Raw genomic sequence first — 51,934 nt, forward strand, 5'->3', positions numbered from 1 at the left:
GCGGCTCGGGACCCAAGCGTCGGTTAAGGGCGTAGCCTGACAACCGACCAGGAAAGAGTCCACCCGGAAACAGGCGTTGCCGGCCCACGCCCGGGGGCTACTGTCGCACTAGTGGCACTCGGGGCACCACCGCTGCATGACGCGTGGGCCACCTCGCTTGCTCTCCGGAAGGATCGCACCTCGGGCAGCACCGCACAAGCTGCCCGGCAAGTCACCAGCTTGGCAGGGCTAGCCGGGCTACAGGGGTTGCCTTGGAGGGCAGCAAGAGAAATCCTGCCTAGGCGCTTCCCGGGAAGGTTACTTGCCGGGACGGACGTTCCCGGGCGCAGGCGCCCGTAACAGGAGCAGGACCGAGTGGGCAGGACAGCGACGCCACGTGCCCGCTCGGCGGGCTCCCCGTGTGCAGGGTTCGTCAGGACAAGGAGTGAAGCACACTCAAGCATTAATCGCACCGACAGAAAGGGGATTCCCCGTCCAGTCAGCTTACAGTGACTGGCCCGGTGTAAATCCTAGTCACGTAGGACCCTAGTTGCAGGGCTACCCATCCTGCGTGCGAGCCAGCACGACAGGGCCGAGCTGCCCTGGCTCCCTGTTCGCCATTTGTCACCCATGCACCGTGGCACCTGTGGCATCCCCTTCGGTATAAAAGGAGGACCCCCGTCAACGGTCAAAGGGTTCGGTTTGGGTTGGATGTACTCTCAGTTCACTACTAAGCCTAGCCAAGAGTAGCAAGTAGCACTTAACTAAGAAGAGAGAGAGAGCACCCAGGGACTCCCCCCAGCAACTTGTAAACCCTTTGCTCATCAGTTAATAACAAACTCAGAAGCAGGACGTAGGGTTTTACACCTCAGAGTGGCCTGAACCTGGGTAAAAACGATCTTGTGCTCACCGTGTCCCAATGCTTGACATTGGTCCCGCTGGCGATCGCCGGAGCAATCCTCGTCGCCCACTGCCAAACTTAAAAGGGGGTGCTCGCTCATCCCCGGTGTCTGAGCCCCGTGCTACGACACCAGTGCTCCGCCATCTGCAATTTCAAAGCATTCTCTATAATTTTGTGAGTATCTCTGTAATTCTTTTGATTTCTCAGTTAAAGTTTCGATGGCTATGTATATAGATATACTCATATATCACTGCATCAGGACTCCGACCTTATACTGTTGTGCAATGGATGGAAAAGATAACAATGTGTACAAGGCAATATATTTGACTTTGGTCCATGTGTTCATCTTTTGGGGAATAGATTCATGTAGTTTTTGCGCTGTCCCAATTTAGGTTAGAGGGAGAGATCGGGGAAAAACTAGACATCTGGATTACATTCATATACAAGGAGAACCGGCACCTCTAGATTTTTCTCCAACATAGCTTCAGAGAGGGTTTGCAAGGTCAGTAATGGTTCAATCCTTGCATCCTTTCATTTTTTTTCAAGCTCGCACCATTTTTTGCCTATAGATTTGGAGCTAACCATATAGCAATATCGTCCGGTTGCAATTCCAGGCTTTGCAATGCCAGGGTGCCAGTCAGGCAAATCTGTTTGCCCTTCCTATTCCATTATGTTCTGCTTTCTTTTTTCTCCTTCAATGCTTCCTCTCCCCGCTATTAGTTCGAAAGACTTCCATTGTAAAATTGTTGCATATTCTTTAATGGTAGTTTTGGTGTAGTTTTATTGCTTCTAATTAGACGTCATCGGAAAATGTCCCCACTATTAATTAGCCTTTTTTAACAAATCATGTTGCTTTAAAGTCAATTGTGTTGTCTTCTCGATATCCTGCAATGTTAAAGAATTTTGTTACTTCAAACCTGATTGTTTCATCTTCTTGAAAATAGCCCCAGGTTAACAAATTGTTTTGTTTCTAGCTCAATTTTTTTTTGAAGCTATTGCAGTCCATGTAGCTCTTAATTACTTTGTGATTGTTAAGGACTTGGTGTTAACAAGACATCTCAACATAATCCGTTCTTTCATAGGTCCAATTATACTTCCTGTCTTTTATTTTGTTAGCTTGAACTTAATATTGGTAGTCAAAAGTGCACACACATGCACATGCCATCATTTTCAGCTAGAGATATGTAACCTGCAGGCACACCTTTGATTATTTATGGTACAGAGATTCAGGTATATGTTATTTTCATACTGTAAAATGATTAAGATGTATCATTAGATGATCTTCCCCTGCTGGCATCTTTTATCCCATGGTATAGTTCTTTCTGCTTATGTGATCCTCATATTTAAAGTTAATTTCGTTGCTTCTCTTTTGTTGCAACGGCCAGCACTCTTATGTTTGGTAAACTACAATCTGGATGGTTGCTTAGATGCCTGCCATAGTTGCCTCCCTCTTCCCTATGTTCTACCCTGTTGATAACCTCATTGGCATCCAATAACCTGAAGATGATGTCTCGATAGATGTCTCGCGATGTATAACTGTTGTGTCTTCAGTTGGTTTACTATGACATTTTAACTATCTTCAATAAGATCAATGTGACATTTCCCTTGGCCTTTTTGGTTGCGTGGTTGCTCAGGTGGTTATTTACATTGTTATGTTATTGTTATTATTATTATTATTGTGAATTTTATTTCTCAATGATATTTACTACGCTAATTGTGGCACTATTTGCAGACTAAGGTCAAATCAAAGACGTGGTTGGTCATATGCAAAATTGTTTGTCAATGGAACCTCAAATATCACATGTGATGAGCCATGGTTGTTTTCAATGCTCTCGTTGTAGTCGTGTGATATTGTAATGTTATATTTATCACTTACTCACCTACATTTGAATAGGATGAGAAGTTTTTTACTTTGTAATTGATATAGATCTAAATTTTAATAAAATGATTGTGAATACACATAAAAGATGAAAGGAGTAAAGAAAAAGGTTTCAAGACACACACCTGAAAGCATATCAAATTTTACGGCTTGGCAAAGCCTAGGCGAACATGTTAACGGCGCAGCGAAGCGCCCTATTCATCTAGTCTCGTTTGATGGTTGCTTAAGATTGCTTAAATTCATAGTAGTACTAGGAGAAACGGAAATGGCAGCCGAAAGCCATGTAAGCAAATTCCACGCGTCAATGGACCCGTTCAACTGCATGGCCCACATGGCAGCTCCGTTTCTCCTGGATTTCCCGCAAGAGGACAAAAAAACTGAAGACCTTCCTTTTTATCCGCCTGGCATCCCCAGAAGTCATTTTCCAACACGCACCCCCACTAACCCACACACAGAAACACTTCCTCTCACTGACACTGGACCCATGATAAGCAGCAGTGAACCAACGGTACAGTTCGCAATTCTTCCTTCACGCGAAGTTGTACCCTGACTCCACTGCTGAACGCGGTGGGACACGATTGTCATAGTAAAATGCTCTGGCGTGTAAGTGAGATGTCAGGTGGTAAAAGGTACTCACGGATCCGATGGCCAGCCACGACGGTCGGCCCACCGCCAGAGAGAGAAACGCCTCCCGGGACGGTGGAGCCCAGCATTTCCACCGCCTTTGCGCCCCCGATTGCGGCCGCGTGTCCCGTTCCCTTGAGGAAGAGAGGTTGCGCCGTCGGATCCGGGTATAAATAACCACGCGCACCCGAGCCGTGCCTATTTCGGCCCTCGCCTCCCCTAGCACCTCCCCCGTTTGGTTCCATTCCACACCGGGACGGCGAGACGCGTGAAGCGGAGGCGGAAGGAAGCGGAGCGCGCTCGCGGCCTCTGGCCCTAGGGTTCGTGCCTCTCTCTGTCTCTCTATTCCGGCTGAACCAATCGACCCTAGCGCTTGACCCTGGTCCGAATGCAGGAGGAAGCCCGCGAGATCGCGAGGCGGTGGAGGCGGAGATGACGACGCCGGCGCGCGGTGGCGGGGACGAGCCATCGTCGACGGCGTCGGCCTCAGCGATGAACGACCCCATCACGCCCACGTCGGCGATGAACCGGCGGGGGTCGAGGGGCGCCGCGATGGCCACCTTCTCCATGGAGGTCTTCGACAACGAGGTGGTGCCCTCCACGCTGAATAGCATCGCCCCGATCCTGCGCGTCGCCGCCGAGATCGAGTCCGAGCGCCCCCGCGTCGCGTACCTCTGTACGTTCCGCTACGAAACCATGGCCTTCTCTGTTTTGGGCAATTTTGGGCGCTTCTTTTGGTACCGTTTGGCGCATTTGGTGTCTCGAACGAAATAAGCAACTCGTTATGATTTATTTGGCGTTTGGTGGAAATCGCACAGCCTGTGCAGCGTGCATTTGGGAGGTTTTATGTTTAGAAGCTCCAGAATTGTTTTGCTGGGATTTCTCGGGCGCGCCGGCCGTCAGTTAGCTTTTTTGGGGTTGCTTAATTGCTTTGGTACTTACGAGTTTAAGGGGGACATGTCGGAGATTTCTCCGCGTATGTTCTGGTTTTTCCGCGTTAGGTTTTTCGGATTTGGTATGTTTTTCCTTTTCTGGGAAGCTGGTTTTGGAAGTAGCGTGTCCCTTGTATGGATGAGATGTTCCGTGTTCCTATCAGATGAGATCACTCTTGTGTTTTGAGAGCGCCAGATTCGATTTAGTGGATGGCGTTTCCAACATTTCCGTCAATTGTTTTGCTTATGATCAATTTTGCGTTGGGACATGCTCCGTACTAGTTTGGTTTGATTCATTTTAGGATACGATAGCCTGGCGCGATCAGTTTGCTTGCAATAATATGTACTCGTATCTCGTTCCCGTATAGCTCTAGTGGGTTTTTCGGTTTCTGTATGTGATTTCTCCGGTGTGTTTTAGTTGTGCCGCGCTAGGTATTTTCTCTGGTGTATTTTCTCCTTTCACGGGAGCTGATTTTCGTAGCACAAATGGGTTCTTCGGTTTCTAGCCCCCTTTACGTTCTCACGCTGCTGCTGTGTTTCTGTGTGAGCTTAGGTCGCTTCTATGCCTTCGAGAAGGCGCACAGGCTGGATCAGAACTCTGTCGGCCGTGGCGTCCGGCAGTTCAAAACGGCCCTGCTCCAACGCTTGGAGAAGGTGAGACACATCTCTCTCTGTTAGTTTCCCCTCCATAAATTTTGCATGACCTAGCTGGCCTGGCGTGCACGATAGTTTCTTTTGTTAGTTTGATACATTTTCAATTTGTGCATGTTCTGCCCTGAAAGAAATTGTGCATGTCCCCTTGCTGTTTTTTTACTTGCCCGTGCCTTTGTTTGGCTTGCATGGTTATGTAAGTTTGTGAATTATTGCTCTCTTATTTTTCAGTGCTGGTAGCATATGTAAGTATCTTGAATGTTTTACATGAAGAGACTGTGGTCATTGGATTGCAGCTCAATAGAACTTTGCTTGATATTTCTTATTTGCTCAATGATACTGATAACTACAGATAGTCAATTTGGATAGAGATCTCATTTGGATAATACAATTTTTTTCTTGGTATTAGCTTAATTTAGACCATGTTAGAGATGTGTTGAGTCAATAAAGTGGGCGAGCTGAATTTGTTAATCCCATTGGATAGATATAGAATATTGTTGTAGCAATAAAATGGTGTGCTTCTTTCTAATTATTTGGCTGTCAATTCACGACTAAACCGTATGTGTCCACTGCATGTGTGCCATGTTCCTCATGATTCGTCTCAGTTGATCAATTTCTCTGTGGTTGCATTTCAGTTTACACAAATTTGATGTGATCAGTTTCCTTGGTCGCATTACAGATTATACAAATTTGATGTGATCAGTTTCCTTTGGTCGCATTTACAGTTTAGACAAATTTGATATGATCAGGTTTCCTGTCGATAATGCATTTTTTTTCTTTATATTAGCCTAATTTAACACCTTAGAGATGTGATGGGTCAATCAAGCACAGGTGAGCTGAATTTATTTATTCTAACTGATAGATAAAGAACATTGTTTTTCCCGTAATAATAGTGTACTTGGTTCTGATTTGTTTGCTCTCAATTCACAAATAGAACATATGTGTGTACCACTAATATATGTACATTTGGCATGCTCCTTGAGGTCATGCCCGTACCACAAGTGATGAGTTCATGGTTTCTCTAAAATTCTCAATTCATCTGTTTCTTGTGACCGTGTTTACTGTTTGCATAAATATTGTTTGATAAAGTGAGGTAGTTACAACTTACAAGATAGTGCGTCGCCATAGCTCTCATGTCCAAAGCCTAGCAACTAACCTCCTCTCCAGCCACTAGTCTCTCCTGGCCTCGGAGGCAAAGGCTGACCGTGCATCTTATACCCTCCGATCCATGATAAATGCCGGAGATATAGTACAAAGTCAGTATCCCGACACTTATTATATATGGACCGAAGAGAGTATTTAATTTAGATCATACTTACAAGTTCTTTGGTTTTGTGACCACAAATGTGGGTAGAAGCAATCACTTGCTAATCTGATTTTGGCAATAGTGAGTACTGAGTACGACCAAACATGCTGGCTGTGACTCTTTTAATCAGTTTTTGCATAATTCAGTCCAAAGATATTGCCTTATTCTTTCCCCTTTCGCTCTTGCGCGATCCAATAGGACAATAGCCTCAGTCTCGCGAAGCGATTGAAGAAGAGTGACGCTCGCGAAATTGAGAGTTTCTACCAACAATACTATGAAAACTATGTCCGCGCCCTCGACAAAGGGGAACAAGCCGACAGGTAATTCCCAATCCCTAAACCCACAATCTCCACTGTTGTCTCAATCCCTCGCCGTGACAAACCAAGTCCCATGGCAATGTCGTCTGTAGGGCTCAACTTGGGAAGGCCTACCAGACGGCCGGAGTTCTCTTCGAGGTGCTCTGCGCCGTCAACAAGACCGAAAAGGTCGAAGAGGTTAACCCGGAGGTTCGTGCTCACCCTCCAGTCTTTCCGCTAATTATCCTTGTTCTTTCTCAATTTAAATCTAGGTTCCCTCTAATGCAACGAGTTTCTCCAAATTTCTGCCGCGCAGATTATTCGCCTGCACAAGGATGTGCAAGAGAAAAAAGATATCTACGCGCCGTTCAATATCTTACCTCTTGATGCCGCCAGTGCATCCCAGTCCGTCATGCAGTTGGAGGAGGTATGCACGATTCAGAACAACATAACCAGTTTCCTAAAAACGAGCATACAATGGAAGGAGCTGACGTGGTCATCAATTGCCTTAACAGATCAAAGCATCAGTCACAGCCCTGCGGAACACACGGGGATTGACCTGGCCTTCAGCATTCGAGCCAGAAAGACAGAAGGGGGGTGATCTTGATTTGCTGGACTGGTTGAGAGCAATGTTTGGTTTTCAGGTCCGCTTGCTACTCTGGACGATTCAGTTTCAGTTTACACGTTACTAAGCTAACACCATTTTTTCTTCTTGTGTGCAGAGGGACAGTGTTAGAAATCAACGGGAGCATTTGATTCTCCTCCTTGCTAATGTGCACGTTAGACTTGAGCCGAAGCCCGAACCACTTAGCAAGGTATGCCCCTCTATCAATACTTAATTTACTTGACTAAATAGATATCCAACGTGATAATTTAAGATCATTGGGTATTCCATCTATAAGAACCTTTGATCGGAACAAGATATTAGTTTTTTTTAATGATTTTCATAAATAAGGTTATTTGATTAGTATACCATGTATTTTGCCATGCCATTGATAGCTTAACAATGTTATTTGATTAGAGGATCTTCAAGAGCCTCATGTCTCTCCAATGTTAAAGAGGATCTTCGAACTTAAAGTGTTAACTCCGGGTCGGGGCCAACGCTTGTCTGGCTTGTTTCTGTCTTCTTTGTTCCTTAAGGGCCTTTCCCTTGTATCTTTCTCCTTTCCTTGGTGTACGAATCCGTTAGCTTTATCAATGAAATATCTCTGTTGCCATGGGAGTGACTGTTTCTTGGTTGATATACATAGCTGTCTAATGGTAAACTTCTCATCCCTTTGTACTACACAAATATCAATAATCAGATTGGATAGTTCTCAGCATCGACTTACCAATAGTTATTTCTCAGTTGCCTGAGAAATAGCGAAATGATTATCTATTCTTTATTTGTTAAGCATTGAGATTGACCTCCGTTCTTTTAGGAACTTGCTTAATTGATAGTGTTGTTGCTTTCCTTCCTACTTTTTGTTCATCATTCCTTTGTAACTGACTGCAGCTCTTCTTTCACCCCTGAAACAGCTTGACGATCGAGCCGTTGACCTGGTGATGAATAAGCTCTTTAACAATTATAAGAAGTGGTGCAAGTTCTTGTCACGAAAACATAGTTTGAGGTATATAATTTATATCTTATTTTCATGTTAGCTGCATTATGCTGATGGTTTTGCAACTGCAGAAATCCTCCAGGTGCACAACTACAGGAAATTCAGCAACGAAAGATTTTGTACCTAGGCCTTTATCTTCTCATCTGGGGTGAATCAGCAAATATCCGTTTTATGCCAGAGTGTCTGTGCTACATTTTTCACAATGTAACCTGCACATTCTCATTTCATATCAAGTAGCAAAACTTGTTGCAAGAATATATATGAACTGTATCTTTTATGTGTCCAGATGGCATATGAGTTGCATGGATTGCTTGCTGGAAATGTTAGTATTGTGACTGGAGAAAATATCAGGCCATCTTATGGTGGGGATGAGGAGGCTTTCTTGAAGAAAGTGGTTACACCTATCTACCGTGTCATCAGAAAGGTACTTTGATGAATCAGCATTATCAGAAATGCCAAATTAGTTTTCTGTGCATCTAATCGTGGTGGTTTGCAGGAGGCAGGTAAAAGCCAACACGGAAAAACACCACATTCAGCATGGTGCAATTATGATGATCTTAACGAGTACTTCTGGTCTGTTTACAGCCTTATTTTCTGATCACATACTGACAGCCTTTTTACGTTTTCTCATAATCCTACTCTGTTTCACTCAGGACATCTGATTGTTTCTCACTGGGATGGCCAATGCGGGATGATGGTGAATTTTTTAAATCTGTGCATGATTCAAGACCTGTAACAGTGGTACAATTTGATGCCCATCTGCCAACATCTCTTGCCAAATAAATTTATTAGGAATAGAATGTGGACTAAGAATTATTTTATAGGCTGGAAGCTCATCACAAAAGGGTTCTAGTAAAAGCACAGGCAAGACAAACTTTGTAGAAACAAGAACTTTTTGGCACATCTTCCGTAGTTTCGACCGGATGTGGACATTCTACCTATTGGCTTTACAGGTCACATGCTGAAATTTTATATGCACTTCTTCTTGGACTATTGTTTGATACTCTGCATGTGGATCTTATAACTATTGAATTAAACAGGCAATGCTGATTTTTGCTTGGAGTGATTATTCAGTGTCTCAAATCCTTCAGAAGGACCTCTTATATTCTCTATCAAGCATATTTTTGACAGCAGCATTTCTACAGTTCCTCCAAAGTATGGTTCCCATTCCAAACACTCCCTCCGTCCAACAAAAGATGTCTCAAGTTTGTCAAAATTTGAATGTATCTAGACATGACTTAGTGTATAGATGCATTCAAATTTAGTCAAAATCAAGACATCTTTTGTTAGACGGAGGAAGTACTTGCTTTTGGTACATGGAATTTCTCCGAGTAGTAATTATTAATTTTATTTTTCATTTTGAGAACATGTAGATTTTAATGTGGCATGTGATGAAAGTTTACATAATATTTTCTGCTAATGGATCATCATTGGACTACTTTGTTTATTGCACGGCCGTATTTAACCCATTTTAAAGTGATAGATACTTCGTATTTTTGGCAGAAAACTTGTACTACGTTTTGCTTTTGTTCAACGGCATTACTTTAGGACTATGTTAAGCTAGGCTACATAGTATTTACACAGCAGGAAGCAACTGGCAAAGCCAGTCATGTAGATTTTGCAACTTTATCAGCTCTTCCCATATGTATCAGAAGTGTTACTATATATGTAGCAGTCATGTTCTTGGAATGCTTGTCCAGTCTGGGCTCTTGCTATTTTTTGATGGTTTGACTGCAATAGCAAATTCTCTGTGCAAAATGAAACTGATATTTTATAAATTTTGTTCTGGCAGGTATTTTAGATTTCAGTCTGAACTTCCCTGGTCATCATAGATGCAAGTTCATTGATGCCATGAGAAATATTCTGAAGATAATAGTTAGTGCGGTGTGGGCTGTGATTCTTCCATTTTTCTACATCAGCACTGCAGCTAAAGTCAATTTACCGCTTAGAGATCTTCAAAAGTGGTTTGGCTATGTAAAAGGAGTGCCACCCCTATATATCCTGGCTGTGGCAGTGTACCTGATACCAAATATCATTAGTGCAGCACTGTTCCTGTTTCCAATGTTTCGAAGGTGGATAGAGAACTCGGATTGGCATATTGTTAGACTGCTACTGTGGTGGTCTCAGGTATCCAGCTCAATCTATTTCTTTATTTATTTTCTATCCTAGAACTTTATGCGGCCAATGTTTATTGTAAATGTTAATTTCGAAATTTTGGGTGTATGGTATTTTTACTTAAAGTAATGTGTGATAAGATGGAATTGAATTTTGTGGAAATAAAATTGATCATAGCGTCTCATGTCTTCTTTAATTCATAGATTTTGTTCTTTTAATAATTTCCTATAAGGATTCTTTAATTGATCAAGAATCTAGTTGATGAATCTGTAAGGTTTAATCTTTGAATGTTGGCTAACAAATCCGCTAGTATCGTATTGTTAGTTTGCAGTTTGCTTTACATGCTAATCACTTGTCAGTTGTATTGATTGATTTTTGTAGTATCCTAGTGGAGTGGGAAATAGCTGATAAAATATTGAACTGGAAACTGTGGGCAAGAAAAACAAACCAATGACTTCTGAAGTTCTGATGCCAGGGCAGGCATTATCTTGTCTTTTTTTCACCAGTTTCAGAAAACACAGTGTGGGTAGTTGGATTTTTCTTGCAGCGATAGGGTTTTCAATTAACAACAATTGTTCAACTGAACAATATCTTGCATCCGGTAGAGCTACTGTATTGCTAATCAAGGAGATTTTCTCTCTCGAACATGCACCCAAGTGCATGTCATTTTGTATTAGAAGAAAGCACCCAGATTAACAAGCCTTACAGCTGAAATCAAAACAACAGGATGGAACAAAACAAACCTACGCTAGCAAAAAGGTCAATGGCAAAAGAAAGAAACACTGCACACCTAAGGAGGCTGTATGCATATGTGCTATTTGAGTAAATGAAAATGATACTGCAAGTGAACCTCTGAACAAAACTTACAAAAGGGGGGCAAGGAACCAAACCTAATAAAGGCAATAGAAGTATTTTGTCTACCTGCATGCGCCAAGCAATGCGTGCAAGTATAATGACTGGTGAATTTTCTTCGATAAAAGACATTTAACATTTATTTATTTTTCTGTATTTCTTGCTTGCTCCAAGGTTTGCTATACTACACTACTGCATGTACATTTCTTATCATTTTCTCTTCTTGCTCTACACACTAATTGCGCAAATAATTGCAGAAACGAATTTATGTTGGACGTGGAATGCATGAAAGCCAAATTGCACTTTTCAAGTAAGTTACTCTATTCTGTTTCCATTTCTTCCATCAAGCTTTATTCTGTGGAAAACTCATTCTCTTTATTCAACTGAAAGGTATACATTATTTTGGATTTTGCTGCTATGCTGCAAACTTTCCTTCAGTTACTTTGTCCAGGTAAGTTCTACATTCAGATATTTTTTGCAAACATGCTATGACGAGATTGGCCTGATGCCCAGTTTGTTTTACAGATAAAACCTCTGATAAAGCCAACCAAGGATATAATGAGTGTTCATAATATTCATTATGAGTGGCATGAATTCTTTCCAAATGGTAATTTTAATGCTTTTTAGGGCAATCTTCATTGAGGAAACCTTTTTTTATTTATATTATATGTTGCCTTTTCAGCGTCATATAATATTGGTGCTATCCTATCGCTCTGGTCTCCTGTTCTGTTGGTATGTGCCTATCCAGCTTACATATCAGCTGGAAAGAAGCTTCATTCTTATCATCTGTTTTGAAATAATGTCTAGATCTTGAAAGCCTTCCATTTTTGTAGGTCTATTTAATGGATACACAGATATGGTATGCCATGTTCTCTACAATATCTGGTGGTATGTCTGGAGCACTTGGACGACTTGGTGAGGTAATAATAAATCTAGAACTATTCTTTGTAATTTGTTGTGTTGTTGTGTTGCTTTAGAGTTTAGAACATAATGAACATAAGATACTCTATGTTCATTATGATTGATGGATAGGCAAGGGGCATTTTCGAGAGATCCGTTTTGGCTCCCAAATGCACCTGCACCAGGATGAACAGTAAGTTCGAAAAGAAATATTAAAATATGCAACAAAAGTTACACGCCCAGAGGCTAGAGTCTTTAACGTGCCTGTATGCCGCTTCAAAAAATAACGTACCTGTATATTTTTCATATCAAACGGAGTATTTTATTGGTAAAATTTTGGTATTTAGTTTAAACTTTACTTACATATCAAAATTCTACCAAGAATACCATTATTCCGAACTGCTCCTGAGGAGTTAACTGAATGTGTGGAGTTCTCAATTAATTGCATAAACTAAATAGCTCCAACTCTTTGTTTTTCTCGAACCCGCACCTAGGTGTGTCATTTTCATTAGAAGAAGCACCGAGATGGCGAAAGTACAAAGGCCAAGGGCCAGTAACAAGAACAAAGAAAAAAAGCAACACAAAAGGAAAGGAAGAAAATAAGTAGAAAGCCCCAAAAGGTGGTGCAAACGCACCCCAGGTAGGCCGAAGGAAAATAAGAGCGACTGGGTTTTAGGGCTTTAGAAATATAGTATCGAGCTATATAGAACAGGGTTGTATTCAGAATGTTTTGTGTGAGAAATCCTACATAAATATCGTAATAAGGGGAAATTACTTTTGCAGCCTGAGAATTGATGATAAACATACAAGCACTAGTTATTATTTCACAAAGCAAGTGGGGCATTCATTTTCTATCAGGATCCTTTGGGTGTCACAATCCAGTCTTGTTTCAGCTATGTTCATTTACTCAAGGACTTTGTTGCTGTAGGTTACCGGAACCTGTTTTCTTATACTGGTGAAATGAATCAAACATACTTATTATTGATGGCTTGGGGCATACTTTATTTGATATTCTCCTTTGTATTTGTTACCATTTTGCACTAATTAGTTCCTTTATATTTCTGATTGCCCTCTTCCAATGCATAATACTTATGCAAGAGTTAAGAAGCTGAATTTTAGACCGATCTAGTTTCTAATCAAGTTGTGACACTCTATGCACCAGATAAGGACGTTAGGAATGCTGAGATCACGCTTCCATTCTTTGCCTGGAGCCTTCAACACATTTTTAGTGCCATCAGATAAAGGCAGAAACAGGCGCTTTTCACTCTCAAAGCGCTTTGCTGAGGTTTCAAGTGACTGTAACAACAATTGTTGTCATGATTTCACTTATAATCTCCTTAAAAGTCTTAATATAATGAAGAATTGAACGTACAGGTTTCTCCCAACAAGAGAACTGAAGCTGCCAAGTTTGCTCAGTTATGGAACGAAGTAATCTGCAGTTTCCGGGAAGAAGATTTTATAAGTGACAAGTGAGGCCCTTAAATCATGCTTCAGAAGAAATATTACCATTGCAATGCACCTAACATACTTTTTGTTATGCAGGGAGATGGACCTATTGGTGGTTCCATATTCGTCAGACCCAAGCCTAAAATTGATGCAGTGGCCATTATTTTTGCTTGCAAGCAAGGTTTGACAGAACAAAGAAAAAAAAATCTCTGGTCAACCTTGTTCATCCCTTTTTTCTTGTTTGACTCTGATTGAAATTTATTTTGATGGAAATTCTGCAGATACCTATAGCCTTAGACATGGCAGCACAATTTAGACCAAGAGACAGTGATTTATGGAAGCGTATATGTGCAGATGAGTATATGAAATGCGCTGTACTTGAATGCTATGAGTCATTCAAACTCGTTCTTAATTTAGTAGTGGTTGGAGAAAATGAAAAAAGGTATATTCAAATACTTCCACTCCCTTGCACTATATCATGTATCTCTACATGATAAAGGTATTAATGTTGGCATGTAGCTATTACATATAAAGTTTAATAGGCTATAAATACTTGCATACTGATAGACAGTGCTTACTCTTTTTCTTCAAAAATTCATTCCTTATTGCCACTCAAGGGATCTGTGTTCTTTCATGCTAGTTGGTTTCTTTTGACTACATTAATATTTATACATATTTATCTTTGGATGCATGTCGTGCATGTTCTCTGGTATGTTTATCTCCTACCAATATGTTTGTTCATTAATTTCAACAGGATTATTGGCATTATAATCAAAGAGATTGAAGCTAACATTGCAAAGAATACATTCCTTGCCAATTTTCGGATGAGTGCACTGCCAGTTCTCTGCAAGAAATTTGTGGAGCTTGTATCCACCTTGGTAAGGCAATGTTATTACTTCTACTCAATTCCATTACTATTTGTGGATCGCGTTGCTTGTTTTCTTAAGATAAGTAACATTGCCAAGCATTCTTTTAACATTATGTTGGTCACATCTGCAGAAAGAAAGAGACTCCTTGAAATTTGATAATGTAGTATTGTTGCTCCAAGACATGCTGGAAGTGATCACAAGAGATATGATGGTCAATGAGATCAAGTAATACCTTTTCCACTCATGGCAATTATATGTGTGCTTCGTCATTGCAACTGGTGACTTTTTTTTTTTACCCTTGTATCACTTACAGAGAGCTAGCTGAATTTGGACATGGGAACAAGGACTTAGTTCCACGAAGACAACTTTTTGCAGGCACTGGCACAAAGCCTGCAATTGTTTTCCCTCCACCAATTTCAGCCCAATGGGAGGAACAAGTAATATTATAAAATTCTTAATTGCTTTTCATTACCAAGAAGGTGCACTAACTTAATACTATTCTGCAGATTAAGCGCCTGTACCTTCTTTTAACTGTGAAAGAATCAGCAATGGATGTGCCTACAAACCTTGAAGCCCGTCGTAGAATATCATTTTTCACCAATTCACTATTCATGGAAATGCCACGTGCACCCAGAGTACGCAAAATGCTCTCTTTCAGGTTGGTCTCGTATATAAACTTGTCAACAGATTGCAATTTTGCTGTATTTTTCTAAAATGTACTGCAGTCTTCTCAGCTAAACACATGTCAATGAGATAGCATTGTGCATCTGACGGCTACTAACAGATGTTTCTTTTACTGTGCTTCTCAAATATATATTTTACATCTGCTTGTCAAGTAAAATTTTGGGTTGTCTTAAAGAATGAAAATCAGGAATGTGGACTAATTTATCATCAATATTTTGGGCACTGAATTGCTAACGTTTGCTTGCTAGAAAAGGGGGAAATGACCATTAAGACTGGTGAAATTTATCATTGTTTTTGGTACTTTCACTGAATAGTTCCTGCTGGATGCATTTATGTTTAGTGTTGCCAATTGTTGTTGTGTTCGCTGTCCATTTTGTTATTTTGAGTGCTGTTGATCCTCACCATAATCAATAAAAACTCCCTAGTGTTATTCATTGTATGGAGTATTGTTTAGGCATATAAACAGAAGTATGGGTGACCTGGTGCCATAGAGATGTTGGGTAATTGGGTTGCTTTGGAATTTTCTATGAGTCTCGCTGTCTCAGCAAGCTTTGCATCTTCCTGTTTTTTGAAGTTAAACTGTAAGAGTTGCGCAATTGCAGTCCTGGCTCTGGTGGGCACACCTGGCTGGCTGACCACCCAAGCTATGCTTGGTTCTTTTGCATCTCCCTGTTGACAATTTTGTTCCGAATCGGGTCAGACACTCCAGAGTCCAGACTCCAGAGCCTTGACTCTTGGCTGGGTAACCTGATGGTGCTGTGATCTTAGTAGCATCAGGTTACTCACTCATCTTAAGTTTTGTTGAGTTGTCTTGAAAAATTACTACATCCGTTCCTTCTAAGAAGTCCTAGCTTTGTCCTAATTTAAACTTCTTCAAGTTTGACCAAGTTTATAAAAAAATCTACTGAGATCTATAATATCAAATGAGTATACTATGAAAACATATATAATGACAGATTTAATAAAACTAATTTGGAGTTCTAGATGTTGGTAGATTTTTCTATAAACTTGGTGGTGAATTTCCTCAACGAAATTAAATGGAAAAAATACATATATTCTTCAAAAAACAATAAGTGGTGAACTTCCCACATGGAGCCATGGAGGCGTGTACAATAAATTTTTCTGTACCACCCATGTTGAAGCGCATGTTGTAATACAGCACCAGAAAGGGATTATACGAATCACCACAACAAGTATCTGATAAACCTGTTATGTTTAAATTTATTCTGTGATTATAAGAGTTTCAGCAAAAAGATTGAAATCTAGTCTCTAGATGATTATGTATGACCCTTTCTCCTTCGCAGTGTAATGACACCATACTACAGCGAGGAAACTGTATATTCAAGGAGCGATCTTGATCTGGAGAATGAGGATGGTGTATCAATTATATTCTACCTACAGAAGATCTTTCCAGGTTACATTTTCTTTTATGTGCTTTGATGCTTACAGTTCTGTATGAATTTGGTTGCCAGGTTCCCGTCTTATATTCTTCACAATTCTCGTTATAGATGAATGGAATAATTTCATGGAAAGAATTAATTGCAAAAGAGAGAGTGAGGTTTGGGGAAATGAAGAAAATGTTCTACAACTTCGTCATTGGGCCTCTCTTAGGGGGCAGACACTTTGTCGAACAGGTACGTTGACCATATCCATCGGCCTTATCAAATAAGGATCATTTGGTTGATTCTCATTTAGTGAACGTGCAAATAAGCTTTCACGTATTTTCATTTGAGTAGAGAAGCAATTCCTTGAGAAACATTTTGTTGATTCCATGCTACATATTTTTCTTGCTGTGAATAGTTAGAGGCATGATGTATTATAGGAAAGCTTTGAAGCTTCAAGCATTCCTTGATATGGCTTCTGAATCCGGTAAGCTTCTTAAACTTAAAAATTGAGCATCCCTGTTTTAGTAACTTTAATAAGTACTAGTTGCTTATTTCATACCCGGTTTTGCTTGCAGAGATATTGGAAGGATATAAAGCAGTTGCAGATCCTGCCGAGGAAGAGAAGAAAAGTCAAAGATCTTTGTCCTCTCAGCTTGAAGCTATAGCAGACATGAAATTTACATATGTTGCAACGTGCCAAATTTATGGAAATCAAAAACAATCTGGTGATCGACATGCAACCGATATTTTGAACTTGATGGTCAAGTAAGTGATTTCGATGATAATTTTGAAAAATAATTTACAATCGTTTGTCCAGTTACTAGTGTCTTGTCTTATTTTTTATGTTTGGATATTGCATGTCTCAGTGATGTTTATGTATTAGTAATAATTAAGTGACAATGACATGTTCCTTGAGGGAAAATTGCTGTACTTGCTTGTTGCCTTCAAATTTTACTTGCGTGCAAATTAATTTGAATTTGAATTTGAAACTACAGTTATCCTGGTCTCCGTGTGGCATATATTGATGAAGTTGAAGAGAGGGATGGTGACAAGGTGCAGAAGGTCTTCTATTCTGTATTAGTAAAAGCTCTTGACAATCATGATCAGGTAGCCATTTCTTGAAACAAAATTTCATGTTCTACCATCTCAACCTTCATGCTGTTTTTATTCCGATTTAAACCTCAATACTCGATAGTGATTATGCACTGCTATATCCTGTGAAGGAAATATACCGCATAAAATTGCCAGGACCAGCGAAAATAGGTGAAGGGAAACCTGAAAACCAAAATCATGCTATCATTTTTACCCGAGGCGAAGCTTTGCAAACCATTGATATGAACCAGGTGACTTGAATGGTTATGCTAGCTCTCAGTACATATGTTTCATTATATATGTTGTACTCATCAATGATTTTTAGGACAATTATTTGGAGGAAGCTTTGAAAATGCGAAATTTGCTGGAAGAATTCAATGAAAGCCATGGTGTCCGTCCGCCGACAATCCTTGGAGTGCGTGAACACATATTCACCGGAAGGTATGTTTGTGAGCTTCCAGCAGTTGTTACTTAATTGTATTTTTCGAAAATGCAAATCAGTGCCTAACATCTGATATTGCTGGATTGTAGTGTCTCATCTCTGGCATGGTTTATGTCAAACCAGGAAACAAGTTTTGTGACAATAGGGCAGAGGGTCCTAGCTAATCCACTGAAGTAAGTCTGAATCACTTTGATATGTCCTATGTGGATTAAGCATGATCCTATTTACCATACAGAACATCTAGTGTTATTTATATGTTGCAATATGGTGTTGGCAGTGCTGAGCATCTGTTGCAAATCTCCTGAAAGAAAACCGCTAGATCTTTTATCGATTGTTTTTCGACCCTTCAAATGCACATGAAGAGATTAGAAATAAATGATTACATAGAGATTAAAAGAACCGAGTGCTGTTATCTGACACTTTGTTGGCATCAAAGCTTTTCATGCTAGAAATTGTCGTCAGTTTGAAGTGTGTTGTGGTTTAAATGCTGTATATCTGACATACTTTGTTTTCTGGACAGGGTGCGTTTTCACTATGGACATCCTGATGTATTTGATAGGATTTTTCACATTACGAGAGGTGGTATTAGCAAGGCTTCCTGTGGTATAAATTTAAGCGAAGACATTTTTGCTGGTATGTGATTCTCCATTTATTTGGTCTGTTACCCATTTGTGCTCTTGAACACAATAGACTTGAATTTCATTTTCAGGTTTCAACTCTACACTAAGACGTGGAAATGTTACCCATCATGAGTACATTCAAGTGGGGAAAGGACGAGACGTTGGGCTTAATCAAATTTCCCTCTTTGAGGCCAAAGTGGCGTGTGGTAATGGAGAGCAAGTACTCAGCAGAGATATATACCGTTTGGGTCATCGCTTTGACTTCTTCCGGATGCTCTCGTGTTACTTCACTACTGTCGGTTTTTATGTCAGCTCAATGGTAACTTACATTCACCTAGTTAGAGTGAACACGGAAGTACAGAACATATGTGTGCATTACATTTGTCTTGATTTGCCATAATGCATGTTTTCTGAAGTTATTGTCTTCTTGCTGTGCAGATGGTTGTCATAATAGTTTACGTTTTCTTGTATGGAAGACTCTATTTAGCGTTAAGCGGACTTGAGTTTGCAATTATGAAGCAAGCACGGATGAGAGGTAACCGTGCTCTTCAGGCAGCTATGGGGTCCCAATCTATTGTGCAGCTAGGTCTTTTGATGGCCTTGCCTATGTTTATGGAGATTGGACTAGAAAGGGGTTTTAGAAGCGCCCTGGGGGATTTCATCATCATGCAGCTTCAGCTTTGTTCAGTTTTCTTCACATTTTCACTCGGGACAAAATCACATTATTTTGGTCGCACAATCCTCCATGGTGGTGCAAAATATAGAGCGACTGGTAGAGGCTTTGTTGTTCGTCATGTGAAGTTTGCTGAGAATTACAGAATGTACAGCAGAAGCCATTTTGTGAAAGGGCTTGAGCTCTTGTTACTACTAGTAGTTTATCAGATCTATGGTGATGTGGCTACGGATTCGATTGCCTATATTCTTCTGACATCATCAATGTGGTTCTTGGTAATCACTTGGCTATTTGCTCCATTCCTCTTCAACCCATCAGGATTTGAGTGGCAGAAAGTAGTGGATGACTGGGACGACTGGAACAAGTGGATTAGCAGTCGTGGTGGGATTGGTGTGCCTGCTAATAAAGCTTGGGAGTCCTGGTGGGAAGAGGAGCAGGAACATTTGCTCTCAACAGGCCTAGTCGGGCGCATATGTGAAATCATATTGTCTTTCCGATTCTTCATGTTTCAGTATGGTATCATGTACCATCTGAATATCTCTAATGGAAACAAAAGCATATCAGTAAGTCTTCTGTTTTATTTGAGCTCTTTTTTTTAGGACTCCACAATCCATTTTTGTAACTTACAAGCACTGCTGCTAATATGATTCCTATTCAGGTTTACGGTCTGTCTTGGCTAGTAATTGTAGCAGTAGTGTTGGTCCTCAAGGTAAATTTTCATTTGGTTGCTAGTGATGAAACCAGCAAGTGTATATTGTTATTTGGCATATGCATGTAGTTTCTGTCCTTGTGACGCTGCTGATCAGATGCCATTTCTTTAGGTGGTATCTATGGGAAGAAAGAAATTTAGTGCAGATTTCCAGCTTATGTTCCGGCTCCTTAAACTGTTCTTGTTCATTGGATCTGTTGGAACTCTGGCCATTCTTTTCACCCTTTTACATCTTACAGTTGGTGACATATTCGCCAGCTTCCTTGCCTTTGCACCCACAGGATGGGCCATTCTGCAGGTACATCATTAACTACCACCAACATTGTTACTTTTGTTTTATTTTATTATCATCAGCTAGGGCTTGGGAGTAGTATCAATTCAAAAGGAGAAAATAAAGGATTTTTTCTCAAGTTAAAATGGAGACGAACCATTTTTTTTTGCCTCTGTTGGCCGATTTAGAAATTGCTTCTGCCTCTGCTGGCACGTATTTTCTTTGTTAACATTCTTAAGTGAGCATTCAACATCTTTCACTGGCTCTAATCAATCCAGCGTCATTTCATTAGATATCAATGGCAAGCAAGCCGGTTGTGAAGGCTTTTGGGCTGTGGGGATCAGTCAAGGCGCTCTCGAGGGGGTACGAGTACCTAATGGGGATCGTTATCTTTGTTCCTGTCGCGGTGCTTGCATGGTTCCCCTTCGTCTCGGAGTTCCAGACGAGATTGCTATTCAACCAGGCATTCTCCCGAGGCCTCCAAATCTCTCGCATCTTGGCTGGCGGGAAGAAGCAGAACTGAGGTGAGTCTAGGAGGTGGTGTTTCATCAGATTAAATACAGCGTAGGGCGAGGCAGAAATTAGCTCCAGTTCGTCGTACTGTACATGGGTGTTGGGTCGTTGCACATGTGTGTTATGGAGGGGCATCATACGGCTGCTGACATGCTGACGCTTTCACAAGTTTTCTTGCTTTTTGTACACACAGGGCCATTTTTCTTAGGCATTTTCCATGTATATCTCATGAATACACACTTACATCTGTTACCAGATCGTAAGTTTCTTGTATATATGCCCCCAACCAGTGCAACAGAACATTTCAGTCCATTTAGATACAAAGTTGAAATTGATTTATCTGCACAAAGTTCTTTGTTTGTACGGTGTACCAGTCAGTTGTTGCTTACTTTATGCTTGAGATGTCCGTATTTTTGGGTCAAAAAAAAAGATGTCCGTATTCAGATTCCGTGAGATCTATTTTTCTGGAATACCCGCACTGGTTTGTTCCGTTTCATACTCCATAAAAGGATAAAATGGGGGCAGGGACTAGATTTCGGTAGGTTGCGAATTATGCTGGTAGGTACAACCTAATTAGATGAAGGATGCCATCGAGTTAATATGCGAAGAAGGATTGCAAATTTGCAATCATACGAGGCGTGCCAGTAACTAACTAACTTTCAGACTACCCCTTCCTGACTTGTAACGATCGTTTTCTTCTGAGAAAAAAATAGTAGGAAATGATCTAACGGACAGTTTCATTAAGGTCCAGCGATCGTCCAAGCGCACGTCGGGGATCAAGTAGATTGATGACCACCATAACGAAATCCCACCCAAAGGGCACAATTACAGAAGTGTACTTCTAGTCTTGCAAATTTATAAATTTATGTGTCTAGTTTGTGTTTAGTTTGTTTTTTTATTTATATTTCAATCTCGCAATTTGTGTTGACTTCACCGTAAGCTGGCCGGATGGATGCAGATCTTAGTAGAAGACATCTAGATGAGGCGTTAGGTTCATGTTGATGAACCTTATCCCAAAGGTCGTTCATGGAACCAACTTTACGACAATGAAGGCGATATTTGGTGGCGACGGTTCGAGGACCTATGGAAAAGTGACGATTTGGGCAATATCACGGAGGATTGGGCGTATTGCCAAGAGAAAAAATAATTTTGGTTCCTTAATCAGAAATGAAGTTTAGAAATGATCTTTGAACTCAATTTTGTCATTTAGCCCCTCAATTAGCAGGTAGTTTTAGTCTCTCTTCTAGATTCAACACATATTGACTAGTTTTGACTTCATGTAGCGTGAATTTGCTCAGGACTTTGCACCAAAACATCGCTATCGTGGCGCTCAAGTGGCAAAGTCCTATGCAAAACCACGCCACATGGTTTGCATTCGGAAAGACCAAAACCTCTTTAGTTTCGCCAATTAAGAGACTAAATGTATGCGAATTCGAGTTCAATAACCATTTCTAAACTTCGCTACCAATTAAGAGACCAAAATTATTATTAAATAGAGATGTCCACTCCCATGCACTAAGTGAAGATCAATCCATTCAATCGACCTGACAGCATATCAGCCACAATGTTTAGCAAAACAGGGACACCGGATGCAACTCATTTAGCTTCTAGAAGTAGCATCTGGCATTCAAGTTTGTATGTAAATTAAAAGCATGTCAATCGAACCTTTTCCTTTGTTAGTTTTGATGATCTGATGATTTGGTCCGGATGATAATTTTAGTGATTTGAAGCAGTACTGGGGCTTGAAATCCTGGCTGGAGAGGGATCCGCTGACTTAAAATCAGTGACTTCACAGGCACTGACATCAAGTCACTGACTTTAAGTCAAGGGTGACTTTAAGTCAGGATTTACTTTCAAAGGCAAAACCCACGAATTAGTTTTCAAAAAAGAAAACCACGAATTTGGCGAGAGCTCTCCAAAGCCGCCCGAACTCGTCGTCCCCCTGCCCCAGGTTCCAAAACGCGATGCCACGACAAAGCAATGAGCCGCGGACAAGCTGGGTGAAAAAAACAAACATAAAACCACTACAGCGCCGAACGCCGCGCGGCCAAGCTACTAGGTGCGAGGGTTGTCTCTCTCGGCCGACGCCCGACGACGCCACCGACGCCCCGCGCCGCGCGGGCCGCGAGCGAAATGGCCTCCTCCGCGTCCTCCTCCTCTTCCTCCTACTCCTCGGCCGGCTCCATCTCCACTCCCCGTCCACCCAGACACCCGCACGGTGCCGCCGCCGCATCGTCATCGTCTTCTTCGACCTCCTCCTCCTCCCCCGTCTTCCTCAACGTCTACGACGTGACCCCGGCCAACGGCTACGCGCGCTGGCTGGGGCTGGGCGTGTACCACTCGGGCGTCCAGGTCCACGGGGTGGAGTACGCGTACGGGGCGCACGAGGGGAACGGCAGCGGCATCTTCGAGGTGCTCCCCCGGCGGTGCCCGGGCTACGCCTTCCGTGAGTCCGTGCTCGTCGGCACCACGGAGCTGACCCGCGCCCAGGTGCGCGCCGTCATGGCCGGCGAGCTCGCCGCCGAGTTCCCCGGCGACGCTTACAACCTCGTCTCCCGCAACTGCAACCACTTCTGCGACGCCGCCTGCCGTCGCCTCGTCGCCCAGGCCCGCATCCCGCGCTGGGTCAACCGGCTCGCCAAGATCGGGGTCGTCTTCACCTGCGTCATCCCCAGCGGCAACGGCAAGCAGCAGCAGGCGCGCCGCCGCAACAAGGGGGAGCCGAGCGCCCGCGCCAGGAGCCGATCCGCGCGCCAGGCCGCGGATGCCGCCGCGCCGCCGCGGGCCAGGACTTTCTTCCGCTCCCTCTCCGTCGGCGGCGGCACCAAGAACGTGACCCCGACGCCGACGCCGCCGCTGGACCCCGTCTTGACGTCAACGTCGTCGGTCTCCACGTAACGGCGATATTCATTAATTCCTCTTGCTTTTTACAGCTCACATCTCTTTTTTTTTCCTTTCCTTTTACAGTTTTATCATCTGTGCATATACTGGAAATTAAAACCTGTGCTTTTGCTAGTGCTGTACCAGTACTAATACCAGTGATTGCAGTTGATTAGGATGTTAATCTCCAGCGTTAATTCCTTCCCGGCACTAATTAACAGCGGCAGGGTTACTGTCAAGTGTCAACAACATGTACTCCAGTAGTTTCCGGCCGTTGGCTCGTTGCTACCTGCAACCTACACGTAGTACTCTACGTTGTAATTAACGACGTCCATGGTGTGTTTGTGACCGTGTGGCATAGATCCAATTCTTCTGGGCGAGCCATCCAATAGGAATATATTCTTGCCTCCTTTGGATTTAACTACCTTATCTAAAGTTTCCTTCGTATTGGATTTAACTAGATAAAGCAACACCACCATGCATCAAAGCATATGAGTGCCGTGCCAAAGTTGGGCAGCAAATATATCTACCTCTTTTGCTGAATGCACGGAATTCTCTCCGTGTCTGTGCACTGCACCAGTTGGCTGTTGCTTGGCATTTCCTTTTCCTTTTTTGAGCGAATGCTTGGCATTTCGAGGAACGATTAATTAATTAGTAGTCCCTGTGTGTCCTTGTATCAATTTGGATGTGGACTTTGGGCTTGTTTTGGAAAAGAGGTAAAGAATTTGCAGGAGAAGTCACAGAAATATGTAGACTCGGGTCTCCAGATAAGTATTTGGAAAATTCGTCTCCGGCGGCAAACGGTGTTGATGTCGGCGGCAGAGGGTCAAAGCATCGCCACCGCCGACGACCTCGGGCAAAGACTTGATCGCACATGTTCAAAAGACGACTTGGCGATGTTCCCGGTAAAAGAAAAGTCGTGGACTCGTGGTACAGTACTCTGGTTCAGTTCAAAAGACTACTGGCTATATGCTCCCAGTACAAAAAAGGCGCAGTACAACTCCGTTTACGTTTGACCCTCATCTTGACCCGTCCGGTCCACGCAGATGCATCGCCCATTAATTTCTGAGGCCACTTCTTCCGCGCTTCCTTCTGTGTGTCAGTTGAGTGGATCTCGGCTCGGTTTTCAGCGCTTGGTGGGTTATGATGCTCAAACATCATCAACAGTGCTTTCGGTGCCTGCTGGCTGCTGGCTTCTCTTCTAAATAAAGCGAGATCCACTTGCACTGTCTCTAATTCAGAAATAAAATTCTCCAGCTGCCATGCCATTTCCTACGAATGCTAGCAGTAGTATGTAGTATTTCCTCCGTCCAACAAAATATGTCTCAACTTTGATCAAATTTGAATGCATCTATATACTAAGTCATGTCTAGATACATTCAAATTTTAACAAAATTGAGACATTTTTTGTTGGACAGAGAAAATACTCGCTTCGTCCTAAATTAACTAACATGATTTTAATATATTTTTATATAAATTAACTAACATGATTTTAATATATTTTTATATAAAATCACGTCAATTCATTCGGGACGGAGCTCTTTGCAAATGGGTCCGACAAACTCTAGCTAGAGACAGTCTCTAAACTCGAAAGTTGCTTGGGTCCGGTGGTGGAAGCTCTCAACTCATCATCACACCCTCAAGGGCTAGCGTGCGTATGTATGGGCGTCGTACAACAGCGCCTTTTTGCGCTTGTCCCCTTGCCGGTCGCTGGAATCGATCGATCGTATCCATCATCATTATTGGCGGCGAGAGGCGAAAGGAAGGAAGGAAGGAAGGAGGTTTGGGTTTGGTGAAATCATTCATGGAACGTGCCCCCCATGGCATGCACAAGGGCCTTTTTGCCTGCCCGGTGGGGACGTTGCATTGTTGCATGCACGCACCGGCTCCGCCCTGCTCTCTTCGCTGGTGCACACCCAACTGAGTAATTCATTCCTCCGCGGGCGCAATAATTCAATTCGTGGCTGGGCCGGCCGCGGCTGGGCATCCCCTCCGGCCTCCGGAGGTCGCCAGTTGCGATCGACGTGTACCCCACTACTGTAGTTTTCTCAGCATCAGCAGGGTTCGTACATGGCTATAACTCAACAACACTAAATGGTCAAAGATATGAAAAATACAAGTTTTTTTAAGGGAAATAGTATGAAAAATACAAGCATAAAGGCATGATCGATATAAATCCTATATATTGACTTAACAGGCCTGAAAGTTCGAGCGGGCGCGGACGATGGGTCGATTGGCCGGCCCCCATCCCGCCTCTCCGACATGCTAAGGTTTTGTCCGCGCGGCGCCACCCAGCACGGGCCGCGCACAAACGTGTCGTGAAGCCTCGGGTGCATCAGGCCGGCGAGCAAGGCCCAACTCCGTTACGTATCTCAAGGATCAGCCATCTGCTGTCCAACCCTTAACAGGCCGTGCACGGAGGACATGGGGCTTCGGCAAAAAAAAAGAAAAAAGCTGATCGAGGGCCGTCCGACGACGGCTCGCCATGGTCAGTGACATTGACACAGCACTGACCAGCAGTAGTATAATGTCAGGATCGGAAAAGTGGCCGCGCGTTCACTCTGCGCGGTTGGTCGGGTCAAAACGATGCAAGGTCAGCAGAGCAGATATTATTCCTCCAGATTATGCGACCGTCACTCTCTCCACGGTCACACTCACAGTCATCCAGCTTTGCCCTAGCGGCTAGAGTAACCGTAATGGACACGCGCTAATTTAGCTTTGACTTGGACAGTTGGACGTGATTTGTCCCTTGGATTTGATCGTGGTGCCTTTGGTACTAGCTCCTGTACCAAAAGTGATGAGAAATATAATTGCAAACAGACCCGGAGGCCGGACTCGGGAGCGTACTCAACTCTCGAATTTTTTCAATCCATGGCCGAGGAAAAAATGTCACGAGCACACACGGAATTCAGAACCGCCAAATTATGTTCGTAAAATGTACTAATGCAAGTATGCAACGCGGCGCAAAGCACCGACGGCGTGAATGGCATCGGCGTCAGGCAATCGACAATGGCATTAACTCCTCTTCCTCTTCTTCCGAAGGTAGACCACGAGCGAGAACCCGCCGCCGCCGTCCTGCAACGCCGCCTCCTCCGCCGCGTCCCACCCGGCCACCGTCGCCGCGCTCACGGCCGACGACGACGCGGCGGACGCCGACGCCACCGACACCGTAGGCGACGAGTCCGACCCCGACCTGAACGGGCCCCCTCGCCTCCACCCCTTCCTCTCGCTGGCCTCGCTGCTGCACCAGCTCTCGCCGCCGCCGTCGGCAACAGCGCCATGGCTGTCCCTGAAGCTGAACGAGCCCTGCCGCTTCAGCGCGCCTGCGCCCGCCTCGTTTTCCTCCTCCGCGTCCTCGAACTCCACGGGATCGAAGCGGAGGACGAAGACGGCGGCGGCGGCGTCGTCCGGGGCGCCGAAGAGCCAGCCGTGGAGGTCCCACGTGACGCGCACGCGGTGCCCGCAGGATGTCGGGAGGCCGTCGAGACGCTCGCTGCCGCGGAACTTCCACCGGAGTCGGCGCACCTGGAGAGCCTTGGCGCCGTCCACGGCGACCCACATGGCGCCGCCGGACTCCTCCACGCCCACGGACACCTCGTGCTCCTCGCCCGCCACGGCCACGGAGGTCGCGTACTCGAACCCGCCCGCGCTCTCCCGGCGCGAGAGCAGGACGCCCGCCGACGCCGTGGGAGACGTCGAGGGGAGGTCGCCGGCGGTTAGGGCGAGCTCGCCGTCGACGGACACGTGGACGGAGTACCGCGACAGGGGCTCCGGCCGGCGCGGGGCCAGGCGGGCCCGCGAGAGGTCCCAGGAGAAGGCGACGGCGTGGCGGCGTTGGCCGCCGGCGCCGGCGCCGGGGAAGGAGAACCGCTTCGACCCGCGCCGCCGCCAGGGAAGCCACGGGAGGACCACGAAGCGCGCCGCGGGCGAGGCGGCGCCGGCGAGGGCGAGGTCGGCGGTGAGGACGAGGCCGAGCGTGGAGCGGGACCAGGTGAGGGTGATCGCGCCGAGGTGCGTGGAGTAGACGGAGGTGCACGACGAGGCCGTCCCCGGTGACGACGACGACGACGACGGGTCGCCGCTGGAGAAGCAGGAGGAGAGCGGCATCGTCGCGCTGCTGGACGCGGCAGCGGTGGTTGGATTTGTTGGGTTTTGTTTGGGTGACTCGGGTGGAGTGGAGCCGGGGAGTTGTTGCGCTACTGCGTACGTGGCGGCGACTTCATTGGAGGAGAGGGCGCCGGCGAAAGTTGACCCGATCCTTTTTCACATTTGTTTTTGGGCTGCTATGGCGATTTTTCGTTTTAGGAATTTCTTACTATTTTTTTTAGAAATTTCTTACTACTAGTCACTTACGATACTACTTCTAAAAATATCCATAACATAGACCTAGTCACGCAAAAACGTATTGTGCCCACTTCGTTTTGGGTAATCATATCCAGGTGGAGAAGAATTTCCTCCGGTGACTCCTAATTTCAAGTCTGTGTCCAGGGCTTTGTTTTTGTCGTTCTGGAGGGATGCTTGTGACGGGGAGCCATTCTGTGATAGGTTTCCCAGGGCATTCTCCTTTGCTTCGGATAAGGAAATCACGCTTTGTAACTTCGCGCTCTCGGATGATCGCTTTGATCTCTTTGTGCTTCCACTCTCGGAGATGGCCTTCCAAGAGCTCACCACCATCCTCAACAATTTCGCTAGCATCAACCTTCGGCATCAGGATTCAGATTTGTGGATTTGTCAATGGGGCACCGGGTCTTTCTCCACCTCTGCATACTATCGCTTATGCTTTCCACGTCACCTCTCCACTATGCGCGCCACTTGGATCTGGAAGAATAGATGTGTCCCCAAATTGAAAGGTTTTGCTTGGCTGCTCTCTTGGGACAGACTCAATACCAGGGATTTGATGGATCGGAGGAACTGCAACAGAAATGGGACACTCAGCTGACCTCTTTGTGACCTTAACCTCAGGAAAACAAGGGATCATTTGTTCTTTGATTGCGGCTTCAGCTTGGACTGTTGGGCAAGGCTTGGTGTGCGTTGGTCCCCGGGGGATACGTATGCCGAGGTGGCTGATCTGCTTGGCCTGGTCTGGACTCGTCTGCCTCATCAGATCTACCGAAAAGCCTTTATCTCGGCCTCCTGGGAGATTTGGAAGTGTAGAAATGATCGAATTTTCAACAATGTGATCCCTTCGGTGCATAGTTGGTTTCCAAAGTTCTATGTCTCCCTTAGGACCCAGAGCTGTAGATTTTCTGTTGGGGCCAAGGAGGAGCTAAGGGTTTGGCTGTCTCCCTTGCCTCCGTGCCTTGAGCAGGTTTTTCCTTTCCTTTCTCCCTTGTTTCCCCCTCCCCTTAACTCGCTTTGTGTTTCCCGTTTCCGTGCCTTGAGCAAGAATAAACAGGACCCTATCCTAAGAGTTCCTATTTACCTTAAACAGGAACTATTCCCCTGTTTAAACAGGAACTATTTACCTTAAACAGGAATAAACAGGGAGCCCACGCCGCCGCCACGCACCACCCCCCTCCTTCCCGCCGGCCGGGCTAGCCACCTTCTTCCCGCCAGCGCGGGCGAGCGAGCGACGACGGAGGCCGACGCAAGGGAGCCCGCGGCGGCCACCAGGCGCCGCTCACCTCCTTCCCGCTGGTGCGGGCGAGCGAGCGGCGGCGGAGGTGCGAGTTTGAGAATTTCACTAGTGAACTTCCCATCTCCACCGACGAGATCCGGCTAGCCACCTCCTTCTTCCCCCCGGCGCTTGCAAGGATGCTTCCTGCCATGGTACGCTGGAAGCTCACTCGTGCTTTTATGGTAGTTCACATACGCGAATTGAGAAGTTCACTAGTTTGTATGCTGCAAAACAGGGGCGTAATAGCCTTGTTAATCTAGATTGACAAAACTTTCCGGCAAAAATCTTGTTTCCCATATTTTAATTCTTGACAGAAGTTCACATGCACTTTTTATGGGAGTTCACATCTTGAAATTGGGAAGTTTACTAACTGGTAGGCTACAGAAAAACTGAGTGTAGTAGTCTTGTTAATCTAGATTGGCAAAAACTTCCTCACCAAAATAATTGTTTCCCATATTTTAATGCTTGACAGAAGTTCACATGCACTTTTATAAAGAGTTCACATGTTCAGACTGGGGAGTTCACTGGCTTGTGCGCTGCAAAACAAAAAGCCCTTGTTGATCTGGATTAGCAAAAAAAACTGCCTGACAAAAATACTCTTGTTTCCCATATTTCCCTGCTTAGCAGAAGTTCACATGCCCTTTGTGTGGGAGTTCACTTGTTCAGTTTTTGGGAGTTCACTCGCTGTCTAGAAGTTTACATGATGAAGTAGCCTGTCTAGAAGTTCACATGTCCTTTTATGGGTAGTTCACATGATGAAGTAGCCTGTCTAGAAGTTCACTAGCAGGTAAAATGCACAAAAAAAGGGATGTGTAATCTTGTTAATCCATTGGCAAAACTTCTTCTTTTGCGGATCCATGCCGCAGATGTGGTGGAGCGCAACAAAGTCGCTATCGAGGAGGACCCAATTACAATGTGGTCAGGACCTCCACCGACCCCACGCTATCCAATCATCTGTGCTGCCCCTATAACTGCTGTTAAACCTATGATGCGTATGCCGTGATGTCGAGTTCCTGACAGAAGTGAGAAGCAAATAGAGATCCCAGTGGGGCGCAGGCTGGGTGTAGAAGAAGTTCAGAGGGTGTGGCAGCATACAAGCACATTCAACAACAAAGATATGTTCACTGTCCCCCTGAGACAGTCCACATGCAGCCAGCCACGTCGCCCGTGCAACAAGAGGAAGTTGAGATGTTGTGTTGGTCTGGTCCCGCAAAGACACCAAGCTCACCTATTGCGTCTTAAGGGCAAATAACTATCGCAGAGCCAGTATACCGCATTCCAGAAAGATGGTCGAATGGCGTAGACAGCGACAGAACTGTCCATTTGCCAATTAAAAAGAGATACGGAACATTTATGCAGTCCGCCGCTGGGGAGGAGCAAGAGTCAAACACGCATCCTTCGCATAGGCCTCGAGTAGAAGAAAATGCAGGCAGAAATCAAGGTTCAAGTCATATGCCTCCTAGGGATCCGTTGCTGCACAAAGCAAATGTCACACCTCCCTGTCCCATCAATCTTCGGGAAGGTACTCCTACAGCCCAACAATGCTACACACACGTAAGTGATCTCAGTTGAGTAAAAAAATGGAAGTTCACTGTAAATTCCCTGAGAAAAAAAGAAAACAATTCTGTGTAAGTACGTTACTGACGCATGATTTTTTTTTTTGCTAAAAACCTGCAGGCACCAGAGCTCCTGGAAAATATGATACCAGTCATTGGGCAGCATTTCAGAACGTTTAATGAAGCATTTGAATTCTACAATGCATATGCCAAGCACACAGGCTTCGGTTTGAAGAGGAGCCAGCGCAACGCGTATCGTCGCTACATGAGGTGTACCAAGGAGGGTAAGTACACGACAAGTGTTCATGACGGCGAACGGCGGCGTGGCAGAGCAAGTAAAAAAATTGGGTGCAAGGCTCATATGGGCGTGAAGATGAATGCTGATGGTGGTTGCGTCATAAAAAGCATCCACTTTGAGCACAACCACCAGCTGACCCTCAGTCCGTCAATGCTAGTTTTCCTCCATTCACACAAAAGAGTCAACCCAACCTTGCAGGACTACATAAAAGACCTCCAATTGAGCAACGTCAAACATGTTAACATCATGAGTTTGCTTACCAGGCTGAGTGGTGGCCATGACAAGCTGGGTTGTCATAATAGAGATGTGTTGAACACGTACGTATGGTTCTACCCCCCCTTGCTGGCATGATTATTTAGTTGTTGAATTTGATAGTAGCAAATGACTGAAAAAAATTTGCACACATGTGTTGCAGGAAAGCGAAGAATGCACGCAAAGAGTCTGCAGATGATGTGCAAAAACTCTTCAAATTCTTTGATGACATGACAGCTGAAAATGAAAACTTCTACTACGATCTGCATGTCGACGAAGATAACAGACTAAATAACATTTTCTAGGCAAACGCAAGCTGCAGAGCTGCGTATGCTGATTTCGGCGACTGCATCACTTTCGACACTACATACAAGTCAAACAAGTTCCACTTACCCCTTGCGGTATTTGTCGGCGTCAGTAACCATTTGCTCTCATCGATATTTCGTGTTGTATTGATGGGTGATGAAAGTGTAGATTCATTCAAGTGGGTGTTCAGGACATTCTTGAAATGCATCCGAGGGAAGCACCAATCTGCATGCTGACAGGTTAGACAGAAAAACCCAAAAAAACATGACTTCCCTGTTTTTTGATCTACTTTTGAATAGTGCAAATGGAAGTTCTGTTTTATGAACCTGAAAGTTCAGATTTATCTACTTCTCTGTTCACTAGTTGTACGCTTCAAACAGGGGCGTAATAGCCTTGATAATCTAGTTTGACAAAACTTCCTGGCCAAAAATCTTGTTTCCCATATTTTCATGATTGACGGAAGTTCACATGCACTTTAATGGGAGTTCACATGTTCAATTTGGGGGAGTTCACTGACTGATAGGCTGCAAAAAACATTGTGCAGTAGCCTTGTTAATCGTTTTGGCTGCGAAAAAAAGAGAAGTTCACTTGTCCTTTTATGAGAGTTCACATGGTCAATTTGGGGAGTTCAGTAGCTAGCATGATGCAAAACAAAAAAGGTGTAGAAGTTCACATGTTCGGGTTGGGGGGTTCGCTAGCTGCTAGGCTGCAAAAAAAGGGTGTAGTATTCTTGTTAATCTGGAGGGTCAAAACCCTGTTAGCAGAAGTTCACATGCCTTTTGTGTGGGAGTTCACTTGTTCAGTTTTTGGGAGTTCACTCGCTGGTAGGCTGCAAAAAATGGGGGTGTAGTGGTCTTGTTAATCTGGGTTGTGAAAACTCCCTGGCCAATTTTCTTGCTTCCCATGTTTCCTGCTTGACAGAAGTTCACATGTCCTTTGTGTGGGAGTTCAATTATTCTCACGCGGTAGGAGTTACCTATTCCCTTGTCTAGAAGTTCACATGTCCTTTGCGGGGAGTTCACATGATGAAGGTTTGGGAGTTCACTAGCTGGTAGAATGCACAAAAAAGGGATGTACAATCTTGTTACTCTGCGGTATTGATTTAGTATAACAATGGAAAAATACTTCTCTGTTTGTGTGATCATGCAGACCAGTGTCCGTCGATGGCGAAAGCTATACCACAAATATTCCCGCGATCTCTTCATAAGCTGTGCAGGTGGCACATTATGAGAAAACACAAGGATTCACTGGGGAAACTGTACAAGTTGTTCCCTGACCTGAAGGATCAACTGGCAGCGGTGCCGACTCATCCGCTTATGCCGACGGAGTTGGAGGCTGCATGGCATGAACTGGTCAACAAGTACAATCTCCACGATGTCAACGTCATGGTTAACCTTTGGAATGACTCCACTTACTGGAAAGATGTTTTCTGTGCACGCATGACATCTACGCAGCGAAGCGAGAGCATGAACCACGTGCTGAAGAAGGGATTCATGAGAGAACAGCATGATCTCCACATTTTTGCGCAGCAAGTTAACAACTGCATACAGAGAAGGCTTGAGTCGGAAGCAGCCGAGGCAACAGCTTCTATGGTATGCAAAAGTAAAAATGGAAGTTCATTTAGCCAAAGCCCTGGAGTTCACATGCCTACCATGTGAAAAGTTAACTTCTGATCTTCTCATTTTTTTGTTAAACTAATTTGCAGGGAGTCATGAAGCCATTAACATGGTATGGCTTCGAGGCGCAAATTCTAGAGCATTACACTAGGGCCGTGTATGGTGTGTTCTGGGAACGGCAATTCCATAGCACCGGTTTTAGAATTAAAACGTCTCCGCAAAACACAACTGAATTCCTTGTGCACCACTACAACTAGAGAAGGGAATTTGCGTGGTCAAGGCACGAGTTCCGTGTGCTAGCGGATGAAGCAAAGGGCATATTTGAGTGCGAATGCAAGTTGTGGGAGCACACATGTATTGTTTTTTTTTGCCTTTTTTTGCGTAAGATCTGCAGAAAATATACAAATGTCGTGTGTGCATTTAAAGTTTAACAGGAAAACTTGTCACAACAAACCAAAAACTGTTGAATTTCAGGGTTGTTATGCCTGCATGTGATAGCTGTGTTTGAACATCTGTGGCTAGAAGAAATTCCACGGCGATACATACTGAAGAGGTACACAAAGAATGCAGTTGCCGACCCGGTTTTTAACCGCAGGGACTACAAAATGACGGCCAAGGACGGGACATCCCTAGAGTACAGGCGAACAATGCTGTTCAACGAGGCGATGAAGACAGTGAACGGAGGCATGTCATCGGACCACATGTTCAACGCAGGCATGCGAGTTTTCAAGGAAGTGAATTCCCTAATGGATGAAGAAGGGATTTGTTGTAGTAAAGTAAAACCCTTATATGGGTCGGGCCGTAAATCCTACGTGGTGACGACTAGGTCAAGATTTCTCAGCGCAAGTCAAGGCGCCAACGTGCCGTGGTCAATCCTACATGCAAGGGAAGACAAGTAAATTGAGCTTGAGTAGGGGACAAGAAAGGTGTGAGGAGGGGGGCCCTAGTCCATGATGGACCATGGACCAAGCCCCACTTTTCCCATATGGTGCACACAAAAGTTATGGACCAAAAAGCTACTTTTACCATTTTGTCCACACTTTTCTCTCTCCCCCAAGGGTAGCCATGGTCTTTTGTCATGGACCCCTAAGCTATAAATTACCCCCCATGGGGGCATGTACCATTCACTCTCACTTGAATAAACTCAAGGGGAGAGGGCTAGAGAGCCTCTTTGAGAGGAGTTCTAGTTTCGTGATCTCGGCAAACCTCGTTCGGCCCGAGCCCGAAAGAGAGGGAATCGGGTTAGAGTCCTAAGGGTATCTCGACCTCACTACTTGGGAAGCCTCGTTCGGCCCAAGTACAAGGCGGCCCCTTTCGACCTCTCGCTATGTGATTCGGGGAGCCTCGATCGACCCGAACGCTTTGGCTAACGACCCCCTCGAAGCCTCTCCTAACATAGGACTAAGTCACACCCGCAGGGTCGACCGAACCTATTCAAAAAATATCGACATGTCAACTTGTCCAAGTGTACGGCGACCTTCGCTATAAGGCCGGCGTATACGTCCTATTTTTATACTCGCAATCGTGCTATCGAGCTTTGGCACCCCTTACTCTAATTGTTGTCGAGAACAACAACAGTGGCGTCGACCGTGGGGAACCCTCGCCGCAATTGATGATTTAATGGCCCCGACGAAGCCTACTTCATCGGGTCCCGAACTTGCCGCGAAGTCTACATGGTTGCAAACGAAGAAAGCAAGTGCCTTGCGGGCTCCCGAGGAAGAAGGAATCCTCACCAATCCTGACGTCGCCACAAGCATGGTCGCGGCGACGGAAGTCGCGGTCGCCCCTTCGCTACCGGCCGTCCCGGAAGGAACCTAGGTGCTCGAAACCGTCGTAGGCGGTCCCTCGACACTCACCAACGTAACGGCAAGGATCGGCGAGCTGCCTACGGTTACCGCCCCCGCAGGGGATACGGAACTCGGCATGCCTCGCTCGATGGGCTTCGCGCCACCTTCCCTACAACCGGCAGTGACCTTGCCCTCGGAACCTACAAGAGGAAACAACGTGGCGTCGGGAGGATCCGCGCGGGAAAACCAAGGAGTCCCGGCCTACAACCCCTCCAACCCGGGATTACCTCCACTGGCGCTCGCCGCGATTGCCCAAGGAGCTCCTTGGTATCATCCTTATTGGGGGCTTCTGCCGCAAGGCGCTCTCCAAGTTGCACACACTCAACATCAACCTCGCGTTGCGAGTGCCCCCCAAGTGCCCCTTGCTCCCCCCGTTGGGATCGAGCAAGGCGGCAACCAGGTACCACCTCAAGCGGCACCTCGCGGGGAACGAGATCCCAACGTGCATGGGAAAGAGCAAGTGGCGGAATCCGGAGCCCGTGCCGGCGGCGAAAGGAATTCCCGTCGATGCTTCGACCCTCCAAGAAAACGCCGAGATCATTCTCCAAGCGACCCCTCTAGCGATGAAAGCGACGAGGGAGGACCTCGCCACCGAAGGAACCAAAAGAATCGGCCGACTTGCAACCCGCTCACACGGGAGATCAAAGACGCGCCTTTTCAGCCAAGTTTAAGCCACCAACAATACGGCCGTACGACGGGGAATCGAATCCTCTTCAATTCTTGGATGTCTACTCCACCGCCATACGGGCCGCCGGGGGAGGTCCCGTCGAGATGTGCAACCTCTTTCCGCTCGCGCTCACTGGAATGGCGCAAACTTGGTTTTATAACCTGCGGAAGAACTCCGTGCACTCGTGAGAACACCTTCAAGAGGTCTTCATCGCCAACTTTCAAGGAAACTTCAAAGAACCCGTGCAGGCTCACGAGCTATACGCCGTGAAACAAAAGCCAGAGAATCCTTCCAAAGTATCGCCAACCTGCTGTCGACCACCGTGATCGATGCATGCATGCAAGGCCTTCTCCAAGGAAAAGTGAATCGGGCCCTGAGTCGCATCCTCCAAGGACGACTGAGGAGCTCTATCGGATCTTGCAGGAATACGCCCGAGGCGAAGACGGGGACATTGCTAAGAAGGACGCGCCACGCGTCGCTCCCGAAGGAACTCCCTCGTCCAACAAACCCCCTGCGCCTGCTTCATCTTCCAAGAAGAAGAGGAGGTGGGGGAAAAAGACCCCCGGCGACCAAGCCCGGAAAATCTTCTCCATCGAAGGACAAGCATCATCCCAAAAGACTTGTCAACCCAAGAAGATGCCTCATCCACAACTCGGCAAGCCATAGCACCGGGGAAGTCCATTCAGCCGCTCGGACAAATTGAGCTCCTCACGACCTTTGGGGATGCCACAAATCATCGAACCGAGCTCGTGCGCTTCGACGTGGTGGACATGGAGGCCTCCTTTAATGCCACCCACGGGAGGATGACGCTAAACCGTCTCTGCGCTGTTGTCCACCACAACTTCTTGTGTATGAAGATCCCGGGCCCAAAAGGCGTGATAACGGTCCACGGCGAGCAATCTTCCGATAGGAAGACCCTCTACCGCCATGAGACTAAGTGCGCCGAAAAGGGTGAATCATCCAAGAGTATCAACATGCTTTCGAATGCAGGAGCATCTGAAACTGATCACTCGGAGCGCTACATCCCTAAGCCGCCTCCCCGAGGGAGAACTCAAGGAGGTACGCGTATCCCGAGAAGACGCCACGCGCACGGTGAAGATCGGAGCCGACCTCCCGAGTAAACTCGAGGAAGAACTCGTCGACCTACTTCGCAAGAATTCCGATCTCTTCGCTTGGTCACCTTCCGACATGGGAGGAGTCCCACGTGACGTCATGGAACATCGCCTCGCCGTAAGGCCCGACAAAGCTCCCGTAAAGCAAAAACTTCGGAAACTCTCCACCGAGCGATGCGAGGTCATCAAGCAAGAAATCGCCAAACTTTCCGACGCGCTAATCCGAGAAGTTTGGCACCCCAAATGGTTAGCCAATCCCGTCTTGGTGAAGAAAACCAACGGCAAGTGATGAATGTGTGTCGACTTTACCGACCTGAACAAGGCGTGCCCCAAGGACGACTACCCGCTCCCTCGGATCAACCAAGTGGTCGACTCCACGGCGGGATGCGAAAGGTTGAGTTTCTTGGGTGCCTATTCAGGATATCACCAAGTCCACATGGCCAAGGAAGACGAGGAAAAAATCAGCTTCATCACTCCCATCGGCACCTTCTGGTATCGCAGGATGCCTTTTGGTTTGAGGAACACCGGCGCAACTTTCCAACGCCTCGTCAGCCTCATCCTCAAGGAACAATTGGGGAGGAACGCCGAAGTATACGTTGATGACACCGTCATCAAAAGCCAAATTGCGGAGACCCATCCCAAGGACCTGCAGGAAACCTTCGACAATCTCCGCAAGTACGACGTGAAGCTCAATCCGAAAAAGTGCTCATTTGGAGTTTGAGGAGGGAAACTCTTAGGCTTCCTTGTCTCCCAACGGGGGATCGAGGCCAACCCGGAAAAAATTCGGGCCATCCTGGAGATGGAACCTCCTCGCTCCGTCAAAAATGTGCAACGCCTAGCGGGAAGAATGGCGGCCCTAGGACGATTCGTCGCCCGATCAGCCGAAAAAGGTCTCCCTTTCTTCAAAGCCTTGAGGAGCCTCGACAACTTCGAGTGGACCGACGAAGCTCAAAGGGCCTTCCAAGAGCTCAAGACTTATTTGTCGACCCCTCCACTTCTCAGGAGCCCAAAATAGGGGGAGGCTTTGCTCCTGTACCTTGCCGCAACCCCGGTCGCCGTAAGCGCAGCACTCGTGAAGAAAGAAGATGGGTCACAACGCTCGGTGTAATACGTGAGCGAAGCTTTGGGAGGAGCAAAGGGTCGATACACCCAGATCGAGAAGATCGCGTACGCCCTCCTCATGGCCTTTCGAAAGCTTCGTCATTACTTCATGGGCCACACCATCATGGTGCCAACTACCTTTTCCCACTCAAGGAAGTCTTCGGCAACAAGGAGGCCACCGGAAGAATCGCCAAATGGGTAACGGAATTGGCTCCTTTCTCGTTGGAACTCACGGCAAGAACGGCCATAAAATACCAAGTCCTGGCTGACTTCGTGGCCAAGTGGCACGCTCCACTAGCCCCGCCCGAAGAAATCACATCCAAGACCAAGCCCCCCGAACCACATTGGATAATGAGGTTTGACAGATCTAAGCGCCTCGACGGTGGGGGGGCTGGAGTCATACTCATCAGCCCCGAAGGCAAGATCTTAGAATACGCCGCCCACCTTGACTCCAATGCCACCAACTATATGGCAGAATATGAGGCGCTACTTCTCGGACTTCGATTAGCCAAGGCCAAGGGAGTCCGACACGTTCTCATCCAAGGAGACTCCCAACTGGTGATAAACCAAATGGACAAGTCATATCAAATGCCTTGATGAAAGGATGAAGAAATACACTGAAGAAGTTCACAAGATGGAGCGGTATTTCCTGGGCATGGAAGCGCGACGCATCCCACGAGGAGAAAATCACCTGGCCGACAGGTTAGCCCGAACGGCCGGTTCTAAAGAACCGCTCCCGCCCGGTGCATTCTTTGAAATAATTCGCGCCCTATCCATAAAGGAAGAAGCCGACGCCCTTGACGAGGCTTCAAAGACCAGCATGGTCATCGACACTCCACCATCTTGGATGACACCGATTATCCGCGCCTTGAAAGGCGAGGTGGACGAAGAAGCGGAAGGCCCATGCGCCAAAACTCTGCTAGCAAAAGCCAAGATGTACGTCCTCCTCGACGGCATCCTATACAATAAAGGAGCAGCCGCATTGCTTAAGTGCATAACTCCTGACCGAGTAGCCGAGCTTCTCCTGGAAATCCATTCAGGAATATGCGGACACCATCTTGCGCCAAGAGCCACCGTGGCAAAAGCCTTACGTCAAGGATTCTATTGGCCCACCATGGTGCAAGATGCCATCACCATATTGCGGAAATGCGAAGCTTGCCAAAAAATGGCTAAGTCAATCCATGCGCCCGTAACTTCCCTGAAGAACATTCAGATAACATGGTCATTTGCACGCTGGGCAATGGACCTTCTCGGGCCTTTCCCCGCATGCAACGGGGGCTGCAAGTACCACGTGGTGATGATTGATTACTTCTCCAAATGGATAGAGGCAGCGCCACTTGGCAAGATCACGTCACAGGCCGTTCAAATTTTTTTCTGGGAAAACATCATATGCCAATATGGTGTCCCGCGAGAGCTAACCATGGACAACGGCAAACAGTTCGACCATGCGGAATTCATCAAATTCTGCGAATGCCTTGATATCAAGCTGCACTTCGCATCCGTAGCTTACCCCAAGAGCAACAGCGCATGCGAAAGGGCAAATGGACTAATCCTCCAAGGACTCCGCCGAAGGGTAGAGCACACGGTTAGCAAAGCAAGGGGAGCATGGGGAGATGAACTCGCTAGCGTGGTTTGGGGCATACGCACCTCCGTAAGCCATTCCACGAGCCGAACACCATTCTCTTTGGTGTATGGGGCCGAAGCAGTTCTTCCCGCCGAGGTCGAGTTCCGCTCACCTCGGGTCGAAAGTCTCCAAGAAGCCACCCCAATTGCTTTCATCGAAAATGAAGAGCATCACAAGACGGCCGTCGATTTTGTGGAAGAAGCTCGTGACAAATCCCTCATGAGGCACGCCGCCTACGAGCAAAGCGCCGCACGCTTCTACAACACAAGAGTGCGAGAACGAGCCTTCTCCCAAGGAGATCTCGTGCTGAAAAAGAATGTCGACCCAAAGCTCCAGTGCAAACTCGACCCTAAATGGAAAGGACCATACCGCATCACCGCAGTATTGGGAAATGGTGCATACCACCTCGAGAATATGAAAAGGCAAAATCTTGTCCATGCCTGGAACGGCGACAAACTCCGGCGTTTCTACGCCTAAGGAGGACCTTCAAGGGTAATCCTTGCCGCTCCCAAAAAGAGATCTTCAGCGCCCAACCGGCCTCTTCCCTACGAAACTTCGAGGGATCGTAAGCGCCAACGAGGCCATGTCTACATAAGGCTTGTAAGTGCCCATCGGGCCATACCTTAAGACAAGGAAGCAAGGATCAATAAAGCAAGTCCTTGAGGAAAAATTAAGAGTGACACGAGAAACTCACACGACTCATCGTCGTAAAAGAGCTGCTGCCCCTGTGCCGCTCACCGAGGAACGCGGAAAGGCATCCGTTGGCCCAAGCATCCTCTAAAAAATGTCCATGGACATAGGTCGCTAGTAGCGACTCGTTCCTTGGTGGATCCTAGTGTGCCTCGAGGCCATCCACCAAGTACAACCAAGTCCCCCGAGGGCCGGAAGCTCGTTAAAACGTATTTAAGGGGAACCGCAAATAAGCGAGTTATGCATGAGCTTACTTACCTCTGAGAACCATGCTACCCGTATGTGAGACGTCGCACACGGGCCTGCATGATAGTAACCGGGTTAAGGTTCCATAATAATCGCGGAAAAGCATAGCATCCTGAAGTCCGAAGAGGGAAAATTCCGCATGAAATTTCCCAAACGGCAGGTCAAAATGTCCGGATCACTATGGCTAGGACCCATGGCTCGTAACCATGGCCTAAGGCACCGAAGCCGAGTCGTATCTCAACGGCAGCAGCAATTGATAACACAAAAGTGTAATCATAGCGAACGATCACGAGCTGTATAAACTGAGGAAACATAGTACTTCACGAGAAGGAAATATAGTACTCCAAGAAACACATGTTGAGCCAAGTTAACATTTCCGATAATGTCAACTACATGGTGAAACATCAGAAATACATGCTGAGCTAAGTTAATATTTCCGATAATGTTGACTACATGGTAAAGCATGAAACACAACAAAAAAAGCTGCCTTACAACCTCTACGACCAAAAGCCTAAACATGCTAGCCATGAGGCTAAGTCAAGTGGAGATATGCAACATCGCATAAGTAAGCAGCTGAGGTACTTCACCACCTCCAAGGGCGATGAGGCTCACGCCTCACCGGCACCCTCCTGAAGAGCAGGCTCAAGGCAACGCACAAAGCATCGAGCCTGAGCACGAAGAGGAGCACCTTGGTCAGCCAGAAACTTTCGCCCCGTGGGACATCTCACCCTCAAGCCCGCTCATCCTGGCACCGCCGTCCAGGACTGCCGCAACCGCCGACGAAACAAGTCGAGCACCCGTACTCAGGAGGCACTTCTTCACGGTAGGCTCGATGAGCTCCACCTGGGAAGTAAGCACCATGCTCGCCTCATCCACCGTGCGACACGGAGGAAGGTCCGGCTGGGAAACGCTCCTCAAGCAAATCATCGTCTCTCGAATCTTGGTCGCCTAAGAAAGTAAAAGCGAAACCACCTCGGGACGACGATCCGAAGGAGTGCGAGCACAAGGAGCGAGCATCGGGCCGTCACTCGCCGCAGCCAACTCCACCTTGAGGGGGCGTGCTCCCTATCAAGGGTAGCCACCACCAAGTCCTCCTCAACTCGACGAGTCTTCGCAATCTCGTCCGCCTGACGCTCCTCAGCAAGCCGAGCCCTGGTCTCCATGGTCGCTAGCTCCGCCAAAACGAGGGAAAGCTCGGCCTCCACAGCCTCGCGCCGCACCCTCTCCGAAGCCAACTCGCTCAAGGCAAGGGTAGACTTGGACATCTCCACGTCCAAAGCAGCAGAAAGCGCCCCCACCTGAGTCTTGAGGGCAGGAAGGGCGCCCACGGCCTCGACAAAACCCCTCACCTACAAAGAAGACGGAGTTATTCTAAATGAAAAACCGAAGGACTGAGGGAGACATGTCACGGACGCTCACCAGCTCCAGTGTCATGAGAGGGTCTCTCACCCCATCCTCGGTCGTCGGAAGCTCTCCGTCCCTCGCTTGAGTCGGGGGCTTGCCCTCGGGAGCCGCGACCCTCGCACCTAAAAACGAACCAAGGAAACCATGTCAGAATCTTCAAAGAAGAATGACACCGCCAAAGAGAAAGGCGCTCACCCGAGATAGGAGCATCCTCCTCGGGACGCTCGCGACCGATGGAGAATACCGGGACGCCCGCACCACTTGCTCCGGTCGACAACTCCATCACCGAGTCGCTCCCCAGCTGAAGCCCTGTCTCGTGAGTGAAAGCCTCAACCTCGTAGCTCGAAGGAGGAAGCACGTGCTCAAGTCCGATCTTCCCCTTCATGTGCAGGTCCAAGGTCACCCTCAAAGGGGACCTCGACTCACCCACGACGGGATCCGCTGAATCCGCCGGGGCGTAGTCGTAAGAAGGAGGAGGAGTCGGGGGAGCTTTTCTCTTGCACCCACTCGATGGACGAGGTATCTTGGGGACCGGCGCAACGGGCACCGCCAGGCCCAACACCGCCGTCCCCGTCTTCACCTTCCCGCAGGTGTCCCGCAACTTGGACCCTACCGCCAGCACCAACGGTGTCGCCAAGCAGGAGTAGCGATCGCCCACTCGAAGGACGTGCCCGAACTTCGGATCCTGTCGCATTTGGCACTATCTTCCCGAAGCACTTCGCGATGATGATATGACATCCCCCGCCGCTGATCTTGGTCTCGTAGCCACGGTGCTCCGGCCCGCCGTACGGACCTATTAGCTGCGCGGCCCACAGCGCCGCCCTCTCCTCGGAAAACGTCGCTGAAAAAAGACGAGCCAAAGTTGTTAAGTACCGTCGCAAGGCAAAAACGACCAAGGCCCGAAAGGAAAAAGGAAGCGGCACTCACGAGTGGTGACGGCATGCGGAGGACGGAAAGCCTGAGGAATCCCAAGCTCGGACCTCGGACGGCTCCTCATCATGAAGCGCCCCGCCATCACCATCTGCTCCATGAGGTCGCGGAAACTCCTCTCGGCGGACACCTCCTTAATCTTGGTCACCTTCCAAAGGTCGGTTGACCGAAGCTCGCCTGGGTGAGGCACCTCCTTGAGGCCCCCAGCCCCTGAGTATCGAGGAAGATCACTTGAGTGTCGAAGATGCGTCTTCGAAGCCTGAAGGAAAAACCACTGAGACTCCCACTTGTCAAACAACTTCACCGTGCTCCTCCCCGGCATGAGCAGAAAGTCGTCTCCAAAGCCGGAATGAAGCCTCAGGTTAACCGAACCAAAGGCACTCAGGGTAAAGCCGTCAGGAGTGAGCGACTCCCTCAACTCCACGATGAAGTAGAACAGCAGCAGCTTCATCGAAGGTTCCTCATGAAGCGCCGTCTCGCACAGCCAGCGAAACACGTTCAACTTCATGATCGCCGAAGGGTGAAGCTGGGCCAACTCGATGCCGTACGTCTCCAAAAATTCCAGCAGGAAGGGGTGGACGGGCACACACAAGCCGGCATGGAACCAAGCTGAAAACACCACGATGCACCCTGGACGCTGCTTGTGGTCAAGCTTGAACTCCTCCCCATCGGGCAAGATACCGTCCACCTTGGGGAAGTATCCCGCCTCCTCCAGCTGGATAAGGTCCTCGGGGCTCGTCGAAGACGGGAGAAGGTAGTCATGAGCCCAACCGCCCTCCATCGGAGCCATCGGAACCACCGTAGGATCCCCACGCGGACGAAAGGTGACCTTCTTCTTCCTCGACGGTCGGTTCGCCGCGCGCTCTGCTGCGGAGCCCTTGGACGGCCCCCTCTCAGTCGCGGGCTCGGCGTCGGAACCCGCCATCTCACCTACACAAACAAGGAATCAACAACGGTTAATAAGAAGTACAGGGAAATCTCAAAGAGACTAGCAAGCAAAAAAAAAAAGGGGGAGCCAAGCTCCCTGGGCCGCTCAGTCCGCGGGGATAAAAAAAAGAGAGGCCAGGCCTCCCGGGACGAAGGCCTCGGCCTGCCCACCGCAAGAAAAAAAAGGAGAGGGGAGCCCGGGCTCCATGGGCCTCCAGCCCACCCAGCTCCTCGACCCGTCCGCAGCCACTGGTTGAAAGAAAAAAAGAGAGCCCAAGCATCTCGAGCCGAAGGCCTCGGCCCGCTAGCACGCAAAGTAAAAAAAGAGAGGAGAAGGGAGCCCAGGCTCCACAGGCCTCCAGCCCACCAGCTCCTCGGCCCGTCCGCAAGACGCTGCAAAAAAAAAGAAAGCACAGGGTGGGCGAACTATCGCCACGCCCTCCAGGTGTTTGGCGTAATGCCGCACGCCGCTCGCGCACCCGCGCGTCACGCCGAGCACGTCCACACCCTGCCGCACAAGACTCGACCGCCCGTGCGTGCCCGGGCCACTCCACGCGCACTCCCGAGCACCATGCACGCGCGTCCTAGCCGCACGACGGCTGCGCCCACGCGCGCCCATGCCGCTCAGCACGCGCTCCCGTGGGCCGTGCCCGCGCCGATTGCGTGTATGGCCGCCCCGCACGCGCACCCTGGCAACACGACGCTCGCGCCCGCGCCATGCCGGCCAACTCCAAGCTCGCCCCCGTGCGCGTCGCCCACGTCCGAAGCACGCACGGCAGGCAGGCTCGACCCGTGACGAAGCCCCGGCACGCCCTACCCACGTCCTGACCGTGCCCGTCGCGCTAGGCGCCCTGAAGCTCCGTCGCTCAAAGACGGCCGCGGTTCGCACCAAAGGCGCTCGACGGAATGCCCGAAGGGCCTACCGAAGCCCAAACGCGCCATGACCGACGTGGAGTCGCCCCTCTCACCTTCACACGAGCAGGGAAGGCTCGGCCGCCGGTGGCGGTCCCCCGGGAAGACTTGAAGGCACGACCTACACCTCGCTCTGAGCGGCCTCGCGTGTGCACCTCGTCCCCACGAAGCCTTAGTGACGACGAGCCTCCGCGGTGGCTCCTTGGCTGCCAAGACAACCTCCGTTGCGACCTAGAAGAAGCTAATGCCCCTACAAGGCGCCCTAGAACACCAAGTCTTGAAGGAATTTCGGGCGCCGTCGAAAGAGGCTTCGGCGCCGGAAAGATCTAACAAGACCGGTGTGAGCCCCCATGAACCCCTGGTTCCATTTTATAAGCCTCAAGGCCGACCTTGGCGTCCGGGCCGGCCAACCCGAGGTCGACACCTCGCCGTCCTTGGTCACAGTGCAACAAGACAAGGTAGGAGGAAGAATGGGCAAGGGGAGCATCCCCTTTCCCCAAAAGGGGGTTGGCCTGGCCGTAGGAGGCCGCCTCCCTCGCGGGCCCGGCGTCCCGGCCACGCCGGCGTCACCAGCCGTGATGACCACCGCCTGCGAAAGCAAAAAGAAGCAACGGTCCCTCCTCCCCCGTACTGAGGACGAAGATGATCTCCTGGCCATCGGATCTAGGGCTGGGCGCCCCCTTCGGCCATCGGATCTCCATAATGCCCAGTGAACCGGTACCGGGCCCGGTGGGGCCGCGGCCCGAAAGCGGCCCAAAAAACAGCCCAGGTAAAAAAAAAGAGGGGGAAGGGGAGGCCTACTCACCCGAGGATGCCGACCCGGGCGCTGGCCCACATCGCACCCGCGCGGGCGCAGCCGGCCCAGTGGGCCCACGCGGTCGAATGGGTTCGGAAAAATTGCGTGAAGGCCCAGGATTTTGGGGAAATTGCCAGTAAGTCCTCGGAATTTTCGGGGAGACCCTCGGGGTCCTTGATTTTTGCAAAATAGTCCTTCGGGACGCCTCGATCGACTCGAACGCTTTGGCTAACGACCCCCTCGAAGCCTCTCCTAACATAGGACTAAGTCACACCCGCAGGGTCGACCAAACCTATTAAAAAAATATCGACGTGTCAACTTGTCCAAGTGTACGACGACCTTCGCTATAAGGCCGGCGTATACGTCGTACTTTTATACTCGCACTCGTGCCATCGAGCTTTGGCACCCCTTACACTAATTGTTGTCGAGAACAACAACAGGATTGAAACAAATGCTGAGGCAGATCATCACACAGAAGACTGCCATGAGGAAGGGCCGGCACTCTCTGGTGATATTCCAACAACAAATCCAGCTGAGGACGATACGATGAAAGAAGGAACAAAGACGTATCTTCATGCACAGCCGCCTAAAGTCGCGAAAACAAAAGGAAGTAGGAGCGAGAAGAAGAAGGATGAACCGCCTGCACCTGCCCATGCCACTGCCGCTGCCCGTCCAGAACCAGAGCTGGACACCCATGGAAACCCCAGAGGTCAAAGGTTGTGCAGCAACTGCAACAAAATAGCAGGGCACAATGCAAGAACATGCAAAAAGAGGCAGATGGCGGAAAAGCTCCTTGAGGCCCATCAAAAGGTGTACGGGGCTTCCCCCATGACGGATAAAGTAAAGATATGCATCAGAAATGTGCTTGCCAAACAGGTTATAGGAATAGCAGATAACGAACAGCTTCTGGACAAGGATGAGGATGAGGATTATGAAGACCAAACAGACGATGATGAGAATGAGGACGATGTAGAAGATTATGATGAAAATGAAGCTGATCAAGGCGGAGAAGGCAAGGAGGAAGAACAATGCCAGGCAGAAGTGACGAATGAGCAAACTCTTGAAGCTACTGAAAACAGCAAACCAACTCCGCTGTTCCAGAAGGACAAAGAACATGCAACATATGCAAAAAGAAGGCTTCGCACAACTCACGGACATGCCCTGACAAGGATGAGATCCTCAAAAAGCAGCTTGAAGAGCAACAAAAGTCGGGGGATAAGGATATGGTGCCACAAGGGAAGAGCACTTGTAGCAACTGTGGGAAAATTAGAGGGCACAATGCTAGAACTTGCAAGAAGTTGCAGCTGGAAGAACAACTCCGTGCGCAGATGGAGTTGGAATCACAGAGGATTTCTCAAGAGGGAGGCCCCGAAGAGCAGGTACAACCAATGCGTACCACAAGACATAGTGCAAGGCTGCAGTAGTCCGCATTCCAAACACATTCAGAACTATTAGGGGGGAGTCCGCTTAAAAATATCGTCTGAGTTTACTTGTTACTATGATTTATGCGTTGGCTTCGCTGTGTTAAATATGGGAGTTCAGTCATAAAATTGTTAGGGAAGTTCGCTCTTTACTGCTTCTGGAGTTCTGTCCTGTAATATACAGAAGTTTAACTTGTTACTGTGATTTATGTGTTGGCTTCGCTGTGTCAAATATGGGAGTTCAGTCATAATTGTTAGGGAAGTTCACTCTTACTGCTCGTGAAGTTCACTCATGTGATATACAACAGTTTAACTTGTTACTGTGATAAATATGTTGGCTTCGCTATGGAAACTATGGGAGTTCAGTCATAGTCTGTTCGGGTAGTTCACTCTTTGCTCCTCGGGAAGTTCTATCCTACAATATACATAAGTTTAACTTGTTACTGTGATTAATGTGTTAGCTTCGCTATGTAAACTTTGGGAGTACGGTCATTAAATATTTTTATTGGGGAGTTCACTCTTTACGGCTGGGAAGTTCTGTCTTACAATAGACAGAAGTCCACAATACACAAGTGCCCGCCGAAAAAAAAAGAAAAATAGTCCCATGGAAAATAGGAAAGAAAGGAGCACACGTTATGTTGGGATCCAACGATCCAGGCTAACCAAACCAACGGCGATCAGCGAGCCCGATCAATCGCCAGGGGCGTCCGATCCCTAGTGGTTCCTGTACAAAAACTGCACTCTCTTTTTTTTTCAGAAGAAGAAAAGGCATTTGCGGTTGCCACCCTTTCATCTTGCGGTTGCCACCCTTTCATGTTCCGCCTCTTCTCCTTCCGCACATCCCATTCCCATCTCTCTTCTTCTTCTTCTTCTTCCCAAGGACACGGTTGCCATCTCACTTCTTCCCATGGAACCAGGCCAGATTTTCCTCAGCCGCACGTGCAGCATTTGCTGTCGCCCAGCCCACTACACTGCCCCAGACGACGACCACGAAACAATGATGCGGGAGTTCAAGCTCGTCCCCCATGACACCACAGAGATCGATGTGGTCTACACCAACGATCCTACGAAGGTGGAGAGCATCCTCAAGCAGTACGACCAATGGCTTGAGATGGACGAGCCTAGATTCAGGATGAAGTTTGTCGGGTTGGATATCGAGTACACCAGGGGACCAGAGTACACAGGGGAACCTCGACAGGTCGCCGTCATTCAACTGGCCATGCGCAACCAAGTGCTCGTCTTCCACTTCTGCAGGTATGTGCAACTGCAAAAATCGCATGTTAATTCCTTGGTAAATCTAGGTTAATCCTCCCCATATATGCATGTGTTGATCTATGAACAGAGAAGGCTGTGTGCTCACCTACTAATCTGCATATGATGATGTTTCTGATGTTTTCCAAGATGTAGAATATAACAGAACTGAGGGATTACATATTTAATCCAGCCATATGCATATGATGATGTGATCTAAGAGAAGTAGACCGTATTTTTACACATGAAATTATCAAATGCAAATTTTCATATATGTCTTTTTTCGTAAGAAACACGGTTTATACAAGACAACTTAATTTCTTGCTGAGATGAAATTACTTCAGCAATTTTAACATGACTTCGTTATTGTATTACTGTAGGTGTGACATGTATCCTGTTCCAGCGCTGGTTGATTTCCTTGTAAACAAGGGCATTAAGTTCTGTACAGTTGACATCAGGGGTGACACGGCCATGCTTGCTGAGGCTAAAATCAAAATTCCTGACGGTAACCACATTGATATTCAAGATCTGTGGAGCAAACGTAGAAAAATGTGGAATGGGAAAATTGCAAGGGATGGAATGGCTTCCATGGCATCTGAAGTTATTGATCCCTCCTACCTAAACATGAAGGGCAGATTTGGGGAAGTAGATCACCAGTATTGGGAGTGGAAGCCGCTTCGCGAGACTAACCTCCGTTATGCACCAATGGATGGGTATGTGAGCTACGAGATCTACTCTCGCGTCGGAATAAATGAATTGAGAACGGAACACCTCCGAGTCCCGGCACTAGCGCCAATGGAAGTGGTCTGCCCCAGTTGCAGGACATCAGCTAGGAGTGCCAAGGAGGTGGCACCACATTCCATTGCGGATGAGGACCCCCACAAGATCTATGAGATGACTAGATTTTGGATGGACGGAGAGTCGCGCGGGGGTAACTGGCAGAAGAGCTGGACTGATGATGATGATGAGCCACCAGGTTGTGTAGCTTCGAAGAATGCACACAATGTGCCTCTTGGTCTCAAAGCGGAGTGATTTGTGGAAGCATAGTTCTGCTAACAAGCGCTCCTACTCTGGCTGGGGTGAGCCGCAGCCGCTAGGGGATGGGAGATCCCACATGAGCTGGGATGAGTCGCCAAGACCCAAGCAAACCTTGGCGTTGGAGAGTTCTGCTAACAAGAGCTCCTGCTCCAACTGGGAAAAGCCGCAGCCGCTAGGGGTGGGAGATCCAACAGGAGCTGGGATGAGCCGCCGAGGTTTGCTAGGGTCTGGAGACCCAAGCAAACCTCGACATTGGAGAAGGCTCAATCTTCCAACACCAGCCAGCGCGGGAAGCTGGATGACGGCGCCGGACCCTCGTGGGATCCTGATTACCCGTGGGAGTGAGATTGAAGAAGTATATTAATTGCATGTTTGTGTTTGTTGTTGAATAAAGTGTTGTTAGTTTTTACTTTCAGAATCATGTGTACTAGACTTCAGAATCATCTATATATGTTAGCTTTCAAAATTATGTAATAGCTCAGAATCATATGTAACTAGGTTTGAGAATCATGTGAATTAGCTCTCAGAGTGATGTGTATTAGCTTTCAGAATTATGTCATAATTGTTAGGGAAGTTCACTCTTACTTCTCATGAAGTTTACTCATGTGATATACAGCAGTTTAACTTGTTACTGTGATAAATATGTTGGCTTCGCTATGGGAACTATGGGAGTTCAGTCATATTCTGTTCAGGGAGTTCACTCTTTGCTCCTCGGGAAGTTCTATCCTACAATATACAAAAGTTTAACTTGTTACTGTGATTAATGTGTTAGCTTCGCTATGTAAACTTCGGGAGTACAGTCATCAAATATTTTTGTAGGGGAGTTCACTCTTTACGGCCGGGAAGTTCGGTCTTACAATAGACAGAAGTCCACAATACACAAGTGCCCCCCCCCCCCCCCCCAAAAAAAAATGGAGAAACAAGGCATAAATAAAAAAAACAGATCAGAACTTGAAGTTCACTCTTTTGTATTCGGGCGGATGATCTGTTTCTTCTAACTCAGGAGTCCATCGAAAAAACAAGAAAAAGAGAAAGTTACATTGAATGAAGCAGGGACTGGAAGTTAGTATGTACATGCTGAAAAAAAGTTATGATACATGTAAAACACATAAAAAGTAAACAATGATGCATATGAAAGTTCACTCTTTTTTACCGTGGGAGTTCTCTTTCATGAACAAAGAAGTCCAGATATATATATATGTTGGGGGGGGGGGGACACTCTTTTTTACCGTGGGAGTTCTCTTTCATGAACAAAGAAGTCCAGATATATATATGTTGGGGGGGGGAAGTAAACAGTGATGCATATGGAAGTTCACTTTTTTTACCGTGGAAGTTCTCTTTCATGAACAAAGAAGTCCAGATATATATATGACCCCTTGGGGGGGGGGGGGTCAGACATGCATACAAAGGAAGTTCACCAGCGTAGTTGCGATGATTCGCTACATGAACACAAGTGCACAGAACACACAAAAGTGTCACCTCACATTACATGGTTCACTACATTACATACACACAAGGCACCGACAACATCAATTTCCCTAGTTTTGAACACCACGCGCTTGAGAAGAATCTGAAGTGCCACCAGCGGTAGACTGCGACCCAATCCCTAACAGCAGCACAAGATCTGCGAGCGTGCTTGGCCAGTCAGCAGGACAGAGTTCGTTCTTCGGGTGGTACATCACCTCGTACATGTACTCTGCCTTCCAGTCCTCCACACGTCGCTTACACATGCCAAAAAAGAAAAAGAAAAAGGAACAAAAAACCTCAGAATAAAAACAGAGATAAGTGTGCAAGTAAAAACATCTTAGAATATCCCGGTGATAAGATAAAAAGGATGAGAAAAATTACTAACATCTTTTGACTTTATCTTCTCAACAAACTTCTCTCCGTCAAATATGGTGGCCAGCTTCAAGACATAGAAAACACACTCATTAGCCCCCTGCTCGGGTGTCTGCATGTAGTTGCACTTCTCTGCGAGTGCCACCCAGTCGAAATGATTCTTCTTGTTGTACTCTTCTTCCCTGCACACCTCCTTCAACAAAGCAACCAGTATCCTCACCTGTTTCATGAGATACGTATGAGTGAAAAAGGGTAGAAACAGAAACAATAAGGGTTAGAAAACAAAACAAAAACTTACAACTTCGACCCGTTCTTCGTGGTGTTGTCTCCTGGTGATATGAAAACATTTATATCTTCTTGTATCGAAAATGTCAAATGTACCGATGATCCTGTTAAGCCCGTAAATCGTGTAGTGGGACGACTTGAAGTGAGGGATCAGGACCTGTGAAAAAAGAATAAAAAGAAGTTTTACTTTTAGTAGCACGCGTCATTTGAACTGGGGTGCAAATAGGGAAGTTCACGACAGGGTGTATGGAAAGTTCACTGCTAGTTTACCAGATTTGCCATCAACAGGTTCTCGCATTCCCTCACATAATAACTGAACATTTTAGCCGCTTCCTTCGCATCAAATGGAGACCTTTCAATCTTGTTGCCTTTGCTATCCACGGGCGGGAACGCAGGAACGTCAAGCATGTACTGTAAAAACACAACAGGAAGTTCAGATTACAGCACGCGTGAAGCTCACAGCTAATCATCGTGAAAGTTCACATGTCAGTCGTAGGGGGGTACAAAACTTTATAACATCAAAAGCATGTACTCCAGAAACACACAGAGGAAGTTCGCATTACATGACCCCAAAAGTTC

General features: G+C 47.0%; 3 protein-coding genes across 3 annotated transcripts; 2 read left to right on the plus strand and 1 right to left on the minus strand.

Annotated features, from left to right (window-relative positions):
• Nucleotides 1–3,800: 3,800 nt before the first annotated feature.
• Nucleotides 3,801–21,099, plus strand: LOC100828774 (callose synthase 5). The gene is made up of 42 exons (XM_010229651.3): nt 3,801–4,059; nt 4,869–4,969; nt 6,471–6,592; nt 6,682–6,778; nt 6,885–6,995; nt 7,084–7,212; nt 7,291–7,383; nt 8,087–8,178; nt 8,241–8,373; nt 8,456–8,593; nt 8,666–8,742; nt 8,823–8,910; nt 8,994–9,122; nt 9,210–9,324; nt 9,962–10,296; nt 11,394–11,446; nt 11,527–11,587; nt 11,662–11,743; nt 11,819–11,868; nt 11,970–12,056; nt 13,199–13,321; nt 13,411–13,505; nt 13,579–13,663; nt 13,764–13,924; nt 14,237–14,360; nt 14,482–14,576; nt 14,665–14,788; nt 14,858–15,009; nt 16,340–16,449; nt 16,544–16,669; nt 16,836–16,904; nt 16,996–17,185; nt 17,416–17,527; nt 17,644–17,763; nt 17,838–17,953; nt 18,044–18,127; nt 18,475–18,587; nt 18,664–18,893; nt 19,013–19,810; nt 19,906–19,956; nt 20,069–20,254; nt 20,520–21,099. The coding sequence occupies exons 1-42, from the start codon at nt 3,816–3,818 to the stop codon at nt 20,748–20,750; spliced, it is 5,832 nt and encodes a 1,943-aa protein (XP_010227953.1). The 5' UTR covers nt 3,801–3,815; the 3' UTR covers nt 20,751–21,099.
• Nucleotides 21,100–22,663: 1,564 nt separating this feature from the next.
• Nucleotides 22,664–24,047, plus strand: LOC100825370 (deSI-like protein At4g17486). Its single transcript, XM_003560950.4, has one exon. It carries the CDS (start codon nt 22,874–22,876, stop codon nt 23,636–23,638), a length of 765 nt encoding a protein of 254 aa, XP_003560998.1. The 5' UTR covers nt 22,664–22,873; the 3' UTR covers nt 23,639–24,047.
• Nucleotides 24,048–26,406: 2,359 nt separating this feature from the next.
• On the minus strand, nt 26,407–27,784 carry LOC100825676. The gene has a single exon (XM_003560951.4). The coding sequence runs from the start codon at nt 27,725–27,727 to the stop codon at nt 26,636–26,638; it is 1,092 nt and encodes a 363-aa protein (XP_003560999.1). The 5' UTR covers nt 27,728–27,784; the 3' UTR covers nt 26,407–26,635.
• Nucleotides 27,785–51,934: the final 24,150 nt, after the last annotated feature.

Source organism: Brachypodium distachyon, chromosome 1 (genome assembly GCF_000005505.3).
Source record: "Brachypodium distachyon strain Bd21 chromosome 1, Brachypodium_distachyon_v3.0, whole genome shotgun sequence".
In the NCBI taxonomy this organism is placed as follows: domain Eukaryota; kingdom Viridiplantae; phylum Streptophyta; class Magnoliopsida; order Poales; family Poaceae; genus Brachypodium; species Brachypodium distachyon.

Coding starts and splice junctions, on each gene's coding strand:
- LOC100825370 (XM_003560950.4), top strand. CDS start 22,874: ATGGCCTCCTCCGCGTCCTCCTCCTCTTCCTCCTACTCCTCGGCCGGC.
- LOC100825676 (XM_003560951.4), bottom strand. CDS start 27,727: ATGCCGCTCTCCTCCTGCTTCTCCAGCGGCGACCCGTCGTCGTCGTCG.
- LOC100828774 (XM_010229651.3), top strand. CDS start 3,816: ATGACGACGCCGGCGCGCGGTGGCGGGGACGAGCCATCGTCGACGGCG. Junction 8,911..8,993: donor ATTCAAGACCTGTAACAGTG/GTACAATTTGAT, acceptor ATTATTTTATAG/GCTGGAAGCTCATCACAAAA. Junction 16,905..16,995: donor TGATATGGCTTCTGAATCCG/GTAAGCTTCTTA, acceptor TTTTGCTTGCAG/AGATATTGGAAGGATATAAA.